Here is a 72089-nt window from a genome sequence, read left to right as displayed (position 1 = left end):
AATCTACCAAAACCCAAAAGTGCAGCATGAACAGTGCACGTGAACAGTAAACTTATTTTGGCCATAACTTGAGCTACAAAACTCCAAATGGAGTGATTCAAAAAAGGAAATTCAACTAGACAAAATAAGGAACAACTTTCATGTTTACCATTTCCTCAAATTCCCACTGTAAAAATAACAAATGGAACAGTAAAGATGAAGCATGAAAACCGAAAATTTTGCTCAATTAGCATTAAGCTTAAAAATGGTATTGGCAACCAATACCAACAAGTTTGAAATACAAAATGTGGTATGTTTGAGGTGTTAAAACCAATACACCTATTTTCTATCCAAAAGTCAACATTTTTGTTGACCAATGAGGTGAATAGTGACACCAAAACCAAAAATTGGCAATTTTGCCAAAATGACCTAAGCTTTGAGAAAGTGACCAAAACTAACAAGTTTTGAATACAAAATGTGGTATGTTGGGAGTATTAAAACCAATGTACCTATTGTTTATGTAAAAGTCAACATTTTAGTTGACTAATGAAATGAATAGTGACATGAAAACTTGAAATTCAAAAATTGTGAAACTTAAAAATGCAAAATGCCCTAGTAGGCCTAATGTGATTGGTTTGGATAGTTTGGCATGCCAATAGGGTATTGTTTTAGCAGTACTGCGAAAGGAAAGGCTTTATGCCTGTATTCATAGCTTTATGCCCGTATCCATGGCTTTTATGCCCGTATTCATGGCTTTTATGCCGATTATGTGATATCATGGCTTTTTAGCCATACTGACTGCATACGTGGTTGACGTTCTGCGTCCCATGGTATGACGGCCCGAGGCACCGCGGTGTCGATGCCAACGACCCGTTATCGATCGATCGTTCAAGATAGGTTACTTGGGCATGGAAAAGTATAACTGTAATTGAACTGATTGTTAAAGAAAATACGAAAATTAAATATCAGGAATGATTACGATAGAATATAAAGAAACTCAAGATCATGAAGAAAATAATTAACGAAATGCATGAAGAAGTTAATATCATAAAACATGATTAGCCCTCGACTAAACAATAAGTTAGTAATTAGTCAATTCTTATGAACACAATAGCAAGGAAATTATTATTTTTATTTGCATATATTATATTTTCTTGTATTATTGGCACCACTAAGCTTTATGCTTAGCGCGTCGCTTTTGCAACGCGTAGGTACTGAAGATTTGGACAGAGGGCCCGGTAGACCACAGATTGGGTAAGTCCATCCTGCAGCTCTGCATAGTGTCCGTGTCACCTCAACTTCTGCAGTGCATTGGTAGGACACTAGGTGTCATTTTGGCATTCTGTAATAAATTTTGATTTTCTCATATGTAATGAAACTTATGTAATGTATTTTTATTTTCATGTAAATAATGCAAATTTGTGTTTGTGAAAGGAAAAGTGAATACATAACTGTGACTTGTACATGATTATTACATGAGATGAATGAATGATTAAATGAATGGTGAAAAATGTTGAGATTTTGATATTGAAGTTTGAGAGTGATGAGATGATTGAATATGATCATAGGAAGTGTTTTTCACAGGTTCCGAAGAATTGTTTTCTCTATTTATAGCTGGTATTCTGCCGGATTTTCTTTAAAAAATTTTGGAACCTCAAATAAATTACAATTTCAATAAATGAATTATATTTCACAAGTTATTTTCAAAATTATGATAAAAATGAATTCAGATAAAATAGAGTGCTCCGGCACACTGAATGGCATAACTTGCTCGGCTACACTGTAGTCGGGTAAGGGGTGTCACAGGACTGACACTGGTCACCGGGACAGTAGAATGTACGGAGTTGCTACAGGGAGGGTGTTACAAAATTAGTTTTGAAAGAGTTTATCGGTGAAAAGTATTTTCTAACACACCATAAATTATAAAGCTAATTGGCGAGCCTACTTAATGTAAGGCAAGAGGACGTAAAAGTAAGATGCAGTAATGGAATTGCTCTAGATGAGGGCAAGGAGGTTACTGTTAGAAATTGCTAATGGATATTGTAATCAGAATAAGATTCGAATATCAGTAAATTCGAAAAGGATAAAATATCAAAAAATTTGATCTATTGGGATGTATCGTAGTAACTATGCAATGTTCTTGATGTTTATACTGTAAGCTGCAGATTACAGTACTAACTTGAGATTATTGTGTAGAACTACGTACTACCCGATATCACACCTAGATGAGAATAGTTGCCAACGGCATCCGTTTTGGTATAGTTATGCCAGGACAGAATTTAATTGTTAGAAATAAGTTTGAAAATCCTACTTAGGGATCTAAAACTTAAAAGTTAGAATATTGAAAGGTTACAGTTCAGCACAAAAGGAAGTAAGTTATAGAATAATGACAGATAAAAAGAGTTATGGAAGTAAAAAAATTGGAACAGTTGGTTCAGATATAAAAAAAAAAATGTAACGAATTTGAGGAAGACTATGGACTAGAATTGTAACAGCCTGATCCTTCTCTAGTTAGTATTGTCCGCTTTGGCCCATGGGCCTCACGGATTTGTCCCTTGGGAGGTTTCATTCCCAAAAGCGCGCTGACCAGGTGAGGAAGGCTCCCACATATATGGCCCAAATCTTTTCTTCTCGTTTCTGATGTGGGACACGAAGTTTCCACCCCAGTGCGTAGCTGGTTGAACAAGCACGTCCCAACCCCATCCCTGGGTCGTGACAAGCCCACCAGCTTCCGCCTGGTGCATCCTCGCACCACACACCATACTAGAGGGAGTCCAGCTCTGATACCACAAATGTAATGGCCCGACCCACTAGTGATATTGTCCGCTCTGGGCCGAAGCCCTCACGGTTTTAAAACGCATCACTAGTGGCCCGGCCCACTAGTGATATTGTCCGCTCTGGGCCGAAGCCCTCACGGTTTTAAAACGCGTCACTAGGGGTTACAAACCATCAACTTATAAACCCAGTATCTCTCCCGTGTTTTGTCAATGTGGGATTTGCCTAGGGTGTTACAATACACCCCCCTTATGGGACTCAGCGTCCTCGCTGAGGTTTGCCCCACCATCGTTCAAGGTTGCAAGCGGAGCGGCTCTGATACCACAATTGTAACAGCCTGATCCTTCTCTAGTTAGTATTGTCTGCTTTGGCCAGCCTGATCCTTCTCCAGTTAGTATTGTCCGCTTTGGCCCATGGGCCAAAGCGGACAATACTAACTGGAGAAGGATCGGGCTGTTACAAATTTGGTATCAGAGCTGGACTCCCTCTAGTATGGTATGTGGTGCGAGGACGCACCAGGCGGAAGCTGGTGGGCTTGTCACGACCCAGGGATGGGGTTGGGACGTGCTTGTTCAACCAGCTACGCACTGGGGTGGAAACTTCATGTCCCACATCAGAAACGAGAAGAAAAGATTTGGGCCATATATGTGGGAGCCTTCCTCACCTGGTCAGCGCGCTTTTGGGAATGAAACCTCCCAAGGGACAAATCCGTGAGGCCCATGGGCCAAAGCGGACAATACTAACTAGAGAAGGATCAGGCTGTTACAAGAATGGTCAGAGGACCAATGACTAGATAAATGATTCTAACATGACCTCAAGGGTCATTCAAGAAGGAACATGAATCAAAATATTAGACAGGACAATAGTAAGAGAAGATTGGTGATATACAAACAAATTAAACGTTGTATTAGATTGTTAAAAGTCTTATACAAATTTAAGGAAAAGAAGATTATACGATCGTATAAAAAGAAAAAAAAAATAAACGTATGACTATTATAAGATGACTATTGGGTAAAATTTCGTGGATGAAATTTATTTTAAGGGGGGAAGAATTGTAACACTCCTATGTTCAGTAATGCGTCCTACTGTTCCGATGACCAGTGTTGTCCGGACAGCTAGGATGCCTAGAACTACACTTCGATATGAGTGAGGAGACATTAAATAATAAAATACAAGAAAAGAAAATACAAGAAAAACAAAGAAAAAATAATAGTAAAGAAATGCAACCAAGTTAAGCGAGCCGGGAACCCTAGCGATGGGTGACCGCACGGGGAAGTCACGGCATGGATCGTTGACTAGCCCTGGACCGCGGGGAACCCTGGAAATTAATTTTAAGACTTAAAGAGATATCAATTGAAGTATAAATATCATTAGAAATATCAAAGAAAAATTAAATAATTAGTACAAAGAAAAGTGAGAAATCGAAAAACGGACAAAACTCGGTATTACCGAAAAATCGGGAATGCAACCTGAACAGGGGCATCGTGGTCATTTGACACCCCGAGTTGTCTTTTGACTTAAATGTCCATTAAAAATACATGATATTACACTTGGAAAATGTCATGAAAAATTAAATTGGTGGTACCTAAAGTAAATAGCAAAAATTGGGAGCTTAATGTGAGAAATTGGGAATTTAAGATTAAATAAATATTTAATCACACATGGTGCTCCACTAACTCACCTAAGTGGACCACTACATCCTCATTTTTGGACAAATTGTCATCTTCTTCAACCTTCCCAAACAGCAGCCGATTTGCTCCCAAGAAGAACTCCATGGCCAAAGCTTCCAAGCTCCATGCATGAACTCCAATCTTCACTTTCAAGCCATAATTTCTTGTAAGTCTCTCCATTAAAAGTGATCCTTACACAGTGGGCAGTAGATAGGCAGCAAGAAGACCAAGTTTTGGAGGAGTTTTGAAGAATTTCCAAAGTGGTAAGTTTGTATTTTTGGGTTATTGCTTCATTAAAGTTAGTAGGAATGTTATGGGTGTTTGATTTATGAAGAAATTTTTGAGTTTTGATGTTGAATGGGAATGTACACTTTTGGCAGCCATGGAAGCACCTTGAAGGCAGTTTAATTGTGCTTGTAAATGGTGAATTAATTGATTGATTAAATGTATATTGTGTAGGAAATTGTTTGGGTAATGTATACTTAGTATATGTAAATGTAAAATGAAGTTTAAAGCTTGGAAAGTAATGGAATGTAAGTGTACCATTGTGGCAGTTTGCTAACCCTTGAGGAATGCTGGAATTCATGCTTGGTTTATGGAATAATGATATTAAAATGTGTTGGTTGTTATGGCAGTTTGAGTGCATGAATGGTGGTGTGAAGTGGGACTTGTAAATGAGCATGAATTGGTGATTGAATTGTTGTAAATTGAATTGGACAAATTCTGCACTTGTTGGTATATGTTGAATGTAATTGTAAGCTGCCAAAATGACCTATAATGTGTTATAAATTATTTTTAGGTTGTGGTACAACCAGAATTGGTTTGAAGGTTAAGTTTGGTGAGTGTTAAAAGTGATGCTTGATGTGTATGCAAGAATTTCAATAAGGCAGTTTGAGTTTTAGGTCTATAACTTTAAGTGTGTGACTCCAATTGGTATGAGACCAATTGGAGGTGAAACTAGGCACAAAATGTGCCAACTTTCATGAAGGAAGCTTGCCAAAATTCTGCTTGCAAGGTAGCTTGAAAAATGACCAAATCTGGATTAAGTGCAAATGAGGCCTGAAAATTGACCATTTGGGCAGCAGTTAGTGTTTAGGCTATAACTCACTCAAAACAGGTCCAATTGACCTGAAATCTTAACCATGGATAGTTAAGACCCATATCTACAAGTCTTATGAAGACACCAAAGCCCAGAAATGACCATAAGTAAGTCAAACAGCTTGCACAAGTTCGGGTCCAAAAACTGGCCGAACCAAAGTTGACCAAAATTGACCTAAAATGACCAAATTTGATGCCATTTGACCAGCAATAGTAAAATGACCATAACTTGGTATACATAACTCGGATTGACCTAAAATTTTTCCCCGCATTTCGTAAGACATAGATCTACAAGTTTGTAGTTTTGACCGAAACCCGAAAATCGAGGGAACTAGGTCGTCCGGCTAGGTCAAACTAGTATACCGAAATACAGCAATTTGCAATCAAATACACTAAACAAGGAAATGAAATTGGTAACGAGTACCAACCCTAAAACACTATCGAATGTGACATATTAGTGACACTAAAACCTAATTTACCTAGAACACATCGAGGGTCGATATATTAGGTGATTAAGCAAATAATAGATTTTAGTGAACTACTTATCAAGCATTATCGTTAAAGACAGTTTAATTTAGTACTGAAACACTTCAAATTGTGTTTCTCAGTTAGTAAAGACTCAGGGAAAGGGAAGGAAACACTGAGTCCAGACCAGGAGACAGTCATCAGAGGTTTGTGCACAACTAGTTTTTAACTAATTTTGTTTGAATATTTCATATGATTAAATGACATATTTTCTTATGTATTATGTTTAACAAGCATTAGATTTAATTCAATGATTATTGAAAATTGTTATAGTATGTATGAATTTAGCTTTGTGAAATGGTATTTCCACAAGTATTAAGCATTGTTATGGATTGAATAAATTATATTTTGAAAAATTGTGATAGAACATGTTTTGAATTGTGATGGTAATTTTCATGAAAAAATGCAAATTTATGATTTGAATTGTGTTGAGCATAAAAATTATTGGATATTGGAATTGACTTTGAATCTAATTATATTGTGATTTATGCTCACTAAAAGGATTGTGATATTGTTTTATATCTCACTATAGATGCTTGACTAGGTTATTACCCGTCTCTCTCATTTGTTGAGAAGACAATGGAGTTAGTTGTGTTTTGATTACCATGAGTGCGTGCAGAGCTTAGATTTTCCTCTGATTTGAGGTCAGATCTAAGTTTATTTTATCGTTATGGCCCTTGCGGAAGATTCATTATTGTGATGGTACTGTGCACGATGATTCGACCTCCCCGACCATAGGGAGTTAGAATCTGATTCGACCTCCCCGACCATAGGGAGTTAGAATCACATCGAAGATGGCCCTATCGGATTAGTCTTGCATAGTTAGTGAGATAAAGAATGATTTGTGAGATACAGCATGGTTTTTGAGCTACAGCGTGGTTTTTGAGATACAACATGGTTTTGAGATAAAGATTGATTTTTGAGATACATAATGATTTTTGAGATACAGAATGGCTTTTGAATGGTAAAGAATTGTGATTTCAATTATGGTTTATGTATAATTGATTTTGTTGGAATTACTTAAATGGTTAGTCATGATTTGATAAATTGAATTTTGTGATCAAAGTCATTTATACAAATGATTTACATTATTGGCAATGAATATTTGAGTTTTGGAATTTGATGAGTATTCAGATTTCCAAATTATTTACTGTAAATTTTGTCAATATATATTGTACTATGTTTTAAATTATAGTTGTGCACCACTGAGTTCACCACTCAGCGATAGCTTTGTATGCTGTCGCAGGTAAGAAGAGCATAGAGCAGTGAGTAAGTTTCTTTGAAGACACTTTCAGACCAGCTCCAGGTATATTATAGGTATACCCATGTACATAGGTCTGATGTATGCATGTAATAATATGTATGTAAATTATTTGAGCAGTTGTAAATTAAAATTGTACATTGAAGTTGTAAAGTGAATTATGAGTTATTTTGACTTGTAAAATTTGTATTATATTTCTTTTATCTCATCCTTTGAAAATACTGAAAAAATTGTTGTGGATTGAGTTGAGAAAAATATTGTGTTGAATTTTGTTGAAGTTGAGATTTGGAAAAATATTGAAGTGTTTTTTACAGATTTTCTGAAGAACTGTTTTATCTAAAATACAGATGGCACTCTGCCAAAATTTTTACAGAAATTCCAAATAAGTCAAATGTGTTAGTTCTATCACTTCAGTTCACAAAAGTTTTTAACACCTGTAAATAGTGCTCACCACTGTGAAAGAAGTAAAAAAAGTTTTTAAAATCCCTTGTAGTGTATTTAATGGGTTATCAGTAGACGGAGTTGATAATTCATTAGGTATACTACGGGATCATGTCATGCCTTACAGAGGGGTAGGGTGTGACATTCACAGCCAATGAGTCCCCATCTGACCAAAAGATCCCTTTCCAACATGAGATAGCATAGGTGTGGTTTCATTTATTGTTCAAAACTTTTGAGCAATAAGTCGTTAGTTGATTATGAGTCTATTTTATAATTAATAATATAAAAATTTATTCTTTTTTATTATTATTTTTCAAGTTCTAGAGTTCTCATCGAAATCGTTCTTCTTTTATAAAGTAACTAGAGACTTGGGGAGAAACTTCTATAGTTCTTAACTCTATTTCTTGAAGATTCTTGATGGTGAAAGTGTTGCCATTCATTCCATAATGAGAGAGAGTGCCGAGAGTGAAGGGTTAGATTTTTTTTTTTTGTCAAAATTAAAACGATGAGATTAAAATGCCAAAGTGCGTAAAGATTTGACTTTTTTGTATAATTTGCTAAAATGAAATGTTAAGTGAGTCCCATGATTTTAGAATAAAAAATGTCACGTCATCTCCCCCAAACTAAATTTCAAATTTGGATAAAATTTTTGCAAACTTTTTAACTTTTTGGCTTTTTTTGCTAAAATTGAAATGATAAAATTAAAACACAAAAATGAGCAAAAGTTTAGTTTTTTAATAAGAAAGTTTTAATTGACCTCTCATTTATAAAAATACATCTATTAGAAATAAAAAATTTTCTAGGGTAAACAAATAAAAAAATTTTATGAACAATACTTTTTTAATACAAAGGGTGTCAGTTGATTTTCCATTTGATGAATAAAAAGAACACACACACACATAATTATATATATAATTGCATTCAAAACTCACAATCTTAGAATTCATTTTGCTAGTTACAACAAAACGTATTAACTATAAACTATTTCTTGGTTTCTTTTTATTATCAAATGGAGGTTTTGACTATAATTGTTTTTAATTTTAAAGATTAGAATATGTGATTCAAAATTAGAACATTTAAATATAATTGACCTTAAATGTATGAGAGAGGAGAGAGAAGAAAGGATGTAAAGAAAGAGCTCAATAGTAAGAGAGAGGATTAAGTACAATTTTAAAATTTTAAATTTGATTTAGAGTTTGACTTTATTTTTCTCTTCTGATTAATTATATATTATAAATTTGGATGAATTGGTACTTTGTTGATGAAATTTAAAATTAAAGATTCAATCATTTGGTTGTTAAAATATAAGGATTGATTTGTGTTTTTTTTAATCATATTTCGAAGACTTATTTGTAAAATATCTTAAAATAAATCTTTATTTTAGTGTTTCTCAATTAGATATAAGTTGTGATTTATATTGTTTCACTAGATTGATTTAAAGGCCAATTTATATTTCTCTTTCACAACAATGATGTAATTTACCAGTCATAGTGGTACTTCATAAGGAATAAAGAAGTTATTCCGTCATTTATTAATTTAATTGAATTTGATTGGATTGGATTGATTTTCACATTTGCACTACATTTATACACTAGCATACTTGAACCATTTTATAATTGAAAAAAAAAATCAACACTAGATCATTTGTGCCAATGTAACGCACATAAATATAATTGTATTAAGAGATAAAGAAATCTTTGTCAAGACTCAGTTTATTATATATTTAAAATATAAATATTTGATATTCATATATTTAAAAGTGAGTCATACTATATATCTTATATTGTAAACTTATGATAAACTAGAATTAGAAAAAAAAAATCTTGAGAGACATTAAACTCTTGCTTGTAAGAAACCTTGAGCTCAACACTCTTTTGACCAAAACGCATGTGTTTGTTCAACAAATTTCCTTGGGATTCTTTATATGTATGCAATGCTTGTTGATGTTGCTTATTTTTCACTTTCTTTTATTGATACAAACCAAATTATTTCATATTCGTACTTTGATCAAAGCACAAAGCATTATCAATTTTACTTTACCCATTCATGTGCGGGTGTGATGAAATTGGAAACACTCTCATTCAAAGTCATTAATTTTATCAATGAGGATTACTTCTATCCTATTTGTAGCATTAGAATGAATGAATTAATTCAGTAATACGTTCTTGTCCCATAGCCAATTTATCTTGATCTTTCTATCCATCTCTTGGCTTTAGTAACTCGACTTGGTAATTTTTGCTACCTCTTCTTTTTCTTGCATTTTTTACTGGAATTATTTTTGAGCCAAAAGCCCATTTACCCCATGCATTAAAATTTATATCCAGCCTATGTCCAGGCCAAATTGTAATTAGAATGATCTTGGTCAAATTCAAGATTAATTCAAGTCAATAGTTCACTGAATCAGCCCGAATATTAGGAGATCAATTTTGAACTCCCCATTAAATCTAAAAAGAGATTCAAATTAGTGATTCCGACTCAGCTAAAAAAAAAAAGGCAATAGAATGAGACATAACACGCATGGGGAGCGCCGTGTGGCATGTCCTCCCCCTGCTCGGGCCAATGCCTTGCTACAATATTAAAGGAGTTTATGCTCAATAACTCACTACAACAAAACGGATCAATTATCCATTTTTTGAATGACGTTAATGAAAAAAGTCAGCACATTAGAGACATTCCCACTCTAAGGAATTAAATATGGCCACAACTACTATATATTTGCATATTTACCCCAAGATCCACTTTTTCCATAGTTGATCACATGTTATACACGAATCAAATACGTATTTTACAGTCTAAATGTATCCGAAATGTAGAAATTTTCTCCAAAAAATATTAAGAAAGAAATACGCTTTAATTGCACCAAGATTGGACCAATTGTTGAAAACACTCTAAGGGAAGAACTTTTGCTTCCTATTTTCTGCTGAAAATATACAGCCTAGAAGAGCAGCCCGTTCTGCACTTTTCCTTGATCAAAATTCAGTTGTTGTTCTTCCAAATGGAGTTTGGTTTCGACAAGTCTACCCATCTTAGCACTCTTTTTGTTATTGAAGAGATAGAATTGCTCTCCATGCAATTCTCATGCAATAGGAGACTTGTCCATTTTGGGCTCCAGAGATTGTAAGGCACCAGGCCTTATTCGTTGAGGCATTATGGACACTAGGTCCATTCCTTAATACCTTAATGAAAAAGCATGGATATATTAGAGATATTCAAATTAGCACACTGTTTTCTAATCTGAAAATATTTTCTCGTCTTCCAATCACAAGAGTCAAGATGGTGGACAATCAAATTCTAGAGTTGATTGGCATGAACCCACCCTTTCTTGTTGATTTCCGTATACTACTTGACCATTTACCTGAGTAATTAAACTTGTGGTCCTTCACACCGACACTGATAATAAAGTCAATGAACTTCTATATTTCAATGTAATGCCCATCCAATCTTTCAACCACAGCTACTGTCTCATTAAATATCCGGACTTCATCACGTTTTAATGAACGCCTTGTGTACACTGCATTTTTCTCTTCAAAATTGACCATAAAAACCTAACCTGGAAATTCATTATTATATATAAATTTTAGTGTTTTTTTTATTATGAATAATCCAAAGAATATCTCTAATAGAGTTCTTAAGCATAAAAATATTAAGAAAAGAATAAGTTATTTATCGTAATAGTTAAAATAGTATTCAATTAAGCACAACAAATAAATAAAAATTCTTAACATGAAATTAAAAAAATAAATCACAATTAAGCTTGTTTTTAAAAAACCTATATTTGTGTAGTGCTTTTTTTTTTTTTTCTTAAATGGCTTTTAGAAATTCTACTCCATGTTTTAACAATATTTAAAAGACTATTTTATCCTAATATTTTTTTAAAAAAAATATTAATATTGTTCTTAAGTTAACAACTAACACTTAATTACATATCATTTTTAATAATTTTAATAAATTAAGCTACTTTTATGTACCTTTTAATTATACACTTAAACTATTTGAAAGTTATTTTAAAATAATTTTACTAAACAATTAGTTGCTAATTTTTAAATTGACTTATAAGTTTAATATATATATATATTCACATATTTGTATGGACTATTTACAGTCAACAAAAACTCTAATAGACGAATACTTCACTTTAGCTCGAAGTAGTTAGAAGATAAAGTGGCTTGCAACTTCACAAAACCTTTAGAAGTCTTATGAGAGTCTTCACCAACCTTAGGGGAAGTTGATGAATCTTGAAAAACCTTAAGAAGCTCCACGAGGTTCTTCATTAACATTAGAGGAGGCTAGGAATGCTTGCGATATTTTAGAAAGTGCAACAAGGGTCTTCATCAATTATAGAGGAGGTTGATGAATCTTGCGGCACCTTAGGAAGAACTATTAGGGCTTCTGCTAACCTTTAAAAGTTAGGAATGGGGTGATCTCTAAGATCAACAAGAAAAGGGAAACAAAAAATATAAAAGAGTAATGAGTTTTGTATTTTATGTTCAACATGATTTTGTTAAAACAAATGTAAGATCTTTTATGGGCTTCAACTTTACATGTATAGTGCATATGAGTCGTATACAAAATCTAATTATATCACAATAGTAAATACTATTGATCTAGATAACAATTATCTGATCTTATCTATGTACAATGTAGAATAAAGTTACAAATAGGATGGTGTTCAACTATATCTTATTCTATTTGTGATAAGCTCCCCTCTTCATCTTGGAATGTATTTGGTCATCTGTTGTTGAGAATGGAGCTTGCAACACTTTGAAGAGTCTTGGTGCTTCTTGTGAAATTATTTCTCTATGAGTCATTTCATATTTTAGGTAGATTTTTATTTCATCAAAGATTTAGGAGTTTATATTCAGTCAATTAGTTGTCTTCTGATGGAACACTTATAACTTTAGGGTTCTTTAATGATGCAAATTCCTTTGGTTCACTTCCTTGAAGCATCCTTGCATTACTAAGAGGAAGCTTGAACATCTAGAACACTCCATACAGGTCAATCGATTGGGGTTTGTCTTTCCTCCCTTTTGGTATTTCTCCAAGGTACTATTTGTTCTTTATAAAATGCCTCAAGGCATTTTGTGGTTGTTCGTGTCTATTTATTGGCTTTTGAGTCTTCCCAAGTCTTCGCTACTGTAACGCCCTCACCATAAGTAGTCCGTACATTTTACTGTTCTGACAACTAATGTCTGTTCGGACAGTTAAAATGTCTGGAACTACACCTAGACTATAGTGAGGAGGCATAAATTGAAGAAAAAAAAATGTTAAGAAAATATAGGAAAAATGTAGAGAAAAAAAATTAAAGTTTAGAGAATTTATAAATTGGTACAAAAATAATAAAAATAACCCAATATGCACTACTAAGGGCATTTTGGTCATTTCACCTCCAAAGGTGAATTTTGACCTAAATGTCAAAATAAAAAAAAATTAGAGAATAAAATAATTAACATTAATTAAAATTTATGAAATAGATTAGGAAAATGAGAAGAGAAAAGAAAAGAAAAGAAAAGAAAGGAAAAGAAAAGAAAAGAAAAGAAAAGGCTTAGGAAAATTCAAAAAAAAAATGTATATAAATAGGCACTAGAGGACAAACTCTCACCCACTTCCATCTTCTTCCTCCATTTCTTCTCTCTCTCTCTTTCCCTCATTTCCTCCATTGTTGTCAAGCTTCCAAGCTTGATTTCCCAAGCTTCTACCCATCAAAACCTTTAGCACCCTTCACAAAAAATACTCCCCACTCCATAAGGAAGCCATAGATACCCATAAGAAGCAAGAAAGTTGAGGTTTGAGAAGCTCAAGTAAGGTTAGTGCACTAATCCATCTTCTTCTCTTTATTAAACATGAAAAGCATGTTTAGCTAAGCATAAATACCATTAAAACAAAAAGAAAATCTAGAGGAAAGAACCCTTGAATTTTCGGCAGTCATGGAACTTGAAGTTTATTGCTTTTAAGTGATAAAAAATGGTTCCATGAGAATGTGTAATTAGTTGTAATGTTTGAGTGTTTGATTGTGTAGTGTTTGTGTAAATTTGAAACTTTGAAAACTAGGGTTTGTGTAAATGTTGAGGACTTTGTGTAAAATGTTGAAATTGATCTATTGGGATGAGATTGTTGCTTACGGAAGTGTATTGCATGTAAATTGAAGTAAGGAAGTTGGAGGAGATTGAGTTTTGGAAGTGTCAATTTTCTGCAGGTTGTGTTTGTTGAGGGCAGTGTACATTTTAGGCCATAAATAAAATTGTGTGACCCCAATTGGTATGAGGCCAATTGGAGGTGAAACTAGACCCAAAATAGCCCATTTTCCATGAAGAAACTATGCCCAAATTTTGTCCAAAACTTAACCTAAATACTGCCCAAATTCGGATTTCCCTGCAACCCAACCTAGAAAATGACCAAATGAACAGTACGTGTTCATTTGGTCATAACTCTCTCTATACTGGTCCAAATGACCTAAAATTTCACCAATGGAAAGTTTAGACATAGAGCTACACTTTTCATGAGGACCACTTAAACCATTTTTGCCTTTAACCAATTCAAATTGTTAGCAAAATTTGGGTCACTGAAACTGCCAACCCAGAAAATGACCAAATGAATAGTACGTGTTCATTTGGTCATAACTCTCTCTATACTGGTCCAAATGACCTAAAATTTCACCCATGGAAAGTTTAGACATAGAGCTACACTTTTGATGAAGACCACTTAACCCAGTTTTGCCTTTGACTAATTCAAATTGTTAGCAAAATTTGGGTCACTGAAACTGCCAACCCAGAAAATGACTAAATGAACAGTACGTGTTCATTTGGTCATAACTCTCTCTATACTGGTCCAAATGACCTAAAATTTTACCCATGGAAATTTTAGACATAGGGCTACACTTTTCATGAAGACTACTTAACCCAGTTTTGCCTTTAACCAATTCAAATTGTTAGCACAAGTTGGGTTACTGAAACTGCCAACCCAGAAAATGTCCCAAAATACTATTCCTTTGGTATTTTGATCATAACTTGAGTTCTATAACCCCAAATTCAGTGATTCAAAAACTGAAATTCAAGTTTAAACATAGAGGAGCAATTGTTATGGAGGAATTGTGATTAAATAGACATCCCAATCTAGTCAAATTCCTAGATAAATATAACACATCAACATGAACCAAAAGAAAGGTTAATGGGAAAAATGCTATATATGATAATTAAAATACTCATAAGGAAAATTAAATATTAAAAATGATATGAACATGTAAATTGGGACTAATGTCCTATTAATATGAAATTAATGGTACTAATGAACAGTACTAGAAAATAGTAATAGTGAATAGTACTAAATTAATTAAAAATGTTTAATTGCCCATAGTATACCTAGACTTATTTATTTAGTTTGGATAAATTGGTATACCAATTAGAGACTTCAGATAACAGTACTGCCTACCGAGAAAATCATGAACTGACAATATATGTCTGGTATGATTATTCTACAGGCTATATTCTTACTTACTGGCCATTGTGCCTACTTTATTTCTGGCTTTACAAGCCTAACAGCGGGTCTCGTGCCCGACAGCTAGCCTCGTGCCTGACAAACGTATACTGGATAGACATATGGCTATCTAACTAGTATACACTCGTACATCCAGCTTTTATAATTTGTTATAGGTTTTCTTGGGCACTGATAAAAAAAAAATTAATTAAGACTTAAAATACAATAAGTAATCATAAAAGATCCCGATAATGTTAATTATTTCCAAAGAGCAATAAAAATGTAAAAGACCCAAAAATTATGAGTTGCATATATTGTTTCAAATTATTAAATTATTGTTATTATAAATTATGCACCACTAAGCGTTATGCTTAGCGCGTTGGTTTTCCATCAGTAGAGTACCGGAGATCACCGCATCGATCGCAATGCAGCATCAGTAGTGCACTGATAGAGCTCTGATCAGATCTGCCATTGTCCAGAGTCACCTCACCGGTCTTTTATATTTTGGTAGGGCCCATGTATAGACTAGTATTTTGGTTCATTATGTTTAGTCATGATGTAATTACTAGTTTATGATGTATTTCATTTTGGACTTGTAATTAAACTTTGAGATTGAAATGAAAACTTGTAATTTATTATCTATGAATTTCTATATGAATGCAATAGATAATACTTCATTTTTAGATCTCATAAATAATTGTAAATGATATGATACATGAGAATATGATATGGAAATGTGTGAAATGAATATGGACATGTTAACAAGTGATTAGTGGAACCCGCCAGATGCTAATAAATAAGGGAGGCTCTATTCGGGTCTCCAGAGAAATAAGATATATAAAAAAAAAAAATTTCTACACATAGAATACATGTTTTAAATGACATCAAAAGTTTACAATAGATATGATAAAACAAGATAGGGTGCTCCGGCACCGAATGTGGCACTTCTTGCTCGGCTATACGGTAGACAGGTAAGGGGCGTCACAGCTACATCATGCTTCACATTGGCACCTCAAAACCATTCACTTAAAGATAAAGTTCAAATAAATACATCTCTTTTTTTGGAAATGTCTCTATAAAACTATTTTGTTCTTTGAGAGGTCTCCAAGAAGTCATTTTTCTCTTAGATTAAACCTAGCCAATAGGCTAAATCGGCCAGAAATCTACAGCTCCAATTCAAAGTTCAAGGAAAGTAGAATTGCCAATGCTTGATTATATTCCAATTTGATTTTGGTTTTATCAAATCTAATAATTTTAAAAAAAAAAATTCTTATTTTTTTGAAAAAGATAAAATCTATTTTAACCCAAAATTGAACCAATTAGTTCTAGTCCAATTCCAATTCAAGGTTGAACTAGTCTAATTTCAATTTTGAACCAATCTTTAGTCGAGTCTATCTTAGATAGTGTGTTATGGAAGATAGCTTAGTAGTAACTTTAATCCATGCCTAAGAAGCATTGCCAAAGTCTCATTTTGGCTTATTCCTTGTTGAAGGAGTGTCAATCAGCCATGAATGGTTAATTCTCTAACCTAATTGGTTAGGAACCTTTTCATACTTTAAGGGTCAGCTAAGGGTTTCCTTGGTGTCTTTGCAACTTGAAGTTTTTGGATGAATTGTTCTTCACTTGCTTCAATAGTCAATTTTATGAATTAATATATCACAAGGATAATTTTTATGTCAAAATTGGTCATGACATACCCTTAGTATGTTAAAGTCAGTCAGGAACTTATTTTTTGTCTTTACAGTCGCTCCTAAGAACCCCTAAAGGTTGCAATGCTTGAAACTTTATTACATTAAACTTTAATTGCCCTCGAACTTGACTTGAGATCACAACACATCAAAAAGAGCCTAAGGTATCAAAATAGGCTAGGATTCACCCCCTATCCAAGGAAATCAGTTGCATCTCCCCTTTAGAGCCTTTTCAATCATTCTATGACACCGATGACTTTAAAAGTCGCCTTATAAATCTCTTCAAGACATCTTCTAAGGTTTCAAAATTCTACTCCTTGATTTGATTTCTCTTGAGCTTTTGAACCTAAGGCTGAGCATTCTGTCAGTTCAGTTCAAAACCCAACCGAATCAAATAAACAAAAACAAAAACTTGCATAAATTTTTAGTTTAAGCAACTGAACCGAATCAAACCAAAATAAATCAATTTGGTTTGATTCCAAATTTGGATTTTTCAAATCCCCATTCTTTCTTCAATGCTCAAAATCTCAAGTCACAATAGATAACAAAAATAAAAACAAAAGATTTCATTAACACAACATTGATAAAAAAAAAAAAAAAAATGAACTAAAAAAATAAAAGAACAAGAAAGAGAGGTGTTGTTGCTCACTTGATCGACATCCAATAATCAAACTGGTCATTAACCTTGCACCATTATATCCTTTTAGATCTAAAAAAATAATCCTCCATTGTTATTTTTAACAGTATTTTATGGACGACATATGCATTAGTCTCCTTTGTACATGAGATTTATATTATTTGAGATAAAACTTTTAAGTAGTCCTTTTTTATTGTCCCCATAAAATTTTTTGAACACCATATATTTTTTGTCTTTCCCAAGTAATATTAATAGAGGACAATTAAAATAATAGTCCCTAATTATTTAAGAAAAATACTTTTGGGGACAATAAATTTTAATTTATCCCCAAATATAGTCCCTATTCTCACAAATTTTGCAGTGAGACTTAATTTTCTATCAAGTGCCAATAATATAAAAGAAAATTTTATAAACTGGCCAAAAAGTAACCATATAAAATTTATAAGCTGACCAAAAAATAACCATATAGAATGACAATTAAATTTATCTAGCTAGAGATTCCTATGTTTCTATATCTTAGAATTAATTTTAACTTTTTTTCAATAAATTTTATAAATAAAATAATCGTGTTCTTAAACTTACAAAGAAATCTTAAACCTAAAAATTCCAGTGTTTCAACTATTATAAGAATATTGCATAATTTATATGTTGTAACTACTAAAGAAAAACAAAAAAATTAACAAAATTTCTTGACTAATAAAACGGTCGACTTCATAATTTTTTTTTTAGTTTACAACATATACCTATATCATATTATTATATTAACATAATCATTTTAGTTAATAAGAATGGGAGTCCCCTTCTTTATTAATCAGATTCAATTTCATTGAAAAGTATTTTAAAATTATTTATTTAAAATAAATCAAATTGATGTGAAAAAATACGTTGTTAAAATCACTCAGAAAAAGGACTCAATTTCATTGCACATAAATTAATTTAAAAATATCTTTAACAGCAAATGCCAAAAAAAAAATTACATCAACGATAATGTTTTAGATGATGACGATAAATACATGTCTATTTAATAATAATAATAATAATAATAATAATAATAATAATAATAATAATAATAAATTAACAATTATATAGTTAATTTAAATTACATAATGTAATTATGAAAAAGCTACTATTATTTTATACTAATAATAGTAATTTTTTGAAAAAAATACGGTAACAAATATAGGTTAAAATCACTAACGTAGTAATGTATTTGCTTTTTTTCAAAATGTAATGATAATTTAACTATAATAAATATTTAATTGCTATGAAATTAAACTTAAAAAGGATTTAAAAATTATATATTTTATTATGGAATATGAAATTAAAAAGGAATTTTGTTTATAAATTTTATAATAAGATTTTATGATATATTATTATAAAATCATGCTTTCAAAAATAATTCATATTGCACAGAAAAATTTTAACAAGTTATTGGAAATTTCGGATTGCATATGCATGGGAAGGTTTAGAATTTTGGTTTGACTTTAGAATTTTTTTTTTTTTCTCTAAATTATCTCTTTCATGATATTGAATTAGTCAAATGAAGAAATGGTCTCCGAAATTGATGGTGAAAGAACCCTGTAATTATCCCATTCATATTCTATAATTTTTTATTATTTATTTATTTTTCATAGTACTGAATTAGTCAATTAATTTTTATTATTTTGATATTTTTTTTAGTAATTTAAAAATTCTTTTAAAGGAGGTGGGATAATCAGAATTTAAGTAATCAACTTTCATATTATTGAATTAGGAGCTGAATAATATAGTTTTTATCTTTTTTATATGTATTGATTTTTTATTTGAATTAAGGACAAAAGTCTATTGGAAAATAAATACGATTCAAAGGTTTTGTCTTATTTTTGGAAATCTCTCTCTCCTTCTCAATTTTTTTTATTATTTCTTTTTTCATCTCTCTATTTCTCCCCTTTTAGATTTATCTATGGTTTTTTTTCCTTATTTCGATAAAAAATGATTTAAAATTGAGAAATAGAATTTTACTTGTTTATTTTATATTTCAATATAAATATAAAATTTATTTTTTATTTGATTTAAATATATTAATTAAATATATTAAATAAAAATTAAATATAAAAATTTAATATATATATATATATTAACATATTATATATTAAATATTAAATTAATATATCATTTATTTATCATAACTTTGGGTGGTGGTGATTATTTTTACTAGTGATAACATCTCTTATTTATTTTTTATTTATTTTTTATAAGTTTTGCATGTTTTTCAGAAAAGATTCTAGGTATATCTCATAAATATATTTTTATTGATAAATTTTGAATGAATAAATTTTAAAATTTTTTTTATTAGTAGATCTTGAGTGTGTAGTTTTATTATGTTTTTCTCCTTGAATGAAGTTATTATATGTTTTTCTTAGTGAGTTATTTTGTTTTTTGGAGAATAGTATTATATGAAGCGTAGATTTTTCTTTTAATGGGAGATTTAAATTTAAAAGTTATTTGATAAATTTGTAAAAAAATTATAGAGTTAAAGAGTAGACCATGTAGTTTATCTGTTGGCTAATCTATATGCTCTGTCAATATTATTAAATGTTTTAATTTTTTTTTTATATTTTTTGTAAGTGATTAATTTCATTTTTACAGAAATATAATATTTTGATTTGTACTTTATTTTTTTATTCTAATTTCAAAAAATATATCATACTATTAAAAAGATGTTTGTATTAACTTGTAAATTTTAAAAATAAGTTGAGTTGTTTATTTTTGGAAAAAACACTATTTAGTATATGTGTTTTAATAAAACTAACTATTTAGTCTCTGTATTTTTTAAATATATTATTTAGTTATTGTATATTGCTTCTATTAAACTACTTAGCTCATTCATCAAATTTTTTGTTAGTTAATATCAATCAAACTACTAATTAGTTTTTTTATTTTAAAAAAGCTAATTAGTTAATTTCTGTATTTTAAAAAAACTACTATTAAATCCATCTATTTCAGTGAAACCAATTAGTTTGATCCCTGTATCATAAAAAACATGACATCTTAAAAAACAAATTCTTTGACGTGGAGACTAAATCTAAATTTACATTTTCTTTTTAAAATGTTCAAGTATATTCATTTAATTCCTTAGATATTATTTTTGTGTTTTTTCTACTAAAAAATAATTTTTCTTAATTACTTAGATCTAAGAAAGTTTATTAACCTTCTGTGCATATAGCTTATACCATTTTTATCTAAACATAAAATATATAAAGAGAATGGGGAGAGAAGGAAATGGATGCAAAGGAGAATAAACATGGAGAGAGTAAAATATGAAAGAGTAAAAGAGATAAGAGGGATAAAATTAGGATGGTTTAAGTATAAAAAATAATTATAGACTAAATAGTTATCTGAACTAAAATACAGAATTAATTAATATATTTTTCAAAATATAAGATTGATTAATTAATTTTACTAAAAAAAAGAGACTAGTAGTAGTTTAATTGGTTATTGACTAATAGAAAAATTAACGAAGGGACTAAACAGTTTAATAAAAATAAAATATATAGATTAGATAGTATATTTTTTAAAATATACTATAAATAAATAATTTATTTATTTAAAATATAAGAGTTAAATAATATTTTAATTTGATAAAATATTTTACACTTAAAATTTTAAATATTTATATATTTAAATTAACTTATAAGCCGATGTATTTATAATTTAATTTTCATACACTAAATCAAACAACTGAATGAATTAGTGAGAGAGAGAAGAAAAAAAGTAAATTAAAATGTTATAATTCTGAAAATTATCAATAGTTGTTAAAATAATTAACTTTTCCCTTATAAAAGAAGCATATATTATTTGTAAAAAAAAAAAAGCAAAGCTTCCGCAGAACATTTCATCGTCTGTTAAGTCTTTGTCTCCTCCAGCCTGTTTTAACTTTATTTATTATTATTTTAATTTAATTGAATATGTATTTAGGCATCAAGTTGTGCAGCGATGGAGGCTCCTTCCTGGAATCGATAGCAACGTCTCAATTATTGCCTTTTTCCTCTTTTTACCGCGTGGTGTCTTCTAGGTCATTTTACTTTCAACTTAATTTTAATTTATTCTTTTTATTATTAAATTAAAACTTATCAATTTAATTTACACTAATTATTTATAAAATAAACTTTATTTCATAATAACAAAAACTCCTATGCTTAATTGTGCGCATGTATATATCCGATTCTAATTTCCTTTAATTTTATTTTTTGGTGTGGGTTTTTTTTTTATTTACTTTCTTTTAATTTTTTTTTAATTTAATTCAACAGAATAAAAAAATCATGTGCACTCCTAATTTTTCTTTTCATGACAATTTAAAGGAACATATACTCCAAATAAACTGAATAATTTTTCAAGATAAAAAAAAATCTCACATTTAAATATTATTAAATAATAATAGTTTAATAATATTTTATACCCTTCAATTTTAATTTTTAGATTTGAAGTTAAATTAAATATTTAATGATTAGGAAAATTAATTAAACTAAAATATTTTCCTAATACAGATAAAAAGGTTTTTAAAGAGAAAAATTAATTTTTAAATTTTAACACATTTTATATATATATATATATATATATATATATATATATATATATATATATATATATATATATATATATATATATAAACCAACAATCTTTCTGCCATTAATAGCCACGGCATTTACCAGTAATAATAGGTAACACAAAAAAACAATTAATAATGTTTACTAATATATATATAAATAAATTTTATAAATATATATTTTTAAAATTTTACATATTAATAAATAATTTTAATTGAAAATACTACATATATATATATATAGGGGGACACGTATTAATGGATAAAAATATTTTTAATTATTTATTATTTAAATTAATTTTATAATTTATAAAAATTTAAAATTTTATCTTATTTAATTCAAAATAAAAATTTATAAAAAAGAATTAATTAAAATTAGAAAATATTTTTTAAAAAACAGTAACTTAAATTTTAAAAAAAAATTATCTAAAAAAATTAATAAAAAAATATGAATTCATTACTTAAAAAAATATATATATATAATACCAATTGAGATTCAAAGAGTTTTAATTTTATTTTTGTTGGCTTTTTTTTTTTTTTTTTTTTTTGCTTCTAAGGCATTTTTTTAGTCAATGATAAAATTTACTACTTTATTATAATATATGAAAATATTTTTTTTATTTTAATCTAAAATAAAAATTTCTAAAAATAATTAATTAAAATAGAAAATCACCTCTTTTTTTTTTAAAAGAAAACAAAATTAAACTTCCATGTTTAAAAAAGATATTGATTTTCATAGAAATAATTAAAAAAAACCACGAGTTCATAACTTTAAAAAGATTCATCACTCAAGTTGTTTTAATTTTATTTTCTATGATTTTTTTCTAAGATCAATTTTTTTACTTAATTATTAAAATTTATTATGTTAAAAACATTTTTATTGTAATCAAAATAAAAATTTATAAAAAATAATTAATTGAAACTAAAAGATCATTTTTTTAGAAAAATTGTAACTTCATGTTAAAAAAAAAAAGGAAAAATGTATATTTAGACTTTTAAAGTCTTGCCAAATAATCACGTAAGTTTTTTAAGTGCTCTAGGATTCAAGAAGTAGGGCTGTGCAATTTTTTGTTTAAATTAGAAAGTTGATCTGAACAGAGTCAATTTGGTTCAATTGGTTCAATCTGAACAATTTAGTTTAGTTAAAACGATTTGATTCCATTTTATATTTAAGGTAAATTCAATTTTTTTATTTGGTTTGATTATTTTCATCAAAACTGAAGAAAAACGAATTGAGCCAAAAATTATAAAATTATGTCATTCTTTTATATATTCTTTATAAACCATACATATATCCTAACCTACAGCCCCTACATTTTTCTCAGATGACTCTCACCTTCCTTCCTCAGCGTCGTTTCCTTCTTATTCTTTTTTATGCATTGTGTTTCCTTCACATAGCATGTCTCCTATTAAGGGTGTGCATTATTCGTTTATAATCAAATAATCTAACTGAACCGATGAAATTCAGTTATTTCGATAAAAAAAATTTAATTTGGTTTGATTTTTAGTTAATAATAATAAAAATTTTTGATTTTTTAGTTATTGGTTCGATTATTTTTTATTTGATAACCGAACTAATCGAAATAACTGAATTTTAATTAATTAATTAATATATTAATTATAACTTTATTAATATTATATTATTTATAATTATTTTTTATAATTTTATAATAATATTTAACTTATAATTATTATCTTATTAATATTAAATTATATTTATTATTTTTTTATAAATAAAAAAGAATATAAATATATTTTTCTTTATATTTTATTAAATAATTAATAATATAAAATATACTTTTTTTTTGTTAGTTCGGTTACCGCCAATAACCGATCGAATATTTTCATTTTCGATTAATTTCAATTTCTCACAATTTCGGTTCAGTTTAATTAATATTTTTAGAATTAATTAATAATTCAGTTAGTTAAAAAATTCAATTCAATTTGATTTGGTTAACCGAATGCTCGCCCCTACCTTCTAACTCCGTCTTACGAGAACAAGAATCACTAAAATACACCTGAACCACAATAGCCACCTCATCGCCTCTACCTTCAAGACCCACGAGACACACACATGACTTTGCAATAATCAAACCCACGACAAAAAAATGAAGCTCATTCCACATGTTGAGAGTGTTTGAGAATGTTGATTGGCTCGATTGTCATTGATTAGTTAATTTTTCTGTTTGATACGAGAATGTTATTGTTGACTAGAGAATTGATAATTTCAGTTTATTTTAAATCAAATCAATTTTTATCGATTTGGTTCGGTTTTATTATTCATACATTATCGGTTTGGTTCAAATTTTTCATAAAAATCTATTTTTGATTGTTTCAGTTTAGATCGTTTTGAAACTGAGTTGACCATTGGTACATCCTTATTAACAAGCCTATTGAATTAAAAAATAAAAAAAAGTTAAAATAAGTCATTCAAATTTTAAGAATATATCAAATAATTTTTTTTATTATTTTTGGGACAACTAAACTCTTTAACTTTTAAAATGAGATAAAAAAATGATTGAACTATAATTTGCTTGTAATATAAATTTAGCCAAAATTGTGCACAAAGATTTTCTAGTGCATGGGGTCTTCATCAATAATCTACGTTTCTGATTTGCAATATTTCGATATGTATTTGTTGAATCCTGGAGTAAATTGATAATTTATTCTTTACTGAATAATTTAAGAATATTATCTACGAGTTTATCATATTTGTCATAGTTTTTGTAAAGAAGTTTCTTGAATCATTTGATAAAAAATAACTTATCGATCTGTTATAAGATATAGCAGATATTTATCGAAATATTACAAATTAGATACGTAGAATTATTGACAAGGAATCCATGTACTAAAAGATCCTTGTACACAGTCTTTCCTGAATTTATATTAAAAATAAATTATAATTTAATATTTTTAATATAATTTTAAAAATTATAGGGCTTATTTATCCTAAGTGTTTATTTGACATATTTTTAAAAATTTGAAACACTTATTTTATTTTTTTTAATAGTTGAAGGGTTTAATTAGACCCGACACACTTTAAATGCTTATATGAATATTTGACATAACTTTAAAGGTATAAATAAGCCTTTAACCAAAAGATTATTGATTTTCATAAAAAAAAATTAACTAAAAAAATAAATGAGTTCATAACTTTCAAAAAATTGATCAATATGAATTGAAACTTAAAGTGTTTTATTTGTTTACAACTTTTTTTTTTTTTATTGTAAGACTATTATTTTACTTAATTATTAAAATTTACTGATCTATTATAATACATGAAAAATGTTTTATGGTAATACAAATTAAAGTTTTGCAAACAAATATAATTAAAATCAGAAAATTAATTTTTTTTAAAATCATAATTTCCATGTTTTAAAAAACATTATCGATTTTCATTAAAAAAATTAGCTAAAAAAAAGTGATTTCATAAAGTTTTAAAAAATTGGTCAATACCAATCTAAATTTAAAACATTATATTTTGCATTGAATATTAATTTTCTCATTTATTGTTCTTCATTCATCGATATGTATCAATGAATTTTATATTTTAATATTTTTACTTATTATAATAATATTTTTGTAATCAATTAATTATGCTTTCAAAATAAAAAATATGATTTTTTAATGTTTGATTTTCAATTAGAAAAGTGTCTCAAACAAGATAGCCCATAACTTAAATATATAATATTTCTAGATTATTAAGTATTTATAATTTGATGAAAAAAAAAATTAGATAGCGATATTATTCGAATATTTATTTATATATCTTAAAATTTATTTGCGAACAATCTTATAATAGCCGGAACATTTTTTATTTTAATATTTTAATATAATCCTAATTTTTTATTATTAACTAAATTGAGAATTGTATTATATCGAGCCGTATTGAAGTCCAATTAAGAGAATCACAATTAAAATAAATTAATATTTATTTAATTATATATTTACATGTAATTAAATATATAATTAATAAAAAATTATATTTATATGTAATTAAATATATAATTAATAAAAAATTATATAATTTTACACTTTTATACATGAGAGATATGATTTAATTTATCAATTTAGTGCCTAAATGTTATTTTATTAATAAATATAATATAAAATTATTAATTACTATTAAAAGATACTAACACAAAAAACACGTAATATTAATACGATAACACATAAGCGTTATAAGTTCATCACTTATTTGATACGTTAGCATAACACCATGTCATTACTATATATTTATCACGTCATTGTAATTTAACAATAACAAATGGTGTTAACTATAATTGAATCTTAATATGCCATACGTTAAAGTATAAAATCACTTTTTTTTTTCTCATATACAATAATAATAATAATAATAATAATAATAATAATAATAAAGAAAAATCAAACAATGTCAGAGCTAGATGCGGCCATTCATTGATTCGAATTCTTTTTTTTAATTTCAAAAAAATAAAAGAAAATAATTTGTATATTTTTAACATTTGAGAGACTTAAAAAATAAGTAAATAAAAAATATTTTATTAATTAAAAGAAGTTAAGTCATTTTTTTAAATATGATCCCAACTTTTTAAAAGAAAAACTATTTTCTAAATTTTGTTAATAATATGAAAATATTTTATATTAATAATTTAATATTATAATAATATAATAAAAATATTTTTTTAAAAAATAATTTTTATAAAAAATATTTTTGTGTGTAAATTATTTTCCTCTATATAAATAGACTTAATCTCTTTCAATTTTTAACCGACTGGGATATGGTCATTGTCATAGTGGTTGAAGAAAGTAGGTGCTTTTGAATTCTCCATGTTTGACCGACTGAAAGAGAAGGAGAGCTTACATGAACACGGCAATTGACTTGGAATAACGTTCCACTTGTTGATTTCCTGCGAAACCTCACCCTCTCATTTAGAGAAATTGCCTAAACAAAACGTCGAAACCAAGACTCAGTCGTTCGTCTTCTTGTCTTGTTTCTCCTCATACAATAGTTATTATTATTTTCTCTCTCTAATTTCCTTTTCGTCAAAAAAGTCTCCTTTTCTGTACCCACTACGCTCAGAGTCGCAGAGCCTCCTTGTGTTTGTTTAATCCAGCAAAGATTGACAAAGTAAGCAGCCGCTTATCCCAGTTGAAAATTCTCTGTAATCAATACCATCATAGGAAGCTTTTTTTCACTGTTTTCCTTCTTTCTTTCTTTGAATTCTTGAATGCTGGATGCAGCACCAACATCAATAAGCTTTTCTTTCTTTTGTCTGTATACAATCCAACTGGTTTTTTTCTGATGGGGATTTGCTGGAGTTCTCCAGCTACTACTAGTCCTACACCTGCCACCACTGATCATCTCCGCTCAGGTACCCTTTTAACATTACTGACTCATAAACGTTTATCATGTGCAAGTATGTGTTGATTCTTGCTTGCCTTATTGTTTCTCTCATTTAATATTGTGCAAATTCCTTATCTGGGTTTTGTTCTACTGGTTCTAATCATTATGGGGTTGTTTAGAATTTTCATAACTTTAAAGTCAATTGGTATAATCCAAATGATACTACTCTATGCATTTTGGGCTTTAATTTGGCTGTTTTGGTGAATACTGGGTTGAATGTGATTTCCACTTCCGGAAATCAATAAATATTGGAAATTGCCCCTTTTTGCTTGAGTTTCTCCATTTGTGATGTTCTACTCCAATTATTTCATTTGATAGCTTTTGCTTCTGGACCATATTGATTGCTTATTGCATTAGGGGTACTGTTACGCTTTTCAACTTCTTGTGTGAATTATGTTAAAGTCCTTTTAGTTCTTTTAATCTAAATGACAAGATTATTTTATATTGATTAAATCATTTTCTCAATTTCCCCACTCTGACTTCAATATGGGTTGTCTCAATTCAATTCTGTGATTACAGCGGGGATATCTCAGACAACTACCAATACAACTTCCTCTCGAAGTACCAATACAGCGTCTTCTCAGGGTAGCAACGTCTCCGGGAATAGCAAATTTTCTGGGAGAAGCAGTGATGTCGCTTTTCCAAATGGGCAGATCTTGCCCACCCCCAACTTGAGGATATTCTCTTTTGCAGAATTGAGGGCTGCCACCAAGAATTTTAGACCTGACACAGTTCTTGGAGAGGGAGGATTTGGTAAAGTCTTCAAAGGCTGGCTTGATGAGAAGGCAACAGGGAAAAGTGGAAGCGGAAATATAATTGCAGTAAAAAAGTTGAATTCTGAGAGCTTGCAAGGACTTGAAGAATGGCAGGTAATTGAACTCAATTTGAGAAAGAACTAAGTAGTCTGTATTTTGATTTACAATGTGTTTCATTATCATATAATTGTTTGATAGTTTGACGTGTAGTTCATTCCAACTCATCTTAAATTGCAGTTTTGTTTCGTTTTGTTTTGTTTGGGTGAGAGGGGATTTTTGATGTTCATCAACTGGTTTAAAACTAATTATGTACTAATTGGAAAGTGGAGCCGGATCAGTTCAAATGATATTTTAAACCCTCTCTTGTTTTTCTAGTTTTAAGCTTTCTTAACTGAAGTGGTCAAGCAAGAGATTGAAGGAGCTTCTCTTTTCACAGGGTTTCTGCATTAGCATAAAATTTAAGTGATAAAATCGTATGGCAGTTGATCCAAATATTGTTACTCTTTTATAATGTATCTGTATGTCACTTGAAGGATTGATTACCACATTTGAGTGGTCAACCTTATATTTTCGTGTCCATTCTAACAAGAAAAACTCAGATTATTTGTGAAAATCGCTTTTGCATAGTTGTCTTTCATTGAACTTTTAATTTCTTGGATTGTGGTTGAGGCCCCTTTCAAGTCAATGTTGAAGGCCATCAACCTCTATGTTCTTAGACCATAATACTTTCAGTATCAATTACTCATTTGGAAGCAAGTATCAAAGAAAACAATGTCATAAAATGTTACCTTGTGAACTAGACTGAAGTCTGGATCAATGGACAACAACTGAAGCAGAGTCCTTTTATCAATTTTCTGCCCTTTGTGGAGGTGTTAATATAAAGTGTTACACCATTAGTACATAGAATCACGTCATTCTCAATCACAATTTGCATAAAATGAAGCTATACTTTACTTATTTCTTCATATTTTAGATTAAAAAAAAAAAAGACTCTTTCTCAAGCACACATATTGACAGAGTAAGACACGAATGCTTATGCACACACAGCATAACATGCTTGTAGGCACATGCAAACTTATAATAGTATTGTTGTTTCCTCTTTTCCCAATTAGCTGGAATTATATTATCATTTAGAGATCTTTTGTGAAAAGTTGTTTAGTTTTGAATCTGTCCCATTTGTTCTTGCAGTCAGAGGTACAATTCTTGGGAAGGCTTTATCATCCTAACCTTGTAAGGCTGATAGGATACTGTTGGGAAGATAAGGAGCTTCTCCTAGTTTATGAATTCATGCAAAAGGGAAGCCTGGAAAACCATTTATTTGGAAGTAAGAGTCAATGAATGATTTTGTTTGACTTATTATCTGCCCCTTTTCAAGTACTATAAAATTGTTGCAGCGAGTTTTTATCTCATTAGACATTATATTTATTAATTGCTGCAGGGGGTTCAACTGTTCAGCCACTTCCATGGGACATAAGACTCAAAATTGCTATAGGAGCAGCCCGGGGCCTTGCTTTCTTGCATACATCAGAGAAGCAAGTGATTTATAGAGATTTTAAGGCCTCAAACATATTGCTTGATGGGGTAGAGTTCATCAATTAGAACAATTTTATCATTTTTCATATTTATGCCTTCATACAGGGCTGACAATTGACATGCCAATTTATTGTTCACAACCCTATTTACTTGCCCCACCCTCCATCTTCTTTCTCTTTTTCCTTTTTTACATTATTTTCATGGAATCAGTGATAAGGGATAAAATTATTGTTTATAAGATGAATTTCATTTAGAAGATGTGAGCTGAAGAAAAAGATCATTTTAACTTGTTCAAATTTGTGTCTCATTGCAGTCTTACACAGCCAAGATTTCAGATTTTGGTTTGGCGAAATTGGGGCCTTCTGCTAGTCAATCTCATGTGACAACAAGGGTGATGGGCACCTATGGTTATGCAGCTCCAGAGTATGTTGCGACAGGTAATACTGAATCTTCAGTTTCAGATACTCTAAATTCGTTTGGTGGTCTGTCTAAAATATTTCAACTGGATTAGTGATTGCTCAAGCTTCAAAGCCACTTGATCTAAAAGACATTTTGAAATCTTGTTCTAATGTTAACATTTTGATAATAAAACAGGGCATTTATATGTGAAAAGTGATGTGTACGGTTTTGGGGTTGTCCTAGTCGAGATTTTGACTGCCTTGCGGGCACTTGATACAAACCGTCCAAGTGGGAGACATAATCTGGTTGACTGGATCAAACCATATTTATATGATAAAAGAAAGCTGAAGAGCATTATGGACTCTCGGTTAGAGGGGAAATATCCTTCAAAAGCAGCATTCCGAATTGCTCAGCTTGCTGTAAATTGTATTGAATCTGAACCCAAGCATCGACCATCTATGAAAGAAGTTGTAGAGACATTGGAAAGGATTGAAGCAAGTAATGAGAGGCCAAGAGAACCTAAAGTTCGTTCTAACCACCAAAACAGCCACCAACCTTTGCAGTATCGTTCTCCGCTTCATCCAAGGCAGGATGGAAGTAGAGCATGTCAACAACCTCCACGAGTGAGGTAAATGGGTGCAACTACTTCCAAGTAAGCATAAATCCTTAAGTTTATGGTGGTTTGTCTGTCAAATAGTTGTCATATCATTACTCATGTAATATTGTAAAATCGATAGCTGAGTTATTGTTGCAACGTTGACTTGTATGTATCATTAGTGTTTTGGTGGTGAACCTGTAATTATTTTTCCGGATCAAAGAGGTGTGTTGAGAAGGATGTACGCCATATGCAGAGTACTTACTCTTCTATTGCAAGAGGAGAATTCATTGTTCCACAATAAATGATGCCAATTGCAGATGGTTGTAGACAAATCTGGACTGGGATTTCACTGGTGGTGCCAACTATGAAAAATTCATTTCATTCACATTCTTTTCTACGCGAGCTTCATTTACCAATTTTATTTCGCCTTGCATTGAACTAAAAAAGTAGTTGCTGAAGAAAATTGTGATCCCCAGCTCAACATTTGTACTGCTTGCCCAATTGTGTTGACCACTATAATTTATATAAATGGCAATTACAAAGAGCTGATGACTTCTCTTCTGTCTGTGTATTACTTGACTAGTGTGGTATGTATTACAATGAAGAAATTATGCTTGCATTCTTGTTTAAAGTAGAAATACCAGGAGGACCAAGCATGTTGCCAGCACCCATCTTTTCCACAATAAAGAAAAAGGATTAATCAAAGTTAAGTCATGTTTGAGCTTTAATTTTATATTTGCAAATTGGTAGGATAGCCAAACTCACAAGTTTAATGATTTAGAATTGCAAAGAAAATTTTTTGCGTACCAAACATGATAAATTATGAATTTAAATGGATTTCATAAAATTTTATGGAATTCATTTACCAGTGCAAAGAGAAATTTTTAGATTTTTGTTTTCCCCATAGCCAATTGCTTTGGCAAAGGTGTTTTCATCCACAGCATTTGCATGCAAAGTGCAGACAGCTAGTGTTCAACAACAACCATGTTTTTTATTTCATCAATCCGCATAGAGTCATGCATTTGATGTAGCCTACAGTTCATATCACCTGCTTGTGGATGAGAACTGTTCCCAGCAACAAATCTACTCGCCTTGCTATCAACATTTATTAAACTGTAACCAGCAACAGCCCCTGCTCCTCTCTCCTTGGCTAAAAATCTCATCCTAGCTGCGTCAACCCGTAAACCATTTGCAGCATACATGCTTGATGCCAATAAATAACGAGCTGAGTTCAGAGGCTCCAGCTCAAGAACACAAGAGACAGCTTTCACCAAGCTCAGTGTTCCCACTTCCAATAGTTTCTGCAAGCATCCAATAGTGTCCCCCAAACATTTGCACCAGCCTTAGATCTTTCAGGCATCATTTTGATCAATTCCATTGCACCATCGAGCTTTCCTGCACGATTAACATGCACAAGTAGTGTTCAGGCAGCAGCTGATAAGTAAATAAAATGTATAAATTATGGGTTTAAATTGCTTGACTTTTAATTATAATCTTTATAATTTTTGATAATTTTTAGTTTAATTTAAGTGTTTAATTTAATTTATTTACTTTTCAACGTTTTAGTTTGAATTACGTGTTAAATATTGGAGCATTCGAGGACAAAATTTCTATACTCAGGCCGTGTGTCGGATAATTGAGATTGGCGCAGCTAGAAACCAACTTCGGCGCATGAAATTTTGTGATCGGATCATTTTGGGCGTGTCTCCCATGGCGAGCTCGTGATGCGGCTTGTGCTTGAATAAATCATGCACAAACTTCCTTAATCAGTGGACTAGCATGTGGTAGAGTAAGGGCTTGTTTGGTATAAGAAAATTAATTTTTTAAATATATTAATTAGAAAATAATAAAAAATAATTTAAAATTAAATTTAATAAATTTTTGTTATAAAATATTAAAATAATAAAATAACTTTTTTTTTAATAGTATTTTTATTTAGAAAAGTAATTTGACCCTCTAAATACTGTGTCAAATAGACATTTAGTTTGACACAAAACTTGAAGTGATAATCAATGTTTTCAAATCTAATCCAATCAAAGAATCGTTAAAAGAAAATGATAGAGGATTTAAAGTTGAATTTAGATTGAATTGAAGTTTAATTGATATAATATTAAAAAAGATAATTATTTTATAAAATTAATAATTTCTTTATAAAATTAATAATTTCTTCAAAACATTATAATAATATATATTATAATATAAAATTAATATTTTATATATATATATATTAACATATTAATTTTGTTAAATTCTAATAAAAACGATTTAAAATTAAAATGATATAATAATAAATTTATTCATGTCAATAAAATAAATTTTTAACATATTAAAATTTATAAAATAATGAATAGAAAAAATTTATATTATATTTTTATAAAATAATAAAATAAGAAATAATGAAGGCAATATAAATTAAATTGAGAGAATATATATATATATATATATATATATATATATATATATATATATATATATATATATATATATTTGTTTGTTTTTTTTTTTTTTTTGTGCGCGCGTGTTTATATACAAATTGAGGAAGAAGTTTAACAAATTGTAGTAGCAGTTGAAGTGGAATAAAACCTTAGAGAAATTTCTCCAGGGTTCGTCTGACTTTGACGACGCTGATAATAATCCAAAAGAAAATGACCGTGCGAAAACAACTTAAAATTAAATCAAGGGGAAAGAAAGTGGAGCCTTATCTTGCGGTGGACATAGCAAGGAATTGCGTGGGTTGGACCATATCTTTGGTTTCATCATGATGTATCTCAATTTTAAGAATATGCAAGAATAGAATTCTCATATTGAAAAAGAAATGAGATGGGATGGATGAATTAGAAATATAAGTGGAAAAAATTTATAAATCCATTGCCTTAAGATTTTGGAATTTAGAGTGGATGTGGTGTCAAATTTATGAGTGTTATTTTATAAGACTTATTAAGAAGGATTCTTGATGCAGACTAGGTGGAACTCAAGGAAAGAAGATGTCTAAGCACAATACGGCTAAAGAAAAGTGAAGGATTTCCTTATTCAACAAGGTCTCTGGCAAAGGTGTTGAAGGAAAAGGAGAAAAAGAAGCTTGAAAAAATGATTGATGCAAACTGGGAGGAGCTTGAGGAAAGAAGATGTGTAAGCACAATACAACTTTGCATCTTAAGTTATGTAGTACCTGTTGAGGATGACAAAGGGTGGTAATTTGGTGGAGCATTTGAACTAGTTCAATGTGATTTTAAGTCAATCAATAAAAGTTGATGTAAAGATTGAGGAAGAAAATAGGGCGCTATTGCTTCTTACCTCACTCCCTGACTCATATGAGAATTTTGTAGAATCTTTTTATAGTGTAAAAGATACCTTGAAGATGGAGCATGCATAAGAAGTTCTGATATCTCACAAAACTCAAAGGAAGGAAAAGGCAATAGTGTGAAGTGATGGTGAGGTATTCATTACTCACAGTACGAATTGGCAAGTACATTCAATTGACAAGGATGGATCTTAGTAGAACAGATCCAAATAAAAAATCAGAGATGATGTTCAATGCTACTGATGCAAAGAGTTTGGGCATATTAAAAGAGATTGTCCAAAAGAGAAGAAAAGGGTGGAGGAACACAATGGAGAGTGTTCTATTGCATTGGGTGATGGTATATTTACCTAATATCATTTGCTATGGAGGCAAATGAAAGGTTTTTGTGTGTATATGTTCTTTTTTTTTCAAGGTGGAGAATTGTTATTATTTAAAAATTAAATAAAGGAAAGAGCCAAAATAAGTGCTGTTAATTTGCGTAGTGTAACAACCCAAATCTAGACCATTACTAGCACTACAACACTAGGAGGCATAATATTAACTTTTTCCTTTTATTTCACAACATATATTTACAAATATTTGGGTAAAACCCAATACATACTATTCATATAACATCATTTCATTTATAATTTCCCAATTTATTGACACATACCACATTTATTTCATGTAACTCTTTTCATAGGGTTTGGAAAGGTTTTTTAAAATAATCATTTAAATTCTTTCCTTTTAAATTAGAATCTATGTAAATGGACCTTCATATTCTTTTATGCTTTCGTAGCAATTCTAAAAAACATATATACTATCTTATATAGCTCCACAAAATATATATACTTGACCTAGTAACTCAAGTTCTTGGATAGCTCATGGGCCAAACTGTATTAGTGGTTTGGCCATAAATAAAGTAGCTTGGACACAACTAGATTGGCTAACTAGGCTAGGCCATAAGTATATAAGCTAGCTCGACTTAGCCACAAATAGATCGACTCAGCTATAAGTAGATTGGCTAGCTTGGCTCTGCCACAAGTAGATCAACTCAGCCATAAGTAGATTGGCTAGCTCTTCTTAGCCACAAATACATTGGCTCAATCACATATAGACAGAGATTAGCCACACATATTTCAAATCGATAAAACAAAGCTCGAACTCATCTAGACATGTAGGTCATCCAGATAGAGAGCTTGTCCAGATAGGTAGCTTATCCAAACAAGTAGCTTATTTATCATCTAAACAGGTAGCTCTTCAAGACACATCAATAAGGACAATGCCTACAATTATGCACTATAATTAGAAATAAATCCTATAATTATACTAGCTAATAATTGCATAGTTGACTTATCATGCCCAATCATTGTCTGTCTTATATAAAGAGAGATCATCTATGAAGGTGAGTACTTTCTCCATAGTCAATCTGATACACTATTCTCTTATATCAGCTTTAACTTGAGTATTGGAGAGACCTCACCAAGAGTAAATCCCAATGGACCTCTGACCCATTTGTTATATATTTTGCAGGCCCATACCTGTAAGGAATTTTTATGGATTGTAACACTATCTTATGGAATCACAAATCCTTTTAATATACTTCTTATTACGAAATATATTATAGCAAGCATAATGCCAATATAGCCAAAATTATACATGTTTGAAAATAGCCTCATAAAATGGGACTTGAAACACTAACTTGACTATATCAAACCTTGAAGTTTATTTATCCAAAATCTATTGACAGCTACCCTTACTCATGATCGTGAATGGGATAGACAAAAAATGAAATGAGTATATAAACCCAATGAGTAGAGAATTACGTGGGGAAGGAAACTATATTATTAAAATACAATTCAAGCCTATGAATGTATCATTCTTATAAATGGTACCATAGCACAAACAATTCACAACAAGGCAACTATATCACCAAAGGTTCTCCCTTTCCTTTATTTCCATATCATTTCATATGTCCAACATGCTTAGCCCTTTATAGGAGCTCCTCAAGACTTTCTCTTATCATATCTAACAAATAATGGGGATGGAGACACAAAATTCCTTTATTTGGACACCCTGGAGCCATAGACAAAGAAATGCCTTACCTAGACAGCCCTTTCATTTATTTCATAAGTGAACTCATAATGTATGCATGCTCTTTCCTTTATATTTCATATTGGGAACCATTGAGTCATCCATAGCCACCATGCAAAATATAATAATAATATGTAACACCTTCATGAATTAAACACACATATAAAAAAGTATTTATACATTCCTATGTACAATATATCTAATTAAAATAGTCAAATGATGCATGAATGTACATGTAAAGTAAAACAGGGATAAAGAAAGCATTTGTAATTTCTACTCATCTTGAAAGTAGTCTTTTAAGTCAACTAGCAAGAATGTGTGTATATATATGAGACAGACGGCAATCGAACATGGACATTCAGTTTAAAGCTAGATGTGTGTGTTACCTACTGTTTATGTTACTATTTACATTCGACAGTCAAAGAATAATTTTACAGCTACTGAATCTGCACTTTTTAAAATATCCATTTTAGGTTTGCTCTTTTATTTCATTTATCCAATCATCCCAATACATATTTCCAAGATCATCTTCACCATTTCTTCATTCAGATTAACTTTTTTATCAATACTAATAATTTTCCATATAATTGATCATCTAATCGTTCCTCAATTAGTTAACCTGTTTAATCTCTATCATTCAGCATTACTTTAAAACAATCATGTTTCCTCATTTCACTATTTTAATCTCATATTTGAAATAACATAAATATAAAGAATGCTTGTTAGGTTCTTAGGTTTTCGCTTTTGTCTGGTATTTCTTAACCACATTGATCTTAGTAAAAGGTCTTTAAATGCATGCAGTTTGAAATTAGTGCCAGATAGAAAGGATTTTGATGAGAGTGGACAAGGAAAGAATCAAGAATCTACCCTTAAATGGATTAGAGATTATACAAGATGGGGTTCACATTATTATCATACTATGATTAGCTTGATAAAGATTTTTCTTTTGTTATTGATGTACTTGAATTTGTTAAGGAAAATGGAAAATCAGACCAAAGAGTTTTAGCTTGCACTTTACTAGATTCACTACAATCTTTTAACTTTTCATTTTATCTTCATTTGATGAGGAACACGTTAGGAATTACTTTTAAATTGTCGCAAGCACTATAACGAAAGGATTAAGATATTATTTTAATGACTTTGTTTAAAATCGCTAAGCAATAATTGCAAATGATGTGAGATGATGGATGATAAACTCATTTTATATAGGTATTTTAGGGTAGTTTTGCATTCATTTTGCCCTTTTTAGTTTAGTAATTTTATGCTTTTAGTGCTTATTTTAGTTAATTTGTTAATTTTAGTTTCATTATATTTGATTTTAGGAATTTTAATGTTTTTGATAGGTTTTAATATGGTTTAAAGGCAAAAAGGTCCATACAGAAGAAATTCAAAGTGATTTGGAAGCTTAAAGTAGTGTGAAAAATGAAGAAAATTTGCCTAAAGAAGAAGACCAGGCGAGATTTTCAAGGGCTTCAACATGCCCCGTGTTGAAGGTCATGTGAAGAAAAGAGTCAGCTAGCAGAAATCCACATGAGGCATGTAAATTCAACACTGGGTCATGTAGACAGAGATTTTGGAAGAAAACATACCGAAACTTTTAAGGACTTCAACATGCCCCGTGTAGCTGGTTGTGCAGAATCTAAAGACTCTGTAACACCCCTATTTGCATAGCCTGGTATATTTCACTATTCCGGTGACCGGAGCTGGTCCGGACAATTAAGGGGATTAGAACCACACTTAAGACGACTAGAGAAGCCATAAACACAAATAATTAGTAATTACCAATTAGTTAAGTATGAATAAGAAAAACAGAACATAAAAAGTTAAATGAGCCGAGAGTCACAGCGACGGGTGATCTTCTCGGGAAGGATTGCGAAGTCAATTTAAACTCAAATTTCGAACCGTAAAATGTGACGTTGCAGTCCTTAGGACTATTGCGAACACAGAAGAAAAGAGAAAATCACGAAAAAGAATTGTTAAGCCAGTCAAATAATTAGGTCAGGGAGCCAGAAGAAATATTGAATTATTTGCAAACCGGGTTGAACTGGCGAGGAGCAATTTGGTCAATTGACTCCGAGAGCTGACTCCTGACCTAACTGTCAAATAAAATCAGAGAAAAGAAAATTTCAGAATCGAAAATTAAATTAAAGAACTAATGAAAAAATAAATAGAAAAATAAAAGGAAAATGAAAAAGGTGAAAAGAGATGACATCATGCATGATGCCATAAATATTATAATTAAAAATTAAATTTATGGTAATTTATGGTCTTTCATAAAACTAAAGGCATTAAAAAAAAAAGAGAAGTCATCTTCTTCATTGCCGTCACTCACTCTCTCTCCCTCACCCTCGCTTTCCTCCATTAAAGCTCATTTTGAGCTTGAAGAACCACTTGATCTAGCCATAAATCCCATAGTCCCCTTAATTAAACTTGGTCTTTTAGTCTTGAAAAGAAGATTGAGCAAGAAAGAAAGAAGAAAAGAAAGAAGAAATTGGGTTATTGAACTTCAAAGTTGAGGTAAGCTATTTACTTTGGAATTTTGAGTTTAATACATGTGTTTTTAGTTGAATAAACTTGGAAATATGCTTAAATGAAAAGAAAATTTTTATTGAGGGACCATATGTGAATTCGGCCAGCTTGATAGGGTGTTGGATTTGATAGTGTTTAGTTAAACTAAACATGAATTAGAGCTTAAATAAGGTTGAATATGTGATTAGTGTAATGATTTGATTAAGGAATTGATCAATGGCAGAAACTAGGGTTTTGGCATCTAGGGTTTCGGAGACAAAAAAGTGAGAATGTGTTAAATGGTGTTTTGGACTTGGTTTGAGGTGAGAAATGGTCATATGTGACCAATTGGAGTATGTTAGAAGTGTTATAACCAAATGCAAATTTGGATTGCTTAGGGTCATGCAGCAAGTAGTAGGACCAAGGTCCCTTTGAGGGACCAAAACTGAAAATTTATAAGTTTAATTGATGTGAGACCAATTGGGAATGAAAATAGACACAAAATGGAACATTTTTCATTCAGGATTCATGCCCAAAAAGTGACCAAAACCTAGTGAACAAATTGACCAAATCCGGATTTATGCAGTCTGACTTATACAAAATGACCAAATGAACAATGTTTGTTCATTTGGCCATAACTTAGGCTAGGCAGGTCTAAATGACCTGAAATTTTACCAATGGACAGCTGAGATATAGACCTAAAACTTTCATGAAGAACACAAACCCAAATTATGCTCTTAACCAAGTCATTTGGCCACCCAAATTTGGTGACCTAAAACTGCCAGAACCAGTTTGGTGCCCAGAAATTTGGTTTAAGTCTAATCCAGCAGCTATGATTCAAATGACTATAACTTGAGCTACAAAACTCCAATTGGAGTGATTCAAAAGGAGAATAAAGTTAAGACAATAGGGAACATTTTATATGAAGAAATTTTGCCAAATTCTAACAGTAAAATGACCAATAGAACAGTGTAACTTAAGATACAAAAACTGAAAATTTACAAATTTGCCTAAAAGACTTAGAATTTGAGTAAACAACCAAAATCAATAAATTTAGTAACCAAAATGTGGTATATGGGTGAAGTTGGAATTCCCATACCTATTAAGCCTTAGAAAGTCAACAAATTGATTTGAATAGTATCGTTAATAGTAACCCCGAAACACAAATTTTAAAGAACGTCAAGTTTAGCACATTAGAGCTAGGTAAAAGTGAATTTAAATTTATTTTTGGATTTATGCTAAGTTATGATACTGAAACACTGTGAAACTATGTGTTTCAGTGGAAAAGAATATCGGGAAGGAACCCGAGGTGTCGAGTCAAGGCCAAAAGGCGACTCTTATAAGGTTTGTGCACAACGTAGAATTTCTGTAAATTTTCTTCTACATATTGTTTTGAATAATTTGAAATATTGAATTGTGACATCATTGTGATAAAATATTTATTATGCTTTTGATTTAAATTGTTGAAAGTTATTTATGTATATTTGAGATGGCATAAATGTTTAGTAAATTGTTAAGATAAGTTTTGAAACCACAGTGTCATGACCATATATTTGAACACCTCACTAGCATGACTAGTGGGGGTAATCAGTTTCGAATTTTGATTCCTTCTCTGGTTGAAGTGTTGAGGTGTGTGCCAGTAGAAGAAGAAAAAGAATGGGTTCCCATATATTTGAGCTAGCTAGCCTTGTGATGTGACTTCTTCTTAGCCTCTGGCTATTGAGATTATATTTGTTTAATATAGCATGATATAACTGTGGGTTTTATGAAATTAGTTTTGACACTTCAAAATGAAATTGTTTGGAATAAAATCTCATAATTCATGTTTTGTATTTAATTCTCATGTTCAGTCCAATTTTTGAATAAATATGATTTAAATTCTGCATAAAGATTATTTTAGTATGTTGTGCACCACTGAGTCCTAGTACTCAGCGATGGTTGTTATTGCTGTCACAGATTTAGAGACTAGAGGAGCAGCAGATTGAGCTGCTGAGGACTGAGGAGCTACTTGCTTTGAGTTATCGGGTATATTTTATACCCTGACTGAAAAAAATTTATTTTGATGTATGTAATGTATGTAAAGGTATGGACATGTAAAAATGGTCTTGAGCAGTTTGTATAAAGTTTGTAATAAATTTTAGTTTGAATTTCTCTTAGTATAAATTTTTGTAATGATGTATATAAATTGTTTTATCTTTAATGAAATATGAATGGAAGTATTTTGCTTAAAATGGAATAAAATTGATTAATGGTATTTTGATGAGTGTTGAATATTAGAAATTGTGGATTTGAATTTTTGGAAATTGATAAATGATGTTGAAATTGATTGGGATGGTTGTGAATTTGAAGAAGTTGTTGAGACAAATTATTGGAAGTGCTTTTTTTCAGGTATTTGAAGAACCATTTTCTCAAAATACAGACGGCACTCTGCCAAAATTTCTATAAAAATTACAGAAAAATAAAATGGGCCAAAAATTTTAACTAGTTTTCAACCTTAATTAAATGTTTTAATACCTATTAGAAAATGCACACCACTTATAAAAGTAAGAAAATTGTTTTAAAATCCCTTGTAGGGTACTTAATAAGTTATCGGTAGGTGAAGTTCGATAGTTCATTAGGTATTCTACGGGATCATGTTATGCCTTACAGAGGGGTAAGGTGTGACATGTTTTAGTGGTGTTAGAGCAAATTTTTAAAATACGTTTTAACTTGTAAATTTGTGTCTTTTCTTTGATAAGTACAACTGCTCAATGTCCTTATTTGCTACATACAGTGCATTACATCATAAATATGAACTAACAGAGGGAATCTCCTTGTGTTATTTATTCAGGAGATACCCTAACTTCAGACTGAAATGGAAGAAGGGGATCGCTCAGTCGTGCAATCTGTTGAAGCTGAGGCACAAGGGGAAGCCCTAGCTCTACAGAATGTCAGTGGGTTAGTAGCACCAGCCCCACAAATGCTGCAGTTTCCTACACAGTTCGCACAGCAGATGGCTACGATGTTTCAACAAATGGCTGGGGATATGCTTGCTCAAGCTCCACCCCTGACTACTGTGGTGTAACCTTAAGCTCCAGTTAGACAGTATGATAAACTATTGAAGTACTGGGGCTATGGAATTTAAGGGTATAGTAGACCCTTTAGATCCAGAGCAGTGGCTAGAGAGGATGGACAGAGTGTTCAAGAAATTGCACTGCCAAGATGAGCTAAAATTTGAATACTCCGTGTCGCTACTACAAGGGGATGCGTATGATTGGTGGAAGACCATCCCCCACAGCTTGGCTGAACCACCAGTACTGACCTGGGATGACTTCATCAGAGAATTCAGACAAAAACACATCCCAGACGCATATGTGGATCGAAAGTTATAAGAATTTCTGAGCCTGAAACAAGGGAACAGATCAGTGGCAGAGTATGAGAGGGAGTTCTCCCACTTAAGCCACTATGCTGGGAGTCTCCTTTCCACCAGCAAGGAAAGGTGTAAGAGATTTGAGACTGGTTTGAAGCCCAGTTTGAGAATGCAAGTAGTGGGATTCAGACACAGCAACTTCTCTGAGCTCATCTCTCAAGCACTTGAGCTAGAAAGGATTGAATCAGAAGCAACACCTGTAAAAGAAAAATCAGAGAAGACTGAGAAAACAGAGAAAGATAAAGGTGAAAAGTCAATAGAGCCAAGTTCTGGTGGTACTTCTGGCAAGAGGAGAAATTTGGTGGACCTAACAGAGGTCGAGGTAGAAGATTTGGAAGGGGCGGATTTTCTAGAAAAAGACCCCCTAGGTCTGGTCAGCAGTCGAGCAGGGGTTCATATCCTGCCCGCCCTTGTGAGACTTGTGGCAAGATTCATAGGGGAGAATGCTATTGGGCAATAGGAGCCTGTTTTAACTATGGAGGCAAGGGCCATCTTGCTAAAGACTGTACTAGTGCTCTTAGATATGGTCCAGCTCCTACTACTGACGAAGGATCTATTCAGAGTCCTGCTCCCAGAGGTTCACAATCAGTTGGCAGAGGAAGAGGCAGAGGTAGAGGCACTGCTTCTGGCAGTTAGGGCACTATTGGTCAGTCAGCACAAGGAAGTGCTTCAGCCAGAGTTTACACGATGAGGCAGCGAGAAAAGGCTGAGACTTCTGATGTTGTAGCTGGTATATTCTCTATCTCTGATCAAGATGTATTTGTGTTGTTTGATCCCGGTTCAATCCACTCGTATGTTAGTGCTAGCATAGTCAGTTCACTTACTGTTCCGTGTGTCAAAATGGGTTTTGAAGTGTTAGTAACTAGTCCGTTAGGACAAGAGGTTCGGGTCAATAGAATCTATAGAGACTGTCCTTTGGTGATCCAAGGACATGTTTTTCTATTAGATTTGATTGAAATACCCTTCAGAGATTATGATATTATCTTGGGCATGGATTGGTTAGCAAGGCATCACGCCATGATTAACTGTAGACTGAAGATAGTCACTTTTGGTCTCCTTCTGTACGGTGATGTGGTAATACATGGGGAGAGGCATTTACTGCCATCAAACATCATTTCAGCTACATTAGCCAGAAGGATGATCAGAAAGGGGTGTGAAGCATATTTGGCACATGTGATAGACACCCAGGTGGGGAGTCCAACACTAAGGGACATTCCTACTGTATGTGATTTTCCGGATGTGTTTCCTGATGAATTGCCAGGATTACCTCCAGAAAGAGAGGTGCAGTTTGAGATTGATGTTATGCCTAGTGTGGACCCAATCTCCATAATGCCATATAGAATAGCACCAGCAGAATTGAAGGAGTTGAAAGTATAGTTGCAAGAGTTGCTTGACAAGGGCTTTATCCGCCCTAGTGTGTCACCTTGGGGAGCGCCAGTGTTGTTTGTTAAGAAGAAGGATGACACTCTTCGCTTATGTATTGACTATCGACAGTTGAATAAGGTGACAATAAAGAATAGATATCCTTTGCCCCGCATTGATGACTTATTTGATCAATTGAGGGGTGCAGCTGTGTTCTCCAAAATTGACCTGAGATCAGGTTATTATCAGCTGAAAGTACAAGAGTAGAGTATTCCTAAAACTGCCTTCAAAACCCGCTATGGCCATTATGAGTTCTTGGTCATGCCATTCGGGTTAACTAATGCTCCGGCTGCTTTTATGGATCTGATGAACACTATCTTCAGACCATACCTCGACCAGTTTGTTGTGGCATTCATTGATAATATATTGATCTATTCGAGGAGTGCATAAGAGCATGATAGACATCTGCGGATTGTACTGCAGACTTTGAGGGAGAAACGGCTATACGCTAAATTATCGAAGTGTGAGTTTTGGCTGAAAGAAATATCCTTCTTGGGGCATGTAGTATCAGTAGAGGGCATCAAGGTAGATCCAAGTAAGATAGAAGCTGTCCTTAATTGGAGGCCACCCAGAAATATCATAGAGATTCGCAGTTTTCTGGGTTTAACTAGATACTACCGTCGATTTGTGAAGGGATTCTCCATGTTGGCATCTCCATTGACTAAGTTACTTCGACAAGATGTGAAATTTCAGTGGACGGATAAATGCTAGCAGAGTTTTGATGAATTGAAGAGGTGTTTGACTGAGGCTCCAGTCCTGACTTTACCTACATCGGGTAAAGAATATACAGTTTATAGTGATACTTCTCACAATGGGTTAGGCTGTGTGTTGATGCAAGATCGAAATGTCATTGCTTATGCATCACGCTAGCTAAAATCGCATGAGAGGAACTATCCGACACATGACTTGGAGCTTACAGCTATTGTGTTTGCTCTTAAGATCTGGAGAAATTATTTGTATGGGGAGAAGTGCTACATCTACACAGATCATAAGAGTTTGAAGTATCTGGGCACTCAAAAAGAGTTGAATTTGAGACAGAGGAGACGGTTAGAGTTGATAAAAGACTATGATTGTCTGATAGACTATCAGCCAGGGAAAGTTAATGTGGTGGCTGACGGCTCAAGTCGCAAGACTATAGCAAGTCTACGGGTTACTCCTTTGTCTATGGTACATGAGTTGAGATTGTTACATGACAGCTTAGAGATTAATGATGAGGGGCAGACAGTAGTTGCATGGCATGTACACCTAGTGTTGATTGATCAGATCAGAATGGCTGCTCAGAGTGATGAAAGGTATCAGAAGTTATTGGAAGAAGTCAGACAGGGCAAGAAACCAGAATTCTCATTAAGAGATGACGGTCTATTGCTACACCAGGGCAGAATGTGTGTTCCTAATGATATTGATTTGAGGCAGATCATTTTGAAGGAAGCACATGAGTCTCCTTTTTCCATGCACCCTGGTGGCACAAAAATGTATAGGGGGCTAAAGGAGCATTACTGGTGGATGAGTATGAAAAGAGATGTGGCAGAGTTTGTTTCTAAATGCCTAACTTGCCAGCAAGTGAAGGTAGAGCATCAAGTACCTGCTGGGTTGTTACATCCACTACCAGTACCAGAATGGAAATGGGAGAGAATAACAATAGATTTTATGATGGGACTTCCGAGGACACAGAAGAGTCATGATGCAGTTTGGGTCATTATTGACAGACTGACCAAGTCTGCTCATTTTCTGCCAGTCCGGATGGACTACAGTTGAGAAAGATTGGCCAAGTTGTATATAGATGAGATTGTGAGACTGCATGGAGTGCCAGTATCCATCGTATCAGACAGAGATCCTAGGTTCACTTCTAGATTATGAGGTAGTCTTCAGAGAGCCCTAGGAACTAGATTGAACTTTAGTATGACATTCCACCCACAAACAGATGGCCAGTCTGAGAGGGTAATTCAAATCTTGGAGGACATGCTACGGGCTTATGTGATTGAGTTTGAGAGCAGTTGGGATACACACTTGCCTTTGATTGAGTTTGCTTACAACAACAGCTACCAATCAAGCATTGGGATGCCTCCATATGAAGTTTTGTATGGCAGAAAATGTAGAACCCCGTTATGTTGGGATGAGGTAAGTGAAAGGAAGATGATTGGGCCCGAAATTGTTTAGCAAACTAAGGAGAAGATCAGGGTGATCAGAGATAGACTTAAGACTGCATCAGACTGTCAGAAGTCCTACATTGATTTAAAGAGAAGAGATATTGAGTATGCAGTGGGTGAGAAAGTATTCCTCAAGGTTTCTCCTTGCAAGAGAATTATGAGATTCGGCAGAAAGGGGAAACTGAGTCCTCGTTTCATTGGGCCATATGAGGTTTTGGAAAGAGTGGGTCCTTTGGCATATCGATTGGCACTACCTCTAGAGTTGGAGAAGATACATAATGTCTTCCATGTATCTATGTTGAGGAGGTATCGATAAGACCCATCTCATGTACTACCAGTAGAAGAAATTAAAGTGAATCCAGACCTCACATATGAAGAAGAACCCATAGAGATTCTGGCTTATGAGGTGAAGCAGCTACGGAACAAGCAGATTCCATTAGTAAAAGTGCTGTGGAACCATCATTCGGGCCAGGAGGCTACTTGGGAACGAGAGGAGGACATGAGAAGATAGCACCCACAGCTGTTCAGAGATTGATACCAGGTAAAATTTCGAGATAAAATTTATTTTAAGGGGGGAGAATTGTAACACCCCTATTTGCATAGCCTGGTATATTTCACTATTCTGGCGATCGGAGTCAGTTCGGATAATTAAGGGGACTAGAACCATACTTAAGATGACAAGAGAAGCCATAAACATAAATAATTAGTAATTGCCAATTAGTTAAGTAGGAATAAAAAAAATAGAACATAAGAAGTTAAATGAGCCGAGAGTCACAGCGATGGGTGACCTTCTCGAGAAGGATTGCGAAGTCAATTTAAACTCAAATTTCGAACCGTAAAATGTGATGCTGTGGTCCTTAGGACTATTGCGAACATAGTGGAAAAGAGAAAATCACGAAAAAGAATTGTTCAGCCAGTCAAATAATTAGGTCAGAGAGCCGGAAAAAATATAGAATTATTTACAAATCGGGTTAAACTGGCGAGGAGCAATTTGGTTAATTGACCCCGAGAATTGACTCCTGACCTAACTGTCAAATAAAATCAGAGAAAAGAAAATTTTAGAATCGGAAATTAAATTAAAGAACTAATGAAAAAATAAATAGAAAAATAAAAGGAAAATGAAAAGGTGAAAAGAGATGACATCATGCATGACATTATGCATGATGCCATAAATATTATAATTAAAAATTAAATTTATGGTAATTTATGGTCTTTCATAAGACTAAAGACATAAAAAAAAAAAAGAGAAGTCATCTTCTTCATTGCCGTCACTCACCTCTCTCACCCTCGCCCTCACTTTCCTCCATTAAAGCTCATTTTGAGCTTGAAGAACCACTTGATCTAGCCATAAATCCCATAATCCCCTTAATTAAACTTGGTCTTTTAGTCTTGAAAAGAAGATTGAGCAAGAAAGAAAGAAGAAAAGAAAGAAGAAATTGGGTTATTGAACTTCAAAGTTGAGGTAAGCTATTTACTTTGGAATTTTGAGTTTAATACATGTGTTTTTAGTTGAATAAACTTGGAAATATGCTTAACTGAAAAGAAAATTTTTGCTGAGGGACCATATGTGAATTTGGCCAGCTTGATAGGGTGTTAGATTTAATAGTGTTTAGTTAAACTAGGTTGAATATGTGATTAGTGTAATGATTTGATTAAGGAATTGATCAATGGCAGGAACTGGGGTTTTGGCATCTAGGGTTTTGGAGACAAAAAAGTGAGAATTTGTTAAATGGTGTGTTGGACTTGGTTTGAGGTGAGAAATGGTCATTTGTGACCAATTGGAGTATGTTAGAAGTGTTGAACCAAATGCAAATTCGGATTGCTTAGGGTCATGCTGCAGGCAGTAGAACCAAGGTCCTTTTGAGGGACCAAAACTGAAAATTTACAAGTTCAATTGGTATGAGACCAATTGGGAATGAAAATAGACACAAAATGGAACATTTTTTATTTAGGAATCATGCCCAAAAAGTGACCAAAACCTAGTGAACAAATTGACCAAATCCAAATTTATGCAGTCTGACCTGTACAAAATGACCAAATGAACAGTATTTGTTCATTTGCCATAACTTGGGCTAGGCAGGTCTAAATGACCTAAAATTTTACCAGTGGACAGCTGAGATATAGACCTAAAACTTTCATGAGGAACACAAACCCAAATTATGCCCTTAACCAAGTCATTTGGCCACCCAAATTTGGTGACCTAAAACTGCCAGAACTAGTTTGGTGCCCAGAAATCTGGGTTAAGTCCAATCCGGCAGGCATGATTCAAATGACTATAACTTGAGCTACAAAACTCCAATTGGAGTGATTCAAAAAGGAGAATAAAGTTAAGACAATAAGAACATTTTATATGAAGAAAATTTGCCAAATTCTAACAGTAAAATAATCAATGGAACAGTGCAACTTTAGACACCAAAACTGAAAATTTGCAAATTTGTCTAAAAGACTTAGAATTTGAGCAAACAACCAAAACCAACAAATTTAGTAACCAAAATGTGGTATGTGGGTGAAGTTTGAATCCCCATACCTATTAATCCTTAGAAAGTCAACAAATTGACTTGAATAGTATCGTGAATAGTGACCCCAGAACACAATTTTTAAAAAACGTCAAGTTTAGCACATTAGAGCTAGGTAAAAGTGAATTTAAATTTATTTTTGGATTTATGCTAAGTTATGATACTGAAATACTATGAAACTGTGTGTTTCAGTGGAAAAGAATATCGGGAAGGAACCCAAGATGTCGAGTCAATGCCAAAAGGCGACTCATATAAGGTTTGTGCACAATGTAGAATTTCTATAAATTTTCTTCTACATATTGTTTTGAATAATTTGAAATATTGAATTGTGACATCATTGTGATGAAATATTTATTATGCTTTTGATTTAAATTGTTGAAATTTATTTGTGCATATTTGAGATGGCATAAATGTTTAGTAAATTATTAAGATAAGTTTTGAAACCACAGTGTCATGATCATATATTTGAACACCTCATTAGCATGACTAGTGGGGGTAATCAGTTTCGAATTTTGATTCCTTCTCTGGCTGAAGTGTTGAGGTGTGTGCTAGTAGAAGAAGAAAAGAATGGGTTCCCATATATTTGAGCTAGCTAGCCTTGTGATGTGACTTCTCCTTAGCCTCTGGCTATTGAGATTATATTTGTTTCGAATGGCATGATATAACTGTGGGTTTTATGAAATTAGTTTTGACACTTCGAAATGAAATTTTTTGGATTAAAATCTCATAATTCATGTTTTGTATTTAATTCTCATGTTCAGTCTAATTTTTGAATAAATATGATTTAAATTATGTATAAAGATTATTTTAATATATTGTGCACCACTGAGTCCTAGTACTCAGTGATGGCTGTTATTGCTATCGCAGATTTAGAGACTAGAGGAGCAGCAGATTGAGTTGCTGAGGACTGAGGAGCTACTTGCTTGGAGTTATCGGGTATATTTTATACCCTGACTGAAAAAAATTTATTTTGATGTATGTAATGTATGTGAAGGTATGGACATGTAAAAATGGTCTTGAGCAGTTTGTATAAAGTTTGTAATAAATTTTAGTTTGAATTTCTCTTAGTGTAAATTTTTGTAATGATGTACATAAATTGTTTTATCTTTAATGAAATATGAATAGAAGTATTTTGCTTAAAATTGAATAAAATTGTTAATGGTATTTTGATGAGTGTTGAATATTGAAAATTGTGGATTTGAATTTTTGGAAATTGATAAATGATGTTGAAATTGATTGGGATGGTTATGAATTTGAAGAAGTTGTTGAGACAAATTATTGGAAGTGCTTTTTTTCAGGTATTTGAAGAACTGTTTTCTCAAAATACAGACGGCACTCTGCCGAAATTTCTATAAAAATTGTGGAAAAATAAAATGGGCCAAAAATTTTAACTAGTTTTCAACCTTAATTAAATGTTTTAATACCTATTAGAAAATGCTCACCACTTATAAAAGTAAAAAAATTGTTTTAAAATCCCTTGTAGGGTACTTAATGAGTTATTGGTAGGTGAAATTCGATAGTTCATTAGGTATTCTACGGGATCATGTTTTGCCTTACAGAGGGGTAAGGTGTGACAGACTCCTCCTCCAAATCAACATGAAGCATGTGGAAAATAACTTAAATCAACATGAGGCATGTGGGATGGCGTTGACAGATTTGCTGATATGGAAAAATTTTCTCTTTTCACACCTTTTACACCTTTTGTCTTTATCCCTTTAGAGATCATTTTTTGGGCAAAGTTTGAGGGGATATATAAACAACATGTTCACATTTTTACCATAAGGAGAAAGAGAGAGAAAAATCAAAAGAGGAAGGAAAGAAGGAACCATGCCATTTTTGGAGGAAGAACACCTGCAGAGTGACGTTTTCAGCTTTCATTTTTATAGATTTAGATCCTCTTCTTCTGGGTTCTTTTAATTTTAGTCTTATTTTCATGTTTTCTTGCTCCATTTCATATTTTCTACTTGTAAATACAAGCATGAGTGAGTAGATACTTGGGATTTCAGAGTTAAGTGTAATAATTTAAGTTTTATTTATGGATTTGGATTGGTTTTAATAAGATTTTAGTATATATAAGTTTTGATTCATATCTTGTGTGCTTATTTACATACCCATTGTTGGTACCCTTTAGGTTTTGTTCTTAATCTTAGATTGAAGGACCGAGAGGTGAAAATCTATGATAGATAATCAAGATAATGAACTTAATCACCTAGTGTTAGAAATAAACTAGTGGGTTAAGAGAAATTTCAAGTTGATTAAAGTGCTTAAAGGGTTTTGGGTAATTAAACATCGCATGAGAATGGGGTTTAGTTTCCTTTAAAACACTCTTTAGTTTGCTTGAAAGAGAAATTAAAGGAAATCAGAATCAACTTCTTTCAAACTTGTATTTCCCTTGATCTTCATTTTGCCTATCCAAATCCCAATGAAATTTACTTCATGAACCTCAACTTTGGAATCAATTTTTACCATTAATTAATTAAATCTTTAATTACTTGCTGAAATTTTAGTAAATTTGTATAGTGCTTAGAATTTTAATTGCTTAATTCATTATAATTTCCTTATTTTCCCAATTTAATTTGCTGCACCTTTTACTTTACTTTTTGACATACATTATCAACAGCCCAAATAATCTTGACTTTTATAGTTTGGTACTCAAACAACAAATCTCTGTGGGACGTTATCTTTTTTTTTTTACTACTTGAACGACCTGTATACTTGCAGAATACGCATCAAGTTTTTGGCCCCGTTGCCGGGGATTTGTTTTTATCTGATATTAGACGATTGATTGTTTGGTTAATTTGGGCATTTTATTTTTTATTTTAATTTCTTTTCTTTATCATTTTACTTTGAGATTTTCTTATTTTGGTTTTTCAGGTACATATCTTTTATATGAGAAGGACAAAAAGTGCAGAAATTGATTTAATTTTTGATCCTGAGATTAGAAAGACAGCTAAAGCTTTAAGAGCAGAGTCTAAAAGAAGAAAAGTTAAACTCAAAATTCAAAGACAACAAGAACAACAACAAGAGCAACAAGTGATAGAAGTTATGGCAAACAACAACAACAGATCTATGAGGATCATGCTTTTCCTAGTTTTGAAGATTTTAGACTAAGTATTACAAGGCCTAGAGTGGAAGCGAATAATTTTGAGTTGAAGCTCTCACTTTGTCAAATGGTTCAGCAATCACAGTTTGGGGGAGGTCCTACTGAGAGTCCATATGTGCACCTTGCACATTTTCTTGAAATTAGTGACATGTTGAAGATAAATGGAGTGTCCGATAATGCCATCCAGTTGAGATTATTTCCTTTTTCTTTGAAGGATTGTGCTAGGGAGTGGTTGCATTCATTACCTCTAGGATCAATAACTACTTGGGATGAGTTGTCACAAGCTTTCTTAGCTCAATACTTTCCTCCTAGCAAGATTGCAAAATTGAGAAATGAATTAACTTCTTTCAGACCAAGGGATGATGAGAGTCTCTATGAAGCTTGCGAGAGATACAAGGATCTTCAAAGGAGATGTCTACATTATGGAATCCCTAAATGGATGCTAGTTCAACATTTCTACAATGTTGTTTCTCTAGCCATTAGAAGTATAATTGATGCATCTTCAGGAGGTGATCTTATAGAGAAGTTAGAAGATGAAGCTTATTCAGCATTGGATAAAATTACTTATAACAATTATCAATGGAGCTATGAAAGGGATGAAATGAAGAAGCCATCAGCTGGTGTATATGAGTTAGATGCCATGAGTATGTTCAATGCCAAATTTGATGCTTTAACGAGAAAAATGGATAAGTTAGCATGAAGGTTGATTCTTCAGTTGGAGGATCTAGTCATGTAGAAGATGTTAGTGCAGGAAATATGCATTGTATCAATGATTTTCCATCTTATGGGCAAGAATTTGAAAATGAGCAAATTGATTTTGTTGGGAATTACAATCAGAAACTAGTTCGTAATCCTTTTTCGGCTACATATAATCCAGCATAGAGGAATCACCCTAACTTTTCTTGGGGAGGTTAACAAGGACAGCAGCATCAAAATTATCAGCAACCTCCTAATTTTCAGTAGCAACAGTAAAATTTTCAGCAAAGCAGAGTACCACCTAGATTTCCACCACAAAGGAATCAAAATGCTCCTGTTCCACAACCACCAGTTCAGTCTTTAGACCAAGATTCAATTTTGAAGTCTATGATGGAGAATTTCTTATCTGCTCAACAAAAACAAAGAGAAATGATTCAATAATTAACTTCAAGGATAGACCAGCTTGCCATTCATAATAGGATGTTGGAAAACCAAATAGCTCAATAAGCAAGTTCTTCCAGCAAAGCACAAGGAAAACTTCCAAGTCAGCCAGAGAATCCTAGAGAACATTGCAAGGCAGTGATCTTAAGGAGTGGGAAAATTGTGAGAGATGAAAAGAGAGATGAGGTAGAAGAGGAAAAGAAGAAAAAAGATGAAGACAAGAATGAATCCACTTCAAATCATGATGAAGTTAATGAGGAAGCAAACAAGAAGAAGGAAGTTGAAAAAGAAGAAGAGGAAAAGTATGTGCCTCTAGCACCATACAAGCCATCATTGCCATATCCTCAGAGGTTTCAGAAAGCAAAGCTAGATAAGCAATTTGGGAAATTTTTGGAAGTTTTGAAGAAATTATACATCAATATTCCATTTACAGATGCAATTTCTCAAATGCCCTCATATGCTATGTTCCTGAAAGAAATTTTTTTAAATAAGAGGAGACCAGAAGATTATGAAACTGTGGCATTAACAGAGGAGTGTAGTGCTCTCTTGTAGAATAAGCTCCCACCGAAATTGAAGGATCCAGGAAGTTTCTCTATTCCTTGTCACATTGGGGACACTAGTATTGACAAAGCATTGTGTGATCTTGGACCTAGTGTAAGTTTCATGCCACTCTCTATTTATGAAAAGTTGAAGGTTGGAGAATTGAAGCCAACAACCATTTCTTTGCAACTAGCTAATAGATCTATCAAATATCCAGTAGGAATTTTGGAGAATGTACCCTTAAAAGTTGGGAAATTTTTTTCATTCATGTGGATTTTATGGTTCTTGAAATGGAAGAGGATATTCATATACCTATCATTTTAGGAAGGCCATTTTTAGCCACAGCAGGGGCTATAATTGATGTGAAGAATGGTAGATTGACATTAAAAGTTGGAAAAGAGGAGGTGGAATTTAATTTGAATCAAGCTTTGAAGAAACATCATGAAGTTGACCCTTATTTAAGAGTGGATGTTATTGATGAGATTGTGGAAGAAAAATTTAGGAAAAGATATCCTGAGGACCCTTTGGAGAATTGTTTGGTACATAGTAGAACAACAAAGGATGAAAATCCTGAAGTTGCAGCTTTTGTTCAAATTTTGGAAGCTACTCAAGAAGTTGTAGGAGATCAAGTTTTGCAAGTTGAATAGTTAAAACATGAAGTTGCACAATCACCTTTGCTAGATGAGAAGGAAGCACCACAGGTAGACCTCAAACCACTTCCATCTACATTAAGATGTGAAGAAATAGATTTGGTGCTAAATTGGGAGAAATGTCATTTTATGGTACAAAAAGGCATTATTCTTGGACATTTAGTATCACATAGAGGAAATGAAGTGGACAAGACCAAAGTAAAAGTGATTGAGAAGATGCCTCCACCAACTTCAGTGAAGGGAATTAGAAGTTTTCTTGGACATGCTGGTTTCTACAAGCGATTTATAAAGGATTTTTCAAAAATTGCTAAACGTCTTACAAATTTGTTAAATCATGACGTTCCTTTTAATTTTGACCAAGCTTGTTTTGATTCTTTTAACAGGTTGAAGGAAGCTCTAGCAACAGCCCCTATTATGCAACCTTTAGATTGGTCATTGCCATTTGAGGTTATGTGTGATGCTAGTGACTTTGCTGTGGGAGCTGTACTTGGTCAGAAAAAAGAGAAGAGGTCTTATGCAATCTATTATGCCAGTAAAATTTTAGATGATGCTCAAGTAAATTATGCCACCACTGAGAAATAATTTTTAGCTGTGGTATTTGCTGTGGAAAAGTTTATATCATATCTGGTTGGATCAAAAGTGATTGTCTATACAGACCATGTTGCCATAAGATATTTGATGAATAAAAAAGAAGCAAAACCAAGACTGATAAGATGGGTTCTATTGCTACAGGAGTTTGATTTACAAATTAAAGATAAAAAGGGAGCTAAAAATGTTGTAGCGGATCATCTATCAAGGATTAAGTATGAGAGTAAAGATGGAAATGAGGAGGAATTGCCAATTGACGAGTTCTTCTCAAATGAGAAATTGCTAGCTGTTGTTGATGTATTGCCATGGTTTGCAAATTTTGTCAATTACCTATCATGTGGAGTTTTCCCACCAGATTTGAGCTATCAACAGAAAAAGAAATTTTTGCATGATGTGAAATTTTATACATGGGAGGATCTATTGTTATTTAAGAGATGTAATGATGGCCTAGTTAGAAGGTGCGTACCTGAAGAGGAAATAGGAAACATTTTAGAGCATTGTCATTCTTCGGACTATGGAGGTCATTTTAGTGTGGATAAAATAGTGGCTAAAGTACTTCAAGCTGGATTTTATTGGCCACACATGTTCAAAATTGTGAGAGAATTTGTTTTGAGATGTGATAGAAGCCAAAGAGTGGGGAATATTTCAAGAAAAAATGACATGCCACAACAAGGAATTTTGGAGATTGAGTTATTTGATGTCTGGGGCATAGATTTCATGGGACCATTCCCATCATCTTTTGGGAATAAATATATTTTGGTAGGTGTAAATTATGTGTCAAAATGGGTTGAGGCCATTGCTTCCCCTACAAATGATGCAAGGGTAGTAGTGAAATTTTTGAAGAAGTTTATTTTCACTAGATTTGGAGCACCAAGAGCTATAATTAGTACTGGTGGATCTCATTTCTACAATAAATAGTTTGAAAATCTTTTGAAGAAATATGGGGTTACTCATAAGGTAGCTACACCTTACCATCCTCAGACTAGTGGGCAAGTTGAAGTATCTAATAGGGAATTGAAGAGAGTTTTGGAAAAAATTGTTAATCATTCAAGGAAGTATTGGTCATTGAGGCTAGATGATGCATTATGGGCATACAGGACAGCTTACAAGACACCCATTGGAACTACACCTTTTAAGCTAGTCTATGGGAAATCATGTTATTTGCTAGTTGAGTTGGAACACAAAGCATATTGGGCAATCCAAACTTTGAATTTTGATTTAAAAAGTAATGGAGAGAAAAGATTGCTTCAATTAAATGAACTTGACGAGATAAGGTTGGATGCATATGAGAATGCTAAGATTTTTAAGGAAAGGACTAGATTTTGGCATGATAAGTATATTAAAAGAAAGGAGTTTAAAGAGGGTGACCTAGTTTTATTGTACAATTCTAGACTTAGACTCTTTCCTGGGAAGTTGAAATCAAGATGGTCTAGTCCTTTCAAGGTTGTCAAAGTTTATCCCCATGGAGCTGTGGATATTTGGAGTGAAAATTAGGGATTTTTTAAAGTTAATGGTCAAAGGCTCAAGATTTATATCACAGGCTAGCCAATTGAGAAAGGAACAAGTTATTTCCTTGATGATCCACCAATTCCCTGAATTAAGGAGGGTCAAGCTAATGACCTAAAATGAGCACTCTTTGGGAGGCACCCCAAAATTTTTCCTTATACTTAATTTTTCTTTTATTTTGTTTCATTTTATACCCTATTGAACTCAAATTTGACATTAAAATTTCTTTCTATAGGTTAATGGAGATTTTTAAGCAAATGTGTATGCTGAATTAAGGGAATAAGTGTTTGGGAAGTTACTGAACCTCATATTTGTTTTCTCTAGTGCATGCTGTTCTTAACAAATTCAAATTTGAACTAATTTGAGCTTTATGTCAGATTGCCGCAACATGGTGGAGTGGAAGGCCATTTTGTTTCAAAATTTTGAGGAAATTGGTGAGAAATATAGTTTTGGGTAATTAATTTTGATGTATTGCACTGATATTGACATATTTGCCATTGGATATTTTGTGAAATTTCATGATACAATTATGTAGAAAGTTAGTCATGTGAATAGTGTCTGCAGCAAAATTTTGTTCCTTGTCCATGAATTTTTAATGTTGAGTTTGAAGGTTAAATTTGGGTGTTCTTCCTTGTGGTGTGACTATTAATATGAATATTACTTGAATAATGTTTTTGTTTGTGTTTGGTGGATTGATGGATTTTAATTGTTCTTAGAGATTAATTGGGTTTCAATTGGGTTTTGAGTGAAATTTTGGTGAAAATTGTGTTTTGGGTTTGGTTTTAGTGTGTTTAGGATCACATTTTTTGGTTGTATATTAGGTCATTTAGCACTGGGTTCAACATGATGTATGCTGGGGGTAGTGTCACCATCAAAACCTATTCTTAGCACTCTAAATTGCTAAAAATGTAAAACTTGTCGAGAGTTTCAAGGGGTCTCACATGCCTCATGTAGCACCTCATGTACAATCACACGGGGCATGTCACTTTTCTCTTTTATTCCAACATGCCTCATGTTATTCATCTTACACCAAATCACGCGGGGCATGTCACCCCCTAACTATTCTCAACATGCCTCATGTCGGACCCTAGGTATGTCACCACTTAAACCTTTACCCTAGCCATCTCATTCTATTTCATCTCATCAGCTGCACGACTCAAAACCTTCACTGTTGCTTCCATGGTGCGCACCAAACAACTTTCAACCCACATACCTAAGCTGCGTGCCATAAAAATGGCTAGTAACAGCAACTCTTCAACCCCAACACCAAATCCTACACCACCCGATGCTACACCCAAAATTTCCATTTTGGCCCCAAATCCCCAAATTCCCGATACGAACCCTAATTCTCTACCTCGCCAATCCTCTCATTCTACCCCTAATCCTGCCAATGCAACCTAAGATGCCACACCTTCCTTGCAACCACAAGCAAAATCTGCCCCTTCAGCTGTGTATGAGATGGGAAAAAGAAAAAAAATCAGTTCTTCGCTCCTCTGCTCCACCGAAACAGCCTAGGGTTATTTTCTCCAGTCAGTACCAGGACCTGCTATGTTGCCTAAAGTCCTATTTCACCACAAGTCTCTGTAATTGGGTTTTGTCTTTTATTTCGTCAGGAAATTTGTCAGCAAACTCAATGGCTTGATCTATAGGAATAATAAATCCTTTTTCTATGTTATGCCCTAAAAATCTTACTTTAGTCTGGAAGAGTTTAATCTTCTTGGCTGAAACTACTAAACCATTTGTTTTTACATCTTTGATAAACACATTTAAGTGCTTAAAATGTTGATCTATAGTCCTGCAGAAAATAAGGACATCATCAATGTAAACTATTACAAATGCTGAATAAGCATTAAATATTTCATTCATAATTTTTTGAAATTCTGATGGGGCATTTTTAAGCCCAAATGGCATCACATTCCATTCATCATGCCTAAATGGTACAGTAAAGGCAGTTTTATACTTATCTTTCTCAGCTATATAGATTTGCCAATAGCCAGACTTCATGCTGAACTTTGAAAATATTTGGGCCTCATAGAGTCTGTTTAACAGATCTCTTTTATTAGGCAATGGATATATGATCTATCTAAGGGCCTTTTTTAAAGGCTTATAATTGATAACTAGTCTAGGAACTCCTCATTCCAGCTCAGCAGCATTTTCAACATAAAAGGCTGGACAACTCTATGGGCTTTGACTTTTTCTAATAAGCCCTTTTGCCTCGAGGTCAGCAATTTCCTTTTTACATATCTCTAAGTGTCTTGGACCCATTGCAATGGGCAGGGCCTTAGTTGGTATCATTTTTTCATCAAAGTTGGGCTCATATGGTAGATCAACCCCATGTCTTTTTCTAGCCCAGAAGGCATTGGGAATATCGGCACAAATGCTATTAAGCATTTCATCATGTAAACTTTTGATTTTCCTTTGTAATATAGGTTCATTAACCTTTTCTTTTATGGTTTTGTATTCTACTTCTCTTTTTAGAGAATTTATAAAATTTTCTTTATTTTTGATGTTACTTTTAAGCACATCAATTTCTCTTTCTATTGGTAGGGAGATAAATTCAAAAATAATCTCTTTTCCCTCTATTTCAGAAATAATTCCCTTTTCTGTTATCGATTTAATCGGGTATAGCATGTGCAGGAATGGATTTCCTAATATTACTGGATGAGATAATCCTTTTACTAGAATAAAGGGTATTTCAAAACATACTCCTTGGTTGCAAACCACAGTGTCAGATAATTTAAACCTAACACTCATCTTACTTCTATTTGTTGTATGTAACTCCTCTATAGTTTTAGAGAAATACATTGTGTAACACCCCTATTTGCATAGCTTGGTATATTTCACTGTTTCGATGATCGATGTCGGTCTGGATAATTAAGGGGATTAGAACCACATCTAAGACAACTAGATAAGCCCTAAAAACAAATAATTAGTAATTGTCAAATAGTTAAGTATAAATAAGAAAAATAGAACACAAGAGATTAAATGAGCCGAGAGTCACAGTGATAGGTGACATTCTCGGGAAGGACTACGAGGTCGATTTAAACTCAAATTTCGAACTATAAAATGTGACGCTGCGGTCCTTAGGACTATTGCAAACACAGTGGAAAAGAGAAAATCACAGAAAATAATTGTTAAGCAGGTCAAAAAATTAGGTCAGGGATCTGGAAGAAATATCAAATAATTAGCAAACCGGATCGAACCAGCGAGGGGCAATTTGGTCAATTCACCTCTAGAGCTGACTCCTGACCTAACTGTCTAATAAAATTGGAGAAAAGAAAATTTTGGGATCAAGAATTAAATTAAAGAACTAAAGAAAAATAAATGAAAAAGGAAAAAGAAAAAAATTGAAAAAGTGAAAAAAGTTTATTACATCATGCATGACATCATGCATGATGCAATAAACCTAATAATTAAAAATTTAAATTTTAGGATAATTTTTGTCTTACTAAAGGTTAAAAATTCATAAAAGAAAAGAAAAAAAAAAATAACACTCTTCTTCTTTTTTTGCAGTGACCCATGCTTACCCTCTCCCTTACCACCATGTGTGACCACCATTGATGAGTGAATCAAGCTTACCTAACTTGATTTTAGCTTCCCAAAATAAACCCTAAACCCTAAAAAGCTTCCAATCTACACTAGAAAAGAAGATTGAGAGAGAAGAAGAAAGGAGAAAGTGAAAGAGTTGGTGGATTGTAAATCAAAGAATTGAGGTTAGTGTTCTTCCTTCCTTCTCTCTTTGAATTTATGTTTAAGTAGCTAAGTTACACTTGGAATTAATAAATAAGTGAAACAAATCAAGTAGGTGGACTATGTATAAATTTTGGCCAGCACTTAAGGGAGTAGAGATTGCATGGTTTTGATGAATTAAAAAGCATATTTGAGTTGAAATATATGGGGAGGTGTTGAATAATGACTTTAATTGCATTAGATTTGAATTGCATGAAAGTTAGGGTTTTAGACCTAGGAATTGGGAGATGAAATTTTGAGAATTGGTAAAATGGTGTGTTTGACCTTGTTTGAGCTGAAAAATGGTCATGTATGACCAATTGTGGTGTGTTGGAAGTGTTGGAACCAAATGGAAATTCGGATTGGTTATGGACATTCTGCAGGCAGCATGACCAAGGTCCCTTTCAGGGACCAAAACTAAAAATTTACCAACCCAATTGGTGTGAGGCTAATTGGGAATGAAACTAGACACAAAATGGCATATTTTTTATTCTGGAATCATGCCCAGAAAGTGACCATAGCATAGTGAACAAATCGACCAAATCCGGATTAGGCAATCTGACCTGTACAAAAATAACCAAATGAACAATGTTTATTCATTTGGCCATAACTTGGGCTAGGCAGGTCTAAATGACCTAAAATTTTACCAGTAGAAAGTTGAGACATAGCCCTACAACTTTCATGAAGAACACAAGTCCAAATTATGCCCTTAACCAAGTCATTTAGCCACCCAAATTTAGTGACCTAAAACTGCTAGAACCAGGTTTGGTGCCCAGAAAATCTGGGTTAGGCCAATCCGGCCAGCCATGTTCAAATGGCTATAACTTGAGCTACAAAACTCCAAATAGAGTGATTCAAAAAGGGAAATAAAGTTAAGACAATAAGGAACAATTTCTATGAAGAAACTTAGCCAAATTATCACAGCAACATGACTAATGGAATAGTGCAATACTGAACACCAAAACTGAAATTTTGAAATTTGTGCCTAAGAGACTTGAAGCTTGAGGAAACAACCAAAACCAATAAATTAGGTAACCAAAATGTGATATGTGGGTGAAATTAGAATTCCCATACCTATTAAGTATTAGAAAGTCAATAAATTGACTTGAATAGTATCATGAATAATAATCCCGAAATACAAATTTTAATGAACATTAGGTTTAGCATATTAAAGTTAGATATAAATAGATTTGAAATTATTTTTGGACTTATGATACATTATGACACTGAAACACTGTGAAATTGTGTGTTTCAGTCGAAAAGAATATCGAGAAAGAACTCGAAGCATCGAGTCAAGGCCAAGAGGCGACTCGCTTAAGGTTTGTGCACAACATATAATTTCTATAAATTTTCTTCCTCAAATTGTTTTGAATGAATTGAGATATTAAATTGTGACTCAATTGCATTGAAATGGTTATTATGCTTTTGACTTAAATTGTTAAAAGTTTACTTGTATGTGTTTGAAATGGTAATAAATGTTTAGTAAATTGCTAAGACAGTTTTGAAATCACAGTGTCATGACCATAAATTTGAATGCCTCAGTAGCATGACTAGTGGGGGAAATTAGTTTTGAATTTTGATTCCTTCTCTGACTGAAGTGTTGAGGTGTGTGCTAGTAGAAGAAGAAATTGAATGGATATCCATATATTTGAGCTAGCTAGCCTTGTGATTTCTCATAAGCCTCCGGCTATTGAGATGAATATGTTTCGAATGGCATGATATAACTGTGTGTTTTTATAAAATTCATTTTGAGACTTCCAAAATGAAATTGTTTGGACTAAAAGTTATAAATCATGTTTTGCATATGTCTTTCATTTTCAGCAATGTGTTTGAATAAGTATGATTTGAATTATGTATAAATGTTATTTTAGTATGTTTTGCACCACTGAGTCATAGTACTCAGCAATGGCTGTTATTGCTGTCACAGATATAGAGACTAGAGGAGCAGCAGAGTGAGCTACTAAGGATATTGGAGCTACACCCCTGAAGTTTTGTTGGGTATATTTTATACCCTGATTGTAATATTTATTTTGATGTATGTAAATGTATGTACATGTATAAACTGGTCATGAGCAGTTGTATTGTAACACCTCGAACCTCCGAGTTATGAATAGTACCATTTTTGGTCCGTGACTAATACTATTCAAAGACACCTTGAGGACCAAAAATAAATAGAAAATTAATTGAGATAGACACAATAAAAATTCTAGTGAACAAAAAAGCTAAGGACTCATCGGGTATTATAAAAAGAAGGATTATGACCCGATGAGGGGCATTTTGGTCAATTCACCTCAAGAGTTGACTTTTGACTAAAATATCAATTAAATTAAATGAAATTAATGAATTGAATTATGGGGTAAAAATTGAAGAAAAATTCAAGTAAAAATATGTAAGGGAAAATTTAAGAAATGAAAACTTAAACTTTCATTTTCATTATGACAAAATTAAAATGAAAGACTTATGGGCTTTTGATAGTTAAATTTATTTATTTAATTAAAAGGAAAAATTAAGTGTAAATGTAAAAAAAAAAAGGAATAAAAATTTAAGTTTAATTATCCTTATGACACAATTAAAATTTATAATTTTAATAAGCTAATTTTGGGAATATATATATATATATATAAGAAGACAAATGTTTTCTTCATTTCTTTTTTCTCATAATATGCCACCACCCTCTCCTCTCTCTTCCTCTCTCTCTCTTTTTCTCTTCTTCTTCCATTTCTTCCCCTCATTGATTTCCCCTCCCAAGTTTTAATTCCCTTAAATTCCCTTCATAAATTCCATAGCCCACTAAAAGAAAACATCAAAGAGATCTTTGATTGAGAGATTAAAACCAAGGAGAATAAGAATTGGAAGAAAAGTGAAGTTGGAAAGAAATCAACTAGAGGTAAGTTTCTTTTCATGTTAGATTAGTTGTATAAACTTGGAATGAAGTTAATTTATGATGAAATTTCATAAAAAAATAAAAGAAAATATGTATGGAACCTAAACTAGGGTTTTGGCCAAATTGGAGAAAAATTAGGGTTTGATATATTTCAATGAAAATGATGATGAAATTAAGCTTAGTTGAAGTAGTGTGCATGATTAGAGCAAAGAAATTGCATGAAATATGTATAAATTTAATTATGGGAGATTAGGGTTCATGGAAAAATTGGGTTTTGGTGCTAGAGAGTGAAATTAGTGTGTGTAGTGTTAAATTATGATCATTTGAGGTTTATTTAATTTGAATTGACATTGGGTTAATGAATGGAAGTAATGAAATGGTAGGATTAGGGAAAATTGCAAACTTTGGTGTTTGAAAATTGTGGAGTTTGTGCTAGGAAGTGCCATTGATGTGTCAATGCTAAATTATAGTCATTTTGGGTGAATAAAATGTGAATTGAGGTTGTTTAGAGGGAATAATTGTAGAAATAAAAATTTTAAACCTAGGGCAGAATTTGCACACTGAGTTCAGTGTGTTTGACAGCCCATAAATTGAGTTACACAACTCCAATTGGTGTGAAACCAATTGGAAATGAAACTTAATACATAGGGCTAGAATTTTCATAAAGAGACCCACCCCAGAAACTGCCCAAAAATTGCCTAAACCTTGGCTTGAACTTAGAGACACAATTCTGGAACCTGTAGAATTTGACCATATGAACAGTAAATTTTGCATGGCCATAACTCTCTCTAGAAAACTTTGATTTAGGCGATTCTTAAACCGATGGAAACTGAAGACATAGTAGAACATTTCATATGAAGAACTTGAGGCCAAATTATGGACTTAAGCCAATCAAATTGCTGAGCAAAGTTGAATCACCGAATATGCAGAATTCAGATTTATCATATGAACAGTAAATTTTGCATGGCCATAACTCTATCTAGAAAACTCTGATTTAGGCGATTCTTAAACCGATGGAAACCTAAGACATAGTAGAACATTTCTTATGAAGAACATTAGACCAAATTATGAACTTAACTTGATTAAATTGCTTAACGAAGTTGGATTAATAAATCTGCCAGAACTGAATCTGCAGCATGAACAGTGACATGAACAGTAATATTTTTTTGGGTATAACTTGAGTTACACAGCTCCGAATTAGGCAATTCAAAAAGGAAAATAAAGTTAAGACCTAGATGAACAATTTTCATGAAGAACACCTCACCAAATTATGATCGAAACTAGGTAAAAATTGGGTTCAAAGATTGGGGCACCAAGCTGTCCAAAACCAAAATTTTCTAAAATTTGCAAAGCTAACTTGGGATGCATTAGACATGCATGTAATGAGTTTTTGGCAGCAATTGAGATTGGTATTGAGGTATTCTATTTGTGTATTTTCAGTAGAAAAAGAAGTTGGAACGGATAAGGAATAGTGAGTAAAGAGAAAGGAGAGCATTGAAGGTTTGTGCACAACTAACTTTTTCTTCGTTTTTAAACTTGTAAATTGTTTGGAATGTGTTTATTTGAATGAGTTTGCTTTGAACAAGTTTACTTTGACTAGAATATAGTTTTTCTCTTGCATTTGAGAAATTTGAGTGTTGCCACCTTTATTTGGATATTATGATGAATTTAAATGTGTTTATTAGTTTATAAATGTGATTGTTGAGTGAAAAATTTTTGGAAACTGTTTTGAAACCACAGTTAACATGACAGTCCCTTTCGGAACTCCCCAGTAGTAATGGGTACTTGGGGTTGATAATTGATATTGATTATGTCTCCTATTAATAACAGTTAGTGGGGTAAGACTACATGAGTACTCATTAACTAGCTAGCCCTTCCCTTATTAATAACGGTTAGTGAGGTTGAGATTGCTTTGTCGTGGTGTACAACACGGCACTGATCGTGAAATTTTGTGTCATGGCCTGAACTGTGTGTTGATGTTGGCAACACTAATGCTTTGTGAATTGTGATTTATGAAGTATGATTTCTCATTGAAATGTTACTCCAATAAATGGCTCTTATGGACTTAGAACTATTGTGAAGTTTTCATGCTTAAGAAAATGTGATTTATTATGTTTTGACAAATTGTATTTTACCTTAAGTTTTAAAGTTATTAGTTGTGCACCACTGAGTGATATACTCAGCGATAGCTTCTTTATGCTGTTGCAGGTAAGGGAAAGGAGAAGGCTGTCGAGTGAGAGACTTGAAAGCAACATTTTGGTATTATTTGTGGGTATTTACGTTAGGTATATCCTTGTGATTCCTTTGGATATATTTTGTACCTATATGTATGGATGTACGGACATTGAGCAGTTTTGTATTTAAAAGCATGACATTGCTATCACATTTTGAGTTTGTAACTATTTTTTATTTCACTTTGAGACTTATGAAAATGTAACTTTTATAATATTTAGTCTATCATTATTTCCAATGAATGTTTACATGGAATTTTAACTATTCTCATGTAGTTTTCCACAAAAGAATTGATAAGATAAAAAGTTATGGTTTGTATTAAAATCCTTTGTAGCATAACTAATGGGTTATCGGTAGGTGGAGTTCGGTGATTCATTAAGTATGCTATGGAAACATGTCGTGCCTTACAAGGGATAAGGTGTGACATGTATAAAGTTTGTAATAATATTAGTTTAGATTTTTCTAATGTAAATTTTGGATTGATGAATGTAAATTGTTTTAACTTTAATGAAATATGAATGAAATTAATTAGTATTATTTTTGATGATATTTGAATTGGAAATTATTAATTTGAATTTTGGAGTTTGAGAAATGATGTTGATTTGTGTTGTGGTAGTTGTTGAGTTGATGAAATAAATTATTGGAAGTGTTTTTACAGGTTTGTGAAGAAATATTTTCTTAAAATACAGACGATACTCTACCGAAATTTTTTAAAAAATTTGCGTAAAAATAAAATGGACAAAAATTTGAACTAGTTTTTAAACTTCTATTAAATGTAAGAAAATGCTCATCATTTCTAAAAAGTAAGAAAATGGTTTTAAAATCCCTTGTAGGGTACTTAATGAGTTATCGATAGGTGAAGTTCGGTAGTTCATTAGGTATTCTACAGAATCATGTTTTGCCTTACAGAGGGGTAAGGTGTGACACTTTGAGGGTACTAATCCTTCATTTATACAGCAAAAATTAGCGCCTTAGTCTATTAAGGCTGTAGTACTAAATAAGTACTCCTTTTGAACTACTATGGTAATTCTAGTATGCCATTTGTGAGTGTTAACTCGATCTATCCGGTTGACATACTGAAGGTTATTAATACTATTAGTATTATCTTCAACCTTGTCTTCTTCTTCCTCTTTTTCTTACTCAACTATTAGCGGAGAATTATTTACTTTGAGTAAAACTATTCTTTCATTTAATTATTGTAATTCAGTTTTTACCAAATTAATTTCTTGTTTTAATTCTTTTATTGTAGGTTCTCTTGGCATTTTAGCTGCTTTAATTTTTTCCATAATTTCTTTAAGATCATATGGATTTTTCTTTTCTTCTATTTTCTTTTCTAAAAGACTTTTATCCTTGTAAAAAGTTAAATATTCTTTTAACTTATTTTGTCTTTCTTCCTGGTCTTCAATCTTGTCTATAAGATCTAAGATTAAATTTTCTTCTTTAGTTAAAAGACACAGACCATTTAAGGTACATAATGATTTGTAATAGTCACAGTTTCTATCACACTCTGATTGTTTATCAGATTCACTAGAAGATTCTTCAGAAGTATAATCTACTGCATTAACTTCTAAATCTTCTAGTTCACTTTCATTTAAGAATATTTTTATTAATGATTCTTTAAGATTTTCATCAATTGATAAGGATTGTATTTGATGTCTTACTCTACACCTATTAGCGTAGTGTCCTGGTTTTCCACATTTATAACAAATTACTTCAGATTCTTTCTTCTTCCTTTTAGAAGATTTTGTTTTCTTTTTTGGAGCTTTCTTATTGGACGATTCACCTTTTTCTTTCTTATAATACCTTTTAGTATTATAAGTTTTCTTTTTACCTTTTCCTACTCTCCTGCCCCCTTTAACTTTTCTTTTATAAGGAAAAGTTATGGGTGGAAGTCCTATTTGTTCACAGAAATCACCGAGTATTCTTTTACCAGTGAGTTTTTCCTTTTGCATTTGTCTATGAATTTTTAATTCATTACATAATGCGACTCCTGCAGAGACTACTTCTGAGGCTAGTTCACCACGGTGATAAGGAAGGGCTCCATCATTTTTGTCTCTAATTTGTTTCTTAACTCATTCAACAAATAACGAGGGTAATCCAGAAAGAAATTTTTCTTTCCAAAAGTCAAATTGATTATCTTCCCTAGTGAAAATAAGGGCAAAAAAGGTATCCTTATACCATTTAAAATGAGACAGATCAGGACATCTTAAGTTCATTAACTGTTCCTGAGACCTATCCATGTATAAGCTAGCCGATCCTATGAAGTGCATACCTATGGTGTATAATAAGGTATTGACACAATCTGGGACCATAGTAGGGACCACAGTGGTGCCTTCAGTTCTTGATTCTGTTTTAATAGCATTAAGAACTTGTGCTTTTCCTTCTTTTGATAAGGAAAAGTCCCACCAACCTCTTAGTTGGCTAGTAAAGCTAGCTATAATGGCTTTTGCTATAGCCTGATCAGTATTTCCTTTGGTTCTTACAGTCGTAGCATACATGGTCATAAACTAGATAACATTTTTAACTTAATAATCAGAAAGTCCATCTATGTTCCATTCTACAATTGAAGTTCCATCATATTGTACGTAATTATAACTTGTATCTTCAAATTGTAAATTAACTGGAGATGGCCTAGAATAATAAGGCTTCATTTCTATGGTGGCCCTAGGTTTAGGGTAGACAATCCTGTTTATTTCTACTGGCTGTTCTGATTCTTTTAGAATCAATTCTATCTTATAAATTTCTGTGTTATCATCTTCATTAAATGATTCAGATTCAGAAGTTTCAGACTCTTCTTTCTTAATTAAAGGAGCTAGATTAAGATTATTTAATCTTTTAGTTAATTCTTCAACCATATCAAGATCCTTAGTTAAAGGAGCTATGGATTTCTTTTTAGAATCTAATCCAAGTTCAGTCAACCTTTTAGTTAACTCTTCTGTCATTTCTGAATGGTATTCTTTGGCTAATTTTAAACCTAATTTTTTAGATTCCATGGGTTTAAATAAAACCTTTTTCTCTACACTAGCTTTAGAGGTTTCTCCTTTTTATGGATGATAATCTCTTGATTTGAAGTTTTGAATTTGTGTTTCCACTCTATTTAACTGTTGGCCTATGGTATATAAAGTAAGATTGGTGAAATTTCTTTGCTTATCTGTCTTAGTAAAAGGCATACAGTCAACTTCTTGACTTTCTGATACCCTATAAGATATTTCGGTCAAAGGTGGATGTATTCCTTTTTGGAGTTTTCCTTTTGAGGTGAAAAATTTTTTGTAAGATGATTCTAGGGTTGTTAAGAACATCTTATCTTCAAAATCGAGAAATGGTTTTCCACTGAAGGCAAGCATACATTTTAAAAAGTTAGGGAATGTTTTAATTCCTCCTTTTTGTTAATACCAAGAATATTCATGTAAATAAGATTCTTGTTGTTTTTTCGAGAAGTGCATTTGAAACCATTTTTCAAATGGAGTTTCTTCCTTGTTTAAGACCATAATTTTATATGGTTGTTTCAGACTTTCCTTTTCGTAGCCCATATCCGATGGAGTTGGGCTTTCAGGCCTTTTTAGACTTATTATATCTTTTGGCTTTGATGGACTGCTCCTTAGGTCTTCGTATAAGGGTTGGGCCACTTGTTCCTCAGTTCTTTGAGCTCCTCCTATAGAACTTGTTCTAATTAGAGGTTCTATTCCTGATAATGAGGATCTAGGTAGGATTGGTTTCGAAACTACAGACCTACCAGAGAATGAATGTCTTGACCTTGTCTTAGCAAAGGATATTGCTACAGTTCCTTGGTTTGTTTCTATCACTGATTCAAGGTCACTGTCGACACCATATTTTGGCCGATCACCGAGGTCAAGGGACTTTAAATTGACTCCTAGCAGACGTCCTTCGATCACAAATGACTTTTCCAAACACATTAATTGCTCGATCACGAAATAAATCGATCCTACACTTAATAAATTGTTTTCCGATCTCTTATCAGAGGGGTTCGAACCAATTTCAGGTCTCCATACCCTCCAGTCTTGCCTCTCGATCTCTCTTTATAAATAATGTGGAAAGTCGTTTAGCTAATGCTAGAATCAGTTTCCTTAATTGTATGTCCCAGATATTCCTTAAAATAAAGTTAAGGTTTCCGTCTAATTTAATGATGATTCCGATCTTAAGAATTTGAGTCAAGTCTTTCCAATTCTAATGTTCTAAAGTTATACCCGGTGTTTGGTCATGGCTTAGTCCGATCTCACGCTTACAATGTTTTTCTGACCTCTTATACTTAGATTAATAGTTGCTTTTAAGTTTAATGTTCTAATACGTTCAAAAAATCAAGTACTCATACAATTGGGGCGCTTTCCGATCTCATCAAGAAATTGAACAAAATAGAGGACTTTACTTCATCTCAAGATAAAAATTTACAAATCATTCGGCTGGAGGGTCTCCCCCAGCCTGTTCTCTAAGTACATCATCATTTCTCTCATTTTCTCTCTCTCTCTCTGGATCTTCATCGCTCTCATCTTCGGCCTCTGGGGCGAGCTCGTTCATCCATAAGAAGTCCTCTTCAAGATACCGTTTCTTCAGCTTGGCCATAAGGTCATTATGGGCGTTCACATAAGCCCCCGCCTCCTTCGTAGTGCTCTTCTCTTCCTTAGCTTGAAGTTCGTCATCCTTGGCTCAGAGCTCTTTGAAGGAACGGAAGCGTGAAAAACACAAGTTCATACCATTGAATTCAAAAATTTTCACCTAGGGTCACATGCACCATGCAAGATTTATTTTTATCTATTTGATTTCAATGATAAACAACATATTAAAACTCTTTTAATATGTTTTTGGACCTGTATTTGCCATTCAAGATTTTAAAATTAATCAGATTAATTTTAGAATCCTAGATTAAATCAAGAACGATTACACTAACCTCTTGATGCACTGCAACGTGTCTGCGCCTTTGAGATTCGTCTTCAGGACACGGATGTTGTCCCTCTAGCTTGTCCACACCAAGAACACCTATGGCAGCCCTTGAACAGCTTCTAAAGCCTTTTCTATTAATTAGAAATTCAAGTTCTGCCTTTTAAGAGATTAGAGATGTAAACAGGATACTAGAAACAATTTCTAGCGTTCTTAATTCAAGAGATTGATGGCTAATCTCTTTGAATTGATGAGAGATGAAGAAGAATAGATGAAAACCCTCAAAGTGGCGTGACAAAGGAGAGGAGTGGCTGCTGGTTGTATTTTATTTTCTCATAACAACACTTAAATAGCTAGGTTAACACATTAAACGCTTGGCACATGTCACCCTTTGATTAGCTCTAGGTTTAAGTGACCCAATCACATTGTGCCAAGTGTCAAACCTATATTTAATCTTGATTTTAATCATCTTACATGATTAAAAAACATTTGGCAAGCTTATGTGTTATGCCATGTGTCACCATCTCATGGTGCCACGTGTCACACTGCAAAATGACCAAAATGCCCCTGTGTCTTAATTTTGAGTTCTCAACCCAAAATAATTATTTTTCTTCTTCTAATTAATTTATATCAAATATAAATAAATTAATTAATCTCTATTAATTAATTTCTCATTAATTAAATTCATATTTAAACACTTTAAATATAAATTTAATTTATACTACACATCCAATAATCTAGATTTGGTTTCAAGTCATGCTAGGGACTTTGCAATCTAATTGCAAACCAAACCTATTTAATTAATCAATTAAACTCTTTAATTAATTAATTAAATCATATTTAATTAGGTGATAACTTGTGTATGTGTGTGACTTACTAGGCTCATCACTAATTGGCAATGAGACATGATATCAACTCTTAACATCATCAGAACTCTTTCTTACCATAAATGATTTCTCTAAATCATTTTATGAACCTCATAGACTATGGTTAACACCTAGCATAGCATGCCATGGCCACCCAATTAGTAATAAGGTTTACCTTATATGAACCTATAATCATATGTTACCATGCACTAGAATCTCTCTGTTACAAAATCCCAACTCAAGCCGAGTCATGGTTTATGTCAAACTCCATTTGCTATGAATATTATGTTCTCTTTTAATTCCAGTTCTTGATTAAAAGATTTTCTCATCGAAACTCTTTTACGAATAAATCTATCTGTCTGGCAGAACTTGAAACATCAAGAACAATTAAATGAACATAGGATTTTATCTCTATTTACTTAGAGGAACAGATTCCATCTTGATCAACACCTACCTCCATATATAACTAGTAGGAGCCAACACATGCCCATATACCCATACACAGTACAAGTATGAAAGCAGTATCAAACTCAAACTACCTATATACAAGATAATCGTGCTATCTCAGTCTAAACATTATATGCATCGATATGATTTATGACAAAACATTGACAAGAGTAAACTCCATGTGCTTGTCATAAGTGTCACTGGTTCGGCCTACTTATCATTTATAAGTGCCTATCATGTTTGTTATATGGCATGAGACTCACCATTCCATCTTATTTATATCTCATATAAATAACTTGGGAACAAACACGAATACAATCTTTCTGGATAAGTCATGTCCTTATTATGAAGTATCCTCGATTGTGAACCTATTTATGATACTTTGTGCTAGAAATATTGTCACTCATATTCTTAACAACTTAAAAATAATATTTCTAACAAAATATCAATGGACCTTTTCTATTACACATAAATATATTATGTAAACGGAAAAGTGAAAATGCCTTTTATTAATAAAAATATGTACAAGATACATACTAAATGATATGCTCTAGGGCATACTACTAACAATCTCCCACTAGCACTAGAGCCATTCATTACAATATCTTAACCTATCTTCTCAAGATGTCGGTCTAACTGAGTCTGTGACATAGGCTTAGTGAATGGATCAGCTGGATTTTTCAGCTGATGTTATTTTTCTGCATGGCTATATTGCCTTGCCCAACTATATATCTGATAATGTGGTAGTGCCTTTCTATGTGTTTGGATTTTGGGTGAGACCTTAGTTCCTTAGCCTGTATGACTGCTCCATTGTTTTCACAGTGTAGTGGAACTGTTGACTCAATGGAAGGAACTACTGTAATTTCTGTCACGAACTTCTTTATCCAAACAGCTTCCTTTGCAGCATCTGATGCAGCAATATACTCAGCCTCTGTAGTGGAATTTCCAGTCGTGCTCTGTTTGGAACTCTTCCAACTGACTGCACCTCCATTACAAATGAACACATATCCAGAGGTATACTTTCTATCATCGATATCTGATTGGAAATCAGAATCAGTATAACCATCCAATTGCAAGTCTCCACCTCCATAAATCAAGAATAAATCCTTAGTTCTTCTCAAGTACTTAAGAATATTCTTGACAGCTATCCAGTGTTCCAAACCTGGATTGGATTGATGCCTGCTAGTCAAACTAACAGCATATGCGATATCCGGCCTAGTACACAACATTGCATACATTAAACTTCCAATAGCCGAAGCATATGGAATCCTGGCCATCTTATCTCTTTCTTCAGGTGTCTTTGGAGACATCTCTTTAGAAAGATGGATACCATGCCTC

At 32.4% G+C, this 72089-nt stretch overlaps 1 protein-coding gene and 1 non-coding gene across 2 annotated transcripts; one reads left to right on the top strand and one right to left on the bottom strand.

Moving 5' to 3' along the window:
* The first annotated feature begins 26856 nt into the window (after positions 1 to 26856).
* Positions 26857 to 31361, top strand: LOC110644897 (probable serine/threonine-protein kinase PIX13). The gene is made up of 6 exons (XM_021797857.2): positions 26857 to 27483; positions 28035 to 28384; positions 29459 to 29594; positions 29709 to 29851; positions 30117 to 30240; positions 30398 to 31361. The coding sequence occupies exons 1-6, from the start codon at positions 27414 to 27416 to the stop codon at positions 30832 to 30834; spliced, it is 1260 nt and encodes a 419-aa protein (XP_021653549.2). The 5' UTR covers positions 26857 to 27413; the 3' UTR covers positions 30835 to 31361.
* A 20240-nt stretch (positions 31362 to 51601) lies between these two features.
* LOC131169627 (small nucleolar RNA R71) lies at positions 51602 to 51708 on the bottom strand. Its single transcript, XR_009140512.1, has one exon. It is a non-coding gene; the product is annotated as a small nucleolar RNA R71 (small nucleolar RNA).
* Positions 51709 to 72089: the final 20381 nt, after the last annotated feature.

The sequence above is a fragment of the Hevea brasiliensis genome, chromosome 1 (assembly GCF_030052815.1).
Source record: "Hevea brasiliensis isolate MT/VB/25A 57/8 chromosome 1, ASM3005281v1, whole genome shotgun sequence".
Classification (NCBI taxonomy): Eukaryota; Viridiplantae; Streptophyta; class Magnoliopsida; order Malpighiales; family Euphorbiaceae; genus Hevea; species Hevea brasiliensis.
This window is presented reverse-complemented; position numbering and strand designations above follow the sequence as displayed.

Excerpts from the sequence above, each read along its gene's own strand:
- LOC110644897 (XM_021797857.2), top strand. The coding sequence starts at position 27,414 with ATGGGGATTTGCTGGAGTTCTCCAGCTACTACTAGTCCTACACCTGCC. Across the intron at positions 27,484-28,034 it reads CACTGATCATCTCCGCTCAG|CGGGGATATCTCAGACAACT; the intron begins GTACCCTTTTAA and ends CTGTGATTACAG. Across the intron at positions 28,385-29,458 it reads AAGGACTTGAAGAATGGCAG|TCAGAGGTACAATTCTTGGG; the intron begins GTAATTGAACTC and ends TTGTTCTTGCAG.